General features: G+C 36.5%; 2 protein-coding genes across 5 annotated transcripts; one reads left to right on the top strand and one right to left on the bottom strand.

The window, feature by feature from the left end:
* Nucleotides 1-27,070: 27,070 nt before the first annotated feature.
* LOC142607907 (uncharacterized) lies at nt 27,071-32,632 on the bottom strand. 4 transcript variants are annotated; one of them, XM_075779574.1, is made up of 3 exons: nt 30,398-32,632; nt 27,681-27,877; nt 27,071-27,539 (listed from the first exon to the last, which is right to left on the bottom strand). In XM_075779574.1, exons 1-3 carry the CDS (start codon nt 32,555-32,557, stop codon nt 27,515-27,517), a joined length of 2,382 nt encoding a protein of 793 aa, XP_075635689.1. In that variant the 5' UTR covers nt 32,558-32,632; the 3' UTR covers nt 27,071-27,514. The 4 variants fall into 4 exon arrangements, with proteins under 4 accessions (XP_075635689.1, XP_075635688.1, XP_075635687.1 ...); XM_075779573.1 differs by having other exon boundaries at nt 27,071-27,574; nt 27,685-27,877; XM_075779572.1 differs by having other exon boundaries at nt 27,071-27,566; nt 27,685-27,877.
* Nucleotides 32,633-39,229: 6,597 nt separating this feature from the next.
* Nucleotides 39,230-40,198, top strand: LOC142607569 (uncharacterized). The gene is made up of 3 exons (XM_075779103.1): nt 39,230-39,445; nt 39,581-39,862; nt 39,914-40,198. The coding sequence occupies exons 1-3, from the start codon at nt 39,230-39,232 to the stop codon at nt 40,196-40,198; spliced, it is 783 nt and encodes a 260-aa protein (XP_075635218.1).
* The last annotated feature ends 31,891 nt before the right edge of the window (nt 40,199-72,089 follow it).

Here is a 72,089-nt window from a genome sequence, read left to right as displayed (position 1 = left end):
ATCTTGTGTGCATTGATCAATATATGCGATATATTGTTTTGCATGATTCCAAGAGTGCATGGATTGGATATTATTGGCAGTTGGGAGTAGTTATTGAATTCATTCAATAACTATCATTGAAAATCTTGGTTTGTATTATATATATGTGCCGTGTCTTTTATGGCCAAAGATATATATATATATATATATATGCTTAATGTAGTTATTAACTGGCATTTCAATAACTGCCATACGCGTGGATCAAGATCACTCTACTGCTTGGATTTCTTTTGCACCGCTTGGAAGTTTTAATTCTATAAATTATATATAATATACGGATTCAAGCTTTTGACTTATCATATGTATCTTTAGAACTTTTCTTCAATCCGTACACATATATATATATGAATCTACACCAAGAAGTGTCATATTAAATAAATGCATGGCTTGGACTTTTATGTCATGGCTTGGACTTTTATGAATCCTTGGTTGGCTTTGATTGCATGTGAAGAACATTGGTGCATTTTTTACTTTGTCTTAATTGCATGTTTTGTCTTTTATTGCATGATATATGCCTTGTTTTATACGGATTGCATGCTATAACCATTTTGCATCTTTTAGTCATCTTGGTTTATAAAGATTATTACAATCCGTACAGTATATATATAAGGTAATATAAAATCATATATTACATATATAATTCCATATATTACATTATATATAATGTAATATGGATTTTTAAATGTAATATGAGTTTTTTATTACGTTATATATATTTATATATTTTAATGCTAGTTTAATGAAATTTATTCCTAATTAGATTAGGATTATTTTTCCAACGTGTCTAGCATTATTATGGTTCTTAATCTTAAAAACCTTTATTTTAAAATATCTAGTGGGAGAGAGATTCAAGGGTTGGATCTCACGGCCTCCATTGTTGGTTCATAGTAGTGTAAAATATATACTTTGTCTTTGCCTCGAGCTTAGCATTCCATGCGGAGAGTATTTATTTCATGGTCCTACAAGATTGAATTTCCTGGTTTATAGTGGTTTGATAAACACCTTGTCTTAGCTTCGAGCTTTGCATTCCATGCGGAGGGTGTTTTATCATGGTACTACAAAATAAGCCTGTTAAAGGGATGAAATGTGGTTACACATAATTCTAGACAATAGTATACACTAGACTAAGTATTATAGTATCCTCTATGCTGAGTTCTTACTATTATTACTTAGAGGCTAAATATAAAAACGACATATTATTAGTGTTTGATAAGAGTTATCATGATAGTACTAATAATGAGAATAGTTCTCAATCAATCATAGTATTTTATGTTCACTCTATGCTGAGGGATATTGAATATGAGATTGGGTTGTCGTTGCATATATTATTTTATGGTTTTATTAAGGTTCCATATTATATGCTTTTATGCTAAATTGATAATGTCCAATTTACTTATTATATTCATGTTTATTATTTTCAGATTTTGTCATGGCATCATTTAGCCCACTTGTTTCTATTCTTAACCAAAACAAACTGACTGGATCCAACTATGTTGACTGGAAAAGAAATTTGGACATTGTTCTTACTACTGAAGAGCACAAGTATGTGCTTACTCAACCATGTCCTAAATTTCCTTCATTAGATGCTCCTCTTGAAGAAAAACAGCGATATGATCGTTGGCAGAAATCTAATGAAATGGCCAAGTGCTATGTCCTAGCATCTATTTCAAATGTTCTACAGCATCAAATGCAGAACGTAGAACTTGCTTCGGACATTATGCATAATTTGAAGGAGATGTTTGGTGAGCAAGGTCGTTCAGCAAGACAAGAAATCATGAGGCAAATTTATAATACCAAAATGGCTGAAGGTAGTTCAGTAAGAGAGCATTGTCTTAGGATGATTGCTAATCTGAACACATTAGAAGTTTTAGGTGCCGACATTGATGGAGAATCCCAAGTGGATATGATACTCTAGTCACTACCAGAATCATTCAAGGAATTCAGACTCAATTATAATATGAACAAAAAGATTTATTCTTTGTCTGAATTAATAAATGAGTTAGTGGCGCCGGAAGGCATCCTTGGTACTTCTAGTGTTGAAGCCAATGTGGGTGAAGCTTCTACTTCTCAACCTAAGTCGAAAGGCAAGGGTAAGACGAAGAAGAAGAAGGACTTCACTAAGAAAGATGGTAAACAAATTGCCTTAGGGGTTGCCAACAAAGGAAAGAAAACCAAAGGAAAGTGTTTTCATTGTGGTGAGAAAGGACATTGGAAGAGGAATTGTCCAACATTCAAGGCTGCCAAGAATAAAGGTATGAAAAGTTCATTTCTTCTTGAAATATGTTTGGTACAGAATCCAACCTTCTGGTGTGTGGATTCGGGTTGTACTAATCATATCTCGCAATTCTTTGCGGGGTTCTAGGAGACCGTAAAGTTGAATGAGGGAGAACTATTTCTTACTTTGGCTGATGGGAGCAAGATTCCGGTTGAAGCTGTTGGAGTGTTTAATTTGTGTTTTAAGTCTAGAGTTTTAATATTGGAAGACTGTTTGTATGTACCTAATGTTCGTAGGAATTTAATTTCTACTACTTACTTAGGTAAACATGGATATTGTGTTATCCTGAAAGACAATGTTGTAATAAAGAAGGATAAAGTGTTTATCTGTTCTGGCAATATTGTGGACGGTCTTTATATTTTAACTCCTGATAAGCATGAATTATACAATTCTGAATTAGATAGTAACTCTCATGTGAAATCATTAAAGAGAAAGTTTCCTTCTACTAGTGATGCATATCTATGGCACTTGCGTTTAGGTCATATCAATTCAAGTAGGATTCAAAGACTAATCAAAGATGGACTTTTACAGCCCATGGACTTTGATGGTTTTCCAGTTTGCAAATCTTGTTTGGAATGTAAGATGACCAAACGACCTTTTAATGCAAAAGGTAGAAGAGCGCAAGATTTGCTAGAACTAGTACATTCAGATGTATGTGGTCCTATGTCAATCCAAGCAAGAGGTGGCTATGAGTATTTCATTACTTTCACTAATGATTACTCTAGATTTGGTTATGTGTACCTAATGAAACGGAAGTCCGAAGCCTTTGAAAAGTTCAAAGAGTTTAGGGCTGAAGTTGAGAATCAATTGGGTAAACACATAAAGGCCATTTGATCTGATCGAGGTGGTGAATACCTTCTTGGTGATTTCAAGGATTACTTGACTGAAAATGGGATTATATCCCAGTTGACTGCACCTGGAACTCCACAACAAAATGGTGTAGCAGAAAGAAGGAATAGGACTCTTTTAGATATGGTTAGGTCCATGTTGAGTTATTCGACTCTACCAATTTATTTTTGGGGATATGCCTTAAATACTGCAATGTATCCTCTGAATTTAGTACCTTCGAAGTCTATTCCTAAAACACATGTAGAGTTGTGGAATGGGCGAAAGCCTAGTATGAGACATCTCCACATTTGGGGTTGTCCAGCACATGTGTTGAAAGGAAAGTCTGACAAGTTACAGTCTAAAATAGAAGTGGTATTTTTTGTAGGGTATCCAAAAGGAACAGTTGGAGGTTTATTCTATATTCATAAGGATAATAGAGTGTTTGTTAGCACAAATGCCAAATTCTTGGAAAATGACTATATGAATAATTTTACTCCTAGAAGTAGAGTTGTCTTGGCTAAAATGAATGAAATGATAGTTGAACAACTAATGGATGAAACTAGGGATGATGTGACTGTATTAGATACACCACAAGATACTACTTATGAGATGTCTAGTACACAGGTGCCTCATCGTAGTGGGAGAATTGTTCGGCCTCCTATAAGATTCATAGGTTTGGGAGAAACTTATGAGGCTATCTCAGAAGAGGCTGAATCGGATCCTTACACTTATGATGAAGCAATGAATGATATAGATGCACATCATTGGGTCCAAGCTATGAAATCTGAATTGGATTCTATGGATTCCAATCATGTATGGGATCTTGTAAAGGCGCCTAACGGCATTAAACCTGTTGGTTGCAAATGGGTTTACAAGAGAAAGAGAGGGATAGATGGAAAGGTTGAAACCTTTAAAGCAAGACTAGTGGCGAAGGGGTATACACAAAAAGAAAGTATTGATTATGATGAAACTTTTTCGCCAGTAGTCATGCTTAAATCTATCAGAATTCTCTTATCCATTGCTGCTCATTATGATTATGAGATTTGGCAGATGGATGTCAAGACTGCATTTCTTAATGGTAATCTTGAAGAAGAAATATACATGTTGCAACCAGAAGGTTTCATAGCAAAGAACCAAGAGCATATGGTATGCAAGTTGAATAGATCTATTTATGGACTTAAACAAGCATCTAGGTCATGGAACATCAGATTTGATCAAGCAATCAAGTCATTTGGTTTTGAACAAAATCTTGATGAACCATGTGTGTACAAAGGACATCGAGACAAAGTAGTAATGTTCCTAGTACTTTATGTTGATGATATTCTACTCATTAGGAATGATGTAGGGGTAATGTCATCGGTTAAAGTTTGGTTGTCAAGCCAATTTGATATGAAGGACTTGGGTGAGGCTAACTTTATTCTAGGGATCAAGCTTTGGCGAGATCGCAAGAATAAGATGTTAGGCTTATCACAAGCTGGATATATAGATAAGGTTCTAGAACGGTTTAGCATGCAAAACTCCAAGAAAGGATTGCTTCCTTTTAGACATGGAGTTCCTCTGTCTGATGACCAAAGGCCTAAGACTCAAGAGGAAGAAAATATGATGAGACAAGTTCCTTATGCTTCTGCAGTGGGAAGTCTCAAGTATGTCATGCTTTGTACTAGACCAGATATTTGTTATTCAGTTGGCATGGTTAGCCGATATCAATCAAATCCAGGACCAAAACATTGGCAAGCTGTAAAGCATATTCTCAAGTTTCTTAGGAGAACGAGAGATTATATGCTTATTTACCATAGTCAAGATTTGATTCCCATTGGCTATACAGATTCAAACTTTCAATCAGATCTAGATTTCAGAAAATCCACTTCAGGATGTGTTTTCACCTTGGGAGGTGGAGCCATAAGTTGGAGGAGCGTTAAGCAATCTTGTATTGTGGACTCCACCATGGAAGCCGAGTACGTTGATGCTTGTGAAGCAGCAAAGGAGGCTGTTTGGCTCAAGAAATTCCTTTCTGATCTTGGTGTTGTGAGAATGGAGCAAGTTCCCATCACATTGTTTTGTGACAATAGTGGAGCGGTTGCACAATCCAAAGATCCAAGGAATCACAAGAAAGGAAAGCACATTGAGAGGAAGTACCACATCATTCGAGATATTTTTGCTCGTGGAGATGTTGTGGTAGCAAAGATTGAAAGTGCAAAAAATCTAGCAGATCTCTTTACCAAAGCCTTGCCTCAAAGGACTTTCGAGTCACATTTGGAAGGAATGGGAGTTAGATTAGTGCACAATAGTTTTTAGGGCAAGTGGGAGATTGTTAGGATTAGTGCCCTTAAATCCTATTGTATGATGCTATGTATGATATTATGTATGACATTATGTAAGACATGATGTATGACTTAATATTGTGATTGATAAAGTTATTTTATTATTATCTAAAATAATGGTAACATGAATATGGGACATTATCATATAGTCTATGAGATGCATTGTATGTGATTTATGTGAAAAGTCACAGAAGATGTAAATCACAAGTTCTTTGTAAACTCAGAATTTATAGTTCGTAGTCGATGATGAAATTGGGCATTTCATCTGCGAAGACTATAACGTGTCAACTAAGATGATTTGTCTTGATCATGGAAGTGGAGACTTCTAGTTGATATGTTGATATGTTTTAAGAGTTAAGACATATTGAACGGGACATTGAGATTTATTATTCTCCTAATGACATCAAATGAATAATAAATCTCACGACTTCTATTTGCATGAACTCTTAATCCCGAGAGAATAATGGACACGATCATGAAGTGTAGGTTGCTTTGATATATCAGGAGTGAGATCTGAAGTGACGGTCAAAACCTCAGTATGTTGGGCAGCCACATTTAGTGTTGATGGAACATATATTCTCAAGATGGAATTCATAGTCTCTTAATGGAGATATAAAATATTCCCTTGAGATAAGTTTAATGGTTTCAGTTATTCAGAGAGTTAGGCCTAACCACTTTAGTAAGAAATTACTAAAGTATATATTTATGAAATTGGATTTCATAAATATATAATGAATAACTTTAAAGAATTAAATCGGGTACTCAAGGATAAGATGTAGTAATTTATAAAGTGGCAGTCTATATTTATGACTTTGTGTTACTATGAATATTTTATGAAGGGGTTACGTGTATAATAAAGTCTTGGGATATAATTTATTAATAAGGCCTAGAGTGCAATTATATTTATATAGTGGTATTAAATATAATTAATGGTAACTTTGGACTTGTCAAGAGTTGACGGAAAAGCCCAAGGCCCATTGGAGCTAGTGTCTTATTGGTCCCTTTTGGTCCCACTCCAAGCCACACACTAAAGCCCAATTGGAAAGGCCCAATAGGCCAGCCCAATTAGATAATCAGTTAGTTATAAAGGGAGAAACATACAGAATTTTTATTAGATGAGATTAGAAAAGAAAAAGAAACGGTGTGTGAGAGAGTGTGAGACACACTTTCATTCTCCCTTTGAAAAACTGATTGAGAGACCACACATCTTGGGCGTAAAGTGGAATTGGAGTGCATATTAAAAGTGTTCCCAAGTGCTTCTAATCATTGTTTTGAATTTCTCCACACCAAGGTACACTATCTTGTTCTTAAATTCTGAAATTTACATTGTGCACGTTATCAATCATGAATGAAATAGATCCTAGTTCGTTGCTTCCGCTGTGGGTTTTGTATGAAATACAAAACTAGAATTTTTACTTCAGAAGCATGAACATGCGAGTGCCAGTTGCTACAGTCTTACAGTTCTCAATATTGTTGTACATCCACATCAAGGAGACATTCTTGCTCTTCAGTTTTGAAGGCATCACACCCAAAAGACTTTTAATCTCTTTTGAAGTAAGGAAATCATTGACTTTGATTCTTTCACCGCCCAATCTTAAGCCTGTAGTGGCTAAGAAGTCATAAGGTGTCAACATCGCTTCACCGATGCCTGGAAAATGAAAAGTGCAAGTAGTGTTCCAAAACCGCTCCAACAAAGCAAGGAGTAACTAGAGATCCTTGTACTCATGAGTATCACGATTCAATAAAGCTTGGAAAATGGTCTGGAAGCTTGCTTCATCAATGATGTTCTTAATATCTGGAGACAATATCTCCCATATGCCTTACAGCATCTGGAGGCTATCTCGACTCTTGAGGTCTGCAAAACAAAGTTTAGTCAATCATTGAGATGACCATAGAATTTTCAACCAAAATCTCATGTCCAACAAAAAAAAATTTCCATGTCCCAAAAAATTTACCCATGTCCAACCAAAAAAGGTTTTCTGTGTCAAAAAATTTTTCCCATGTCCAAAAAAAAATTTTCCAACCAAAATCCCATCAAAAATGAATTTGTTCAAACAAGCCTACACATCAAATTTTCATGATTTCAATGCCCATAAAATTCAAGTCAAAACTCATTCAACAATACCACAAGCTTCATACATTTCTAAACTTCATGAGTTATCAACATTGTCCAAATTTCACCATGCCAAATAGCTCAACAATTCAAAAATGCCCCAAGGCCAAGATTACAACATGATCACTTGAATTTCCAACCCAACCATACAATATGCAAAATTTCAACAAGAGCAAACAACAACAAAATGACAATGTCTCAACCTCAAGCTCTCAATAAAACATGAAATCAACAAATTTCCCAACAATGAAATCTAAAAAAATGAGCTCACTTTGAAGTACATTTTGGAGTGTGGAGCCTGGGTCTTGGAGGAGCCATTCTTCCTCATGCCATTCAAGGGATGGGTGATATTTTTTCCCATTAAAAGTAAGAAAGGATGGCCCATTGGAAGTTGCCATAGTCAATTGCAAAAAAAAAAAAAATGGAGGTTTGGAAATGGGTTTTAAAAATGGGTTTGTAGAAAGATCTGAAAAGATATTGAGGGAGATGAATGAAAGCTAGTTTAGGGGCTTAGGGAAGTGATTTTTCTAGAGAAAGATTGGTGTGATGAGGGAGAAAATGCAAGTGGAAGAAGAGAGTGAATAGTGATAATGGAGGAAGAGAGAAGAGTGAGGAGGGAAGAGCAAAAAAGAAAGAGAGGTGCTACGTCCACAACATTTTTACAATAAATCATAGGTGGTCAGTTATTATTGGTTCAAATTTGAACCCAACACTAAGTTTACTTTTTTGCCTCAGCAATAACAACCAGTAACAACCTGCCGCTTAAGATTTGTTGTGAAAATGTTGTGAAAATGTTGTGGATATATCATTTCTCAAAAAAAAAAAAGATGAAGAAAAGGGAAATGAGGTTTGACTGAATTGAGTCAACATAGGTTATTGAGTCAACTTAGGTTTGACTCAACTGAGTCATAGAGTCAACTCAGGTTTGACTGAATTGACTTAGTCAACTCTTAAAAAAAATTGAGAAATTTTTATTTTTGTTCTTTTTTTTTTTAAGAAAGGAGATTAAAAAATAACTTTTCAAAGATTTTCAAAAGCAGATTACATCAATTTCAAAAAGTCCAATATAAATTGTGTCAAATATCGACAATATGAATTGTTAATTATTGTTAAAGCATGATCTTGAATCTTTTATTGTAATTGTGATTTTTTTTTCATTTAATTTTAAAGATCTGCATATAACTAATTCCTTTTTTTAAAAATAAAAAATAGATCTACATCTTCATTAGATGTAGATCTAAATTTTCTTCAAAATAAAACAGATCTATATCTTCATTAGATGTAGATCTAAATATTTCTTTAAAATAAAACAGGTCTGCATCTTCATTAGATGTAGATCTGAATTTTTTCTTCAAAATAAAATGTATCTACATCTTCATTGGATGTAGATCTGAATTTTTCTTCAAAATTAAATAGATCTGCATCTTCATTAGATGTAGATCCAAATTTTTTCAAAAATAAAACGGATCTGCATCTTCCTTAGATGTAGATCTAAATTTTTCTTAAAACAAAAAACTGATATGTATCTTCCTTAGATATAAATCTCATTTTTTTTAACATATGCAGAATTTGAAATAAAGAAAAAGATCATGCATAATTGTGTTTATGTTTGTTTGTTTTGTTTGGTTAGTTTGGTTAGTATAGCAGAAGTTTGTTTTATGAATGAAATTCTCTTCATAAAAAAAATTTAAAAAAAAATCTTTTTCATATTTTCAAACATATAAAAATAGATCTGATTTTTTCTATCATAAAAAAAATATTTTTTTTTTTACAAACCAAAATCATTTTTATTTTATTTTTTTATCACCAAAACAGATCTGAATTTTTTTTCAATAAAGAAGAGGCTACATTCATAAATAAATTTATGTGATATAGTTTTTGTTTCTCATGTGCAATATATCATTCATCTCATGCACAAAGGGGTACATAGGTCACAAGAGTCAAGAAGACCAGACTTTGTCTTGGTGGAATGGGTGCCTAACACCTTCCCATTCCGTAACCTAGCCTCCGAATTCAGGTCTTTGGATAAGTAGATCTAAGCCTTGTCTTTATTTAGATTTTTAGTAGAATGTAACTAGGACAAAAAGACATGTAGTTTTGGTAGATTGTAACTAGGACCCAAAGCCATGTAATTTTTCATTTTTCAAACTTGTATTTTTTTTTTTATTCAATCAATGAAAGGATACTATTCAGTCATGTATAGTTGTATTTATTTTTTCTTATTTTTTTTGTATAAAAAAATAAGTGGCGACTCCACACCTCTTACCCAAAAAGAGAGATGCACTTAAAGCGTCCAAATCTCTTTTTTGAGAGGCACTTTCCCAATCTCTCACAGTGGCGACTCCATTGGGGATATCGAGGCCTAAGCTTCGTATTAGACTTAAGTGACCAAATGTGTACCCTTGTTTTGCATGGTCTTGCATGATATTGTCGTTGTTTTTTTTTTTTTTATATTTGTTGAGATGTTGTACGATACTTTGTTGTATGATATTTTTGTTGTTTTTATTGTTTGTTAAAAGCTTTCTTTAACTGTCATAGTGTGTGTCATCCAAACAATATGTATGCACCTCTTTTCAGCAACTTGTGGTGGTAGTAACCATGGATCACCGGTCTTCATTAGATTCAAGTACCCAGTGGTGAACTCACCAACTCATAGCCTAAAGTCACTAGATCATTTCCTGTTGATTGTAAAGGATGGACCATGCCATTTGGACCAACGCAATGTTCATTACATTACAAGTTGGGAGGTGTAACGTCCTAGCTATTGGAAACAATGAAACAACAAACCCACCCTACAACATAATGACTTAGAACCTACCCTTAGGTCGGTCCCAGTTAAAATTGCATTGCATGTGGTGTGTGTTTGGTTGATTGATGTGGATGGGGACCTAGCTTTGATTAACCTGGCCAAGCTTGTCAATGGGGAAGAATTTGGTCAAGATCTGAAGGAAGGTTGCAAAGAGAACCTAAGCCTGACACTCAAGATAGTAGCTCCAGTTCCAAGCCCGTCACTCCCATTATGGTACTAAAGCCCGTAAGCATAGAAGAAACTCTGCTGTGTAACATCATGATCCCATATCCGATTGACAAGATACTTCAAACCCCAATCAAATCACCCAACACCTACACATGGGGGGAGATACTTCAAACCCCAAGTAAATAACCAAACACCCACAAATGGAAGGAAACACTTCAAACCCCAATTAAACTACCAAGCACCCACAAATGGGGGGAGACACTTCGAACCCCAAGATCCCGATCCAAATGACCTAACAAAAATTGTCCACATCACAAGGGGGGAGAAACTTCAAACCCTCACATTTTGTGACCGACAAGCCTATGGACATAGAGATTGATGACGGATCCATAGATTATATGGATGAAGATCCCACAGTACTGATGCTAAGGGAAGAAGGAACTTATCGTGAACCACCTGCCATCGTTGAATCCACTACTGAGTTGAAGAACTGGGCATAGGAGGGAGCCACCCATCCCATGGAAGACTCCGTGAAGAGGATCAAGACCGTTAAGTCAGTCATTCTTGCCAAAAAGATCAAGACTGTCGAGCTAGTCACCCCTACCAAGAACTTTTTTTTTGGTCCTTATTGAGTCTATTTCTGCTAGTATCTCTATTCTTGTGAAGTCTGTTTGTGATAATTTTCTAATCGAGTCTAATTTAGTTAAGTCTATTTTGTTTGTTGAGAACTCTTTTCCTTTTAATACGATCTTTGATTCTGCTTATTTGTTGGCTTTGAATGTTTTTATTTCTGAAATTGGTAAAGAAGCTCTTAATAATAAGGGATTAAGACATGAGATATGCTACGTCCACAACATTTTTACAACATTTTGACAACAAATCATAGGTGGTTAGTTGTTATTGGTTCAAATTTGAACCTAACACTAAGATTACTTTTTTACCCCAACAATAACAACCAATAACAACCTGCCACTTAGGATTTGTTGTAAAAATGTTGTGGAAATATCATTTCTCTTAAAACATGGATACCTAGAAGCTATAAAAGAAGAAACCCAACCCATTAACCTAGGAACTGATACAAGTGGGCAATACTCTAACCACTTCAAAGAAAGATGAATTAGTGGCAATGCTGATAGAGTTCAAAGAGGTCTTTGCCTTGTCCTACAAAGACATGCCTGGGATTGATACATATATAGTACAACATTGCATTCCAATAGATCCAACCATGAAGCTGGTCAAGAAGAAGTTGAGAAGGATGAAGCTAGAGTGGACTCTCAAGATCAAGGAAGATGTGGAGAAACAGTACAATGCAGGATTCCTGAGAGTGTTCAACTATCTAGAATGGTAGCTAATGTGGTTTTGGTACCAAAGAAGGATGGGAAGATCAAAATGTGTGTAGATTTTCGAGATCTGAATAAGGCCAGCCCAAAAGATGGTTTTCCTTCACCTCACATTGACATCCTAGTGGACAACACAACAGGTTATGCTTTGCTATCGTTTATGGATGGATTTTCAGGGTACAATTAGATTAAGATGGCTCTAAGAGATATGGAGAAAACCTTATTTATTACACCATGGGGGACATACTACTACAATGTCATGCCATTTGGCCTTAAAAATGCTGGTGCTACCTACCAACATGCAGCAAATACTTTGCCACATGGTTTGATCCACAAAGAAGTAAAAGTTTATGTTGATGATATGATAGTGAAGTCCAAAGACCGTGAAGGGAACATACCGGCATTAAGGAAGTTCTTCGAAAGAATCTGGTTCTTCAAGTTACGGTTAAATCCAAAGAAGTGCACTTTTGGTGTAACATCCGAAAAAATGTTAGGGTTTATGGTAAGCTAGAGGGGAATAGAAGTTAATCATGACAAAATCAAGGCAATAGTAGAGATGAAGCCTCTAAGAACTGAAAAAGAGATTCGAGGATTTCTAGGGATGATACAGTACATCAGCAGGTCATAGCTCAACTCACCATAACATGTGAACCAATCTTCAGACTGCTTAAGAAGGAGGTTCCTACAATGTGGAATGAACAGTGCCAAGAAGCCTTTGGGAAGATCAAGAATTATCTGATAAAGCCACCAATACTTGTCCCCCCGGTACCCGAAAAGCCATTGTTGTTGTATCTTACCACTACAGATACAACAATAGGGGCTCTACTTGCTCATATTTAGAGAAGACTAGAAAGGAGAATGCAATTTACTACATCAGCAAGAAGATGTTGCCTTATGAAGAAAAGTATTCATCATTAGAGAAGACATGTGTAGCACTTGTATGGGCAACCCGCAAACTCAGACATTATATGCTTGCTTACAAGGTTTTGTTGATTGCAAGAATGGATCCTTTGAAGTACTTAATGGAAAAACCTGTACAAGATGGGAAGACAGCTAAATGGGTATTGCTACTATCAGAATTTCATATTAAATATGTGACTCAAAAATCTGTGAAAGGGAGAGCAATTGCCGATTATCTAAACCATTGTTCACCAGAAGAAGCTAAAGAGATTCAAGGAGACTTTCCAGATGAAGACATCATGGGCATTGAAGTAGAATCATGGAAAATGTATTTTGATGGAGCAAAAAATCAAAATGTAAGTGGAATTGGAGTTCTCTTAATTTCTATAAAAGAGACACACATTCCATTTTTTGGTAGACTCAACTTTCCTACCATTAACAATGCCACAGAATATGAAGCTTGCATTATGGGGTTACGAGCAGCCCTAGGCCTTGGAGTGAAAGAATTGGAGGTATATAGGGACTTAGCCTTAATAATCTCCTAGATTCAGAATAAATGGAAGATCAAGGAAGAAGGGCTGATGCCTTATCATGAATGTCTTTAGAAGTGGGCATCAAAATTCAGCAAGATTCAATATCAATATGTGCCAAGGATGCAGAATCAAATTACAGATGCTTTAGCAACCATGACATCCATGATGGATGGGCCAAAAGAAGATGAAGTTAGACCAATAGTGTTGGAACAAAAAGAAGAACCAGCCTACTTCATGACAATAGAAGAGGATGAGGGAAAGAATGGGGAAGGTGAATGGTGTTTAGACATCCTACAATACCTAAAGGATGGGACATACCTGAAGTCTGCAGACAAGAATGATCAATTAACCATTCAGAGGTTGTCTATTAATTACATCATTTGTGGTAAGAGGCTTTACAGAAGATCATATGATGGAATTCATCTCCTTTGTGTAGGCCAAGGAAGCATATCAAATAATTGAAGAGGTTCATGAGTCAAGTTATAGGCCACATATGAATGCACACATGTTGTTAAGGAAGATAATGAGGCAAGGCTATTACTGGACTACTATGGAAGCTGACTGTGTGGCTCATGTTAGAAAATGTCATCAATGCCAAGTCCATGGAGATCTAAAGCACATGCCACCCATGCCACTACATGCTATGACATCACCCTGGCCATTCTTTACATGGGGAATAGACATTATTAGGAAGATTTGTCCAACAACATCTAATGACCATGAATTCATACTCATAGCCATTGACTTCTTCACTAAATGGGTAAAAGCTACCTTATATAAGGTTCTAAATTCAAATAAAGTGGCTCAATTCATCTAGACCAATATCATTTACAGATATGGGGTACCACATGAAATTATCTCTAACAATGGGTAGCATTTCAAAGGGGAAATAGAGAGCTTGCTACGACAATTCAACATTCAGCACCACAAGTCTTCAACCTACCGTCCTCAAACCAATGGAGAAGTTGAGGCTGCTAATAAAAATATAGGGCAAATCTTCAAGAAGAGTACAAAGAACTACAAGGACTGGCACCTTCAGTTGCCCTATGCACTTTGGGGGTACAGAACATCAATTCGATCTTCCACAGGAACCACTCTTTATTCATTAGTGTATGGAATGGAAGCAGTACTTCCTATTGAGATGGGTGTCCATTCATTAAGGACAGTATTAGAAAGTGAAATCCTTGAAGCAGATTGGTTGCAAAGTAGATATAATCAGCTGTGCATGCTAGATGAGAAAATACTCAAGGACTTGTATCATATTCAAGGTTACCAAAAGGAGGCTTAGGAAAGCTTTTGATAAGAAAGTGAGAACCAGAGATTTAAAGTTAGGGGATTTAGTGTTAAAGGAAATCCGAGTCCTGATCCAAGATGCAAACAGAAAGTTCAAGCAAAATTGGGTAGGCCTATACCTTATCAAACAGATATACTCTGGGGGAGTAGTAAGGTTGATGGACTTAGATGCAAAACACTGAGCCAACCAACATGGATCAACTGAAGAAATACCACGTTTGGGGTGGTAGTCTGAAAGCACCACATCTGAAGTGGTTGTAAAATATGTTATTTCCCTTCCTAGGCTTGATAAAAAAAAACAAAAAAAGGTAGGTTTAAAACCCGAAAGGGCAATCTACGCAAAAGGAGAGTGGAAAGAGAGAGAGAGTGAGAGAGCCTGCTAGGTTAAGAACCTGAAAGGGCGGCCTAGGCAAAAATGAAGGCAAAAAAAAAAAAAAAAAAATCAATGAACTACATGATGACCTAATCCTTCCACAAAAGGGGTACGTAGCCAACCATGCATTGGTCCGATCACAATTCCCCAAACTTACCATTTGCCCATCAACCAAAATTTCCAAAAATTCAACCATTCCATTAAACCATGTCATTGCACAAAATCCAAGAAAACAAACCCTAAATCAAACCATAAAAAAAATACCCAAAATAAAATCTCAAAAACCTAAACCCTAAAAGCCTACACCTTAAATAGGACCCTTAACCTGCAAATCCTAAATAATTCCCAAACATTAGAGTCTTTACATCAACTTCTACATAAACATGGTCAAAGACAAAAAAATAAGAAGGTCACTTTGTCTTCAGTATTTTCTCTTTTTGTTGGCCAATGATTTCTTTTGTGTTAGGTACTTCATCACCCTTGTCCCTTCTTTTAAATTTTCAGTTGTCTTCATCGTGTCTTTCCTGGTAGTCTTTGAGAAACTATTTTCTCATAGCAACCATCTCAGCTTCCTTTTCAGCAATCTTGTTCACCAACCAATTAGAGTATTTTGTAGTCATCTTGTGAAACCGAACCATGACAAAAGATTGGTCCACTCGGTCAGCCACCTCCAAGCCCAACAGCATGTTCTTTATAGAGGTAGGGTTTGTATCCATAATAGTGAAAGGTCTTCTTCTTTTGCCACCAGGCATTCCTTGCTCATATTGAAACTGCTTTAAGAGTCCATTTGCCTTGTAGAAAGTTGCCTTCCGCAACCCAACAATGAAAATATGATCTGATCCTGGAGACCGCAATAGAGGGGGTGGGCACTTCCACCAATAACAATTCCATTGAGTTGAGGTACTGGATTTCTTGTTCAAAATCTTCACCCAGTCACTTTTCATTTGGCACTCAGTTCTAATTATGGTCCTGCTAAGAAAACTGTTAAGCCCATAATTACCATTTGTAGGCTTGGCAATCATATCCAGTCCTAGAAGAGTTTCTGCCAAGATTAAAGAAACAGGATTATGACCATCCTTAATTTAATTCACAACACTTATGGCTCGAGCATCCACAAAACCGTGTGTTCTAGAGCAAAGCAAAAAATTTCCCATGAAGTATAGAGCGAAGCCAAAGTTTTTTTGCATATTGTCTATCACTCCATAGGTGCGTTTGTCAATTAGCCTGGAAACAATTGCACGAAGATTCACCATATGTCCTTCAATCATACTATCGGTAATGGAAGTAGGAAGGCCGAGCGCATCAGACAAAGATTCCCTATGCCTGGTATCACAAGAAACCGCTACAGATTTTCTGCTTGGATCATAGCCTAGGATAGCGAAAAATTCTTCAATTGTCGGATAGAGTTTAGCAGATTTAAACCAAAACATATGATCTTCGAGATCCCAGAATTTCACAACAACACGAAGGAAGTCCCACTTGATTTTGACATTCCTCAGAGCCCTGATTCCCTCTAGTTTGTAAGCTGTAAAATTGGTCTTGGTACTAAAATCAAAACTACGAACCCATCTATTGATATCATGAATTGTTGGAAGAGAAAAGTTGTGATTGCTAGCCATGGATGACTTTTGCTTGTGATCATTGTGTTTTGCTAACCTTGATGCAGAGATTTGTTGTAGGAGAAATCATCAATATAAGCTACATCAACTCCTAAAGTAGGTTTAAATAGGTTTCAGAGAGTTTGTACCTAAGTAGGAAAGTCTTTTATGATCACAAACGAAGGGAATTTAAAAAAAAAAACATGAAAACGCAAAACACGCATTAGAAAAGTGTAAGGAGTCGGCCCACCATGGTGTGAGCATCATGGCATGGCCAAGTGCCATTTGACACTCTAAAAGTACCAAATGGCACTCCTCATGTGCCAAGTGCCACCCACTCCGGCCATCGTACATCCATGCAATTCCATGCAATTTTGCATTCTTGGGCTTTTTTTTAGGACCATTTGACATTCAAAAGGATTTTTTTAGTCAAACTGGGGCATTCTGACACGCCTAACTCCCTTGTTTTCAAAAATCATCACTTGCATTATTATTTTCAAAAAATTGATCAAATCAAGTTTTAAAAAAAAGACTCATGGATTCATATTCCAAACTAGGGGCATTCGCCCATGTCTCATTTATTTTCAAAAAAAAAAGAAAAAGAAAACCACCATCATTTTAAAAAAAAATCATGCATTCATTTTAAACTAGGGGCATTTGGCTCCACCTCATTCAAGTAAGTGCAGATTCCATCAGAGCCAATCAAGATAAGTTTAAATTGGTACTATAAGACTTCATCAGGTGAATTCTAAACTTGTCTCAGCTAAAGTTTCTACATGATCCAAGGTGATTCCAAGGACAGAGAGCTAAACGTGGAAAATAATACAAGATTGTCTAAGGAACACTTCCCTTTTTTTTGTAGGAAAATTAAAAAGTACAAGTTAAACATCATTGGGACTCTGAGTCTGCCTGCGATAGGATCTCCTTGACCCACCTCTAGAGGAGCCGCCTTCGGTATTTCCTTCTTGACTTGTGAAAAATTAAGGATCATACTGACGATTTTCAAGTTTGAGGCTCCTAATCCTTTCCCCTAAAGTTCTTCTGGTAGCATCAGCAGCTTCCATTTGATGTGCCTGAAAAGTCAGGAAAATTGAGTGTTAATTCCCTCATCAAGAAAAGTTCAAGCCAAAGATACTCAGAAAGCAACATGGCATACCCAGCTCGCATCATTGAGCAAATATTGGGAGGATTGAGTACGTGCCAACAATTGTAAGCCTCCAATCATCCACATGCTTTCCTCCACAAGATCCACAACAACTTGAAGCACAACTCTACTAGATTAAGAGCCATCCAATATGTAATACCCCACATAATTTTATTTGAGATTATTATTAAGTTTTCTTTAAAATATTATTGATGGGCCACAGGTTTTCTTTTATTAATAACTGCAGCCCACTGACCACTAAGCCCACATCTCTAATACGAACTACAGAGTAGATGAAGAGATAATCAGGGTTTTCATAGGAAGGGTTTTATCACTAAAGAGGCTAGAAGGTGTATTTTTCCTTGGAGTTAATTGAAGAGGCAACCAATTGTTCCAAGTATGATTTTTCGTTTGTTAGAATCAAAGAATTAAAAGAGTTAGTGATATGTAAATTTGTTTCAAAGCGATATCTTTTCCTAGAATTTGGTTTACACTTCTGCATTAGTCCTTGAATCCTAGGTTGCCACTGTAGATATTCTAGAACAAAAGCCAAAGTTATTAAATTCAGGAGCATGGCTTTTGTTATTTTCGAAAGATTGTAAGAGTATTTTGGCTGCAATGATAATCACTCATATATCCGGTTTTATTCCAAAAAGTTCTTTTTTTTTTACCGAACAGTACTTTATACCAAAATCCCACACAGTTTTCACACTAGGTTGCTTACATTTCGTCAAAGTTCAATTTATCTGATGGATGGAATGATGGCCTTGGTAGTCTTTGCCTAGACTTTGACTAGTCCTAACATAATGAACCATTTAAGGGTTCAACACGTCTACAATTTCTTTTAAAAGGATAAGGACAAATTTGAGTTTCCATCCTAAATTCTCATATTAAATCCGTAGGGTCTATGAAGGTTAAAGTCATGAACATGATCATATTGGTTTTGGCCTACCGTTTGCATTGGGGTTATATATTAAATCCTAAGTGCTGCTACTGCATTCCTCATGGTTAAATGAGTTTCGACTAATGCAAGGATGTATTATTAATTAGAATACCATTGGTTAGAAAAACGTTAATTTAGTGCTGAAAGTGCTATTAGTTTAGCAAAGTATAATCCTAGTGAATCCATTTGCATAGTTCTATAAGCTTTATATTTTGTAGAAGATATTAAGTATATTTCCATGATTGATTATAGGTCCTATTTAAGAGTATTTTGAGACTATTTGGAGGGTGTTTCAACTGGACTTTCAAAGTGATTCAAGTGCTGTAAGTAATTATGCATAATATGCACAAGTTTTATTCTTTAGGTTCTTGGAAGTCAAAAGTTTTCAAAAGTTATGTTTTTAAGCTTATGTTTTCTAAAGTTCATCAAAAGCATTTTTTTTGTGTGTCATTGAAAGAGAAACTTCGACTTTTAAATAATGTTTTAAAGAGAAGCTTTGGATTTTAAATAAATTTTTGAACATCTAAATCTCATTTTAAAAGATGATTTCTAAACTAAACTATTTTCAGAAAATAATTGAGTTTCAAAGTAAGTTTTCTACAAAGGTTCTTGTTCTTTAAGTTTGTTTAAAACCAAGTTATTTCAAAGTCATATTCTTAATTTTTAAATAGTATTTAAGACGTTTCTTTTAGCAAATTGGGTTTTCAAACTTGCTCAAGAATTATAAAAATAATTATATAAACTCTTCAGTTCTTATTCATTCCCTAAAGAGAGTCAAGCATCCTTTGATTCGACTTCAATTCAATATTGTGATATTCGATATGTCTTTATATCTGGAGTAATTGTTAATATTAAGAAAATTATTCTATTTAGTTTATATTTTGTCTTGTGATATGTGACTCAAAATGAGTATTTTTAGAATTGATCAAATATATGTGTAAATCCGCTCACAGGATTGTATGTGAGAATATGTGTTGATCCCTCACCAGCAGAGGTTAGATGTTGGTATTCGCTTACAGGATTGTATGTGAGAATATGTGATGTGTATATGTGACATTGTGCTATGATCAATTATATGTATGTGATTTCAAATGATTTTAAGATATGATTACATATGTATCAAGTGATTCAATATATGTTTTGTGGAATAATTATTTTTGATATCATTGAATGAGTTTGTGAAAAATCAAAATACTCGTGCTTTGCTTGACTCTATTCCGTTGTGTATTTTGTATAATTACTTACTAGATGTGTGGCTCACCCCATCAATTACTATTTTTAGATTAAAGTGTAGTTGGAAATATAGAACCGTTGGATCGCTTTGTAAGGTGTGAGGTAGAGCATGGAAGTTGTAGGCAACTTCAGTATTTCTTGACGACTTATAGAATTTTAGTTACCTTTATTGTTTAATTCATGTTTTATATAATGGAGATCATTTCCAATTTGTGGAGTTTAGATGTGTTTTTTTAAGAGGTTTTTAAGAGTATTGTTTCTTTGGAGTTTTAATTTATTTTAGGATTAATTATGTTTATTAAGTTATGTAAGTTTAGCAAGTTAGTCATGCATCTAAATTCATGTTCCATGGTTTTGGGTTGTGACACAATAAGCCAAGAAGAAATAAGAATAAAGGACTGAAAATTCAAAAACATACTGGATCGGGCCAATGAACATTCAGTGTGTGCTCTAGCCTAGTCAAAGGCATGGAACTATACATTCCATCAGGATTCATCACATCATATTGCCATGCCAGAAAATGGGGATAAGTCTTCATGAAGGAAATAGAAAAGCTACCAGCATGGTGAGGAAAGGGAATCTCTTCCTTTTCCTCTCCCCCTTCCTCTCCTTCAGAAGATGAAAATTGAAAATTCAACTTGCAAATTTTGTTACCAAGCAGAAATATGGAAAAAGGAATTTGCAAGATGGAGATTTGACTTTAGAAGGGAAGAGAAGTACCCTTATGCCAGCCAGGCAACCTTGCAAATGAAGTCGAATAAATTCAGAATAATTCCCTTCTATTAAATAGCATTTTTGCTTTGAAGAATTCGTTTTTTATTTTGTTTACATCTTAGACGTGCAAAGGACAAACAAGAGTGAAAGCTCAACAATGAATATTACAGTTGTTGAACATGATTTTTGTGATAACTCTGATAGAGAATCAAATAATCTTTCCACCTCTGAGCCCTGATGAAAACATCGTAAGTATTACATTTTTTAGTCCTCAATACCAAGTGTAAATATTAGGTTCCAAAAAAATGATCCTTCAATTTTTTTTGTAGGAATATTTAAGGAGGCAATGAATTTAGGACCTCCAACACAAGTATGTGAACATTATGGAGCTCAACTTTGGTATGAGGAGAGAACAATTAAGTCTACCATTACCCTTTTCACGTCAAACTCTCCAATTCAGAGAGTAACCACAAGAGCATCAACGTGAGGCTAGTAGGTCCCAATCTTATCAGCATCCAAGAAGCCAAGGATTGGTTCCCGCGTCTTAATCCTCTTGGATCCTCTATCCCCTTCTTCCAACTCAAGTTGCAATGAAGTGACCACTACCTTGGATGAGAGACCAGCTTGCGTAGCAAAAATAACGTTGATGGTTCCCAATGGTGGGCGTGGTGCCGCCTCCCTTTGGTAAGCCTGTCCTATTTGGTCCACTTGACCAAAAGGTTGGTGCGCGAATTGTTTTAGCTTCCCCGCTTTGACTAGTTATTCTAAAAAGCCACACAAGGTCATGTAGTCCTCGATCATATGGCCCCAATCCAGATGATATTGGCAGTACAGGCTCTGATTCTACTTGGTGGGGTCCCCTCCCATCTTATTGGGCCACTTGAAGTAGGGCTCATTTTTTAAATTTTCTCTGGTACCCAATATATAGGTTCCTTGAACACTAAGTTAGCTACCAGGGTGTTGCTCTGGGGAGATTGATTGAAAAAGTCTCTCCTTGGTCGAATAAGGCCAAATCTATTAGACCGAGGTTCCCTCCGCTTAGGCGTGAAAACCTTTGCCTTCCCTTTTCCCTACACTTGATCATCTTCAACCCTTTTATGTTCGTCTATGCTATCCATTAGATTATACATGTTCCAAGCAGGCTTCACTGTGAGGGATCTCCTTGGGTTTGAATTCATGGGACGCCCCACATTAAAGGTTCTAATTGTCACATCTTCAAAATTCCTATCAATCTCGTTGAAAAGCTCCTAGTACCTATTGGAATAGGTTTTTAAGGTTTCTCCCACCCTTATGGCCATAGAGAGTAGAGAATCTAGAGATCTAGGGACCTTGCTACAGCTTATGAAATTGGCACCAAATGCCTTAGTGAGCTCCTCATAGGACCCTATTGAGCCCTCCTTCAATCCATCGGACCACCTCATGGCAATAAGCCCGAGGCTAGAAGGGAACACCTTACACATGAGAGCCTTGTTTCTAGAATGAATGGTCATCCTTTGATTAAAATGGTTCACATGCTCCACTAGGTCGGTCCTTCCATTGTAGATTGTGAAAATTGATTGGGAAAAACAATGAGGGAGCTTAGCCCTCTCAATATGGCTTGAGAAAGGTGATCGAGAAAATTGACGCAAGACCCTGCTCATAGTGCCATTTCCCATATATTTCAGTGGGTGAATTTTTTACCCTTCTTTGACGATGCTCTCTCCACCAATTGAACGAGAGGATGTTGTAAAAGATTTGCTGGGGGGGGGGGGGTTCTGGATTTTCGTCAATAACTTTGCTCTTCTTCCAAACTAGACCTTTGGCTTGATGAAGGTGTTCTATCCTCCTTGACATGCACTCTACGCTGAAACCGCCTACGTAGACGATCAACCTCCAACCTAAGATTGCGCATCATTTGCAGATTGATAAACATTGTACAACTCTTGTGCATGGGTGAAAATAAATTTTAGCTTAAGTTAGATGGAAAGTTGATATAAGATGGCCCAATACAATTAATTTATAGAGAATAGGTTTCTGAGGTCAACCTTAATGTGCCTATATGGTTTAGATTCTAGGTTAATGGAAAACATCAAGTAGCTCATGAGAAAGAATAAGATTTTTGATATTAACTCTTCCTTGGGTTAGTCCAAGGAGCGCTAGTTCATATAATGTTCAAGTCTCAGTTACAAAGTAGTGTCACACAAAGTATGATTTCATTCTAATTTTTCGTCCCCCAATCTGGAGGTGTTCCCTTTCTTTATATAGCTATTTGAATTGCATCTCAGCCCTCCATTTGAACAGCTATTGGTCTTTCTTTGGAGACTTGTCCCATCAGGGTTTTGATAGAGGTTGTAGAATGTGCTGCAAGCTGTGAGGATACTGTTCAGAGGTCATTTTGCCATTAATGCGGCGGCCAACTTGAGTTGGTGCAGTGCCTTGAATGCGAAGGTGATGGGTACTTTACCAGAATATTTCCCTTGTTCTTGGCATGTACATCTCTACCTTCTTCCTCAGTATTTTGTCTTCTAGCCCAAGTGGCCTACTCAATGCCTTCTAAGGAATGCTCGCTCTTCAGGCTCCTTAGGCGATTGGCCTCTTTGGCTTCAATTCTAGGGCTCTAATCTATGTATTGGGTCAAAACTAACGAGGGAGTGGGCCCTTCCATCTCCTTGAGTTGGGCCAACAGGGCTCTACTCCATATTCAAATCTTACCCCTCCCACAGCTCCCATACAAACTATAACTTGGATTCTAACGATGAATTTGTTAAAAAAAAATGTCGAAAAATATTTCAGTAAATAATCAAGGTATGGCACCGATGAGTCTTTCTTTTTTTATAGAGTTTCAATCTATGACGTTCACTTCGAATAATTGTACTCAGTATCATTAGACATAGACACCAATCAATTTTTGGTTTAGGTGGGGGATTGAACCCCAAATCTCTTATTAAACTATCAGAAATTTTACGAGTTGAACTAACTGAAACCCATAGCACCGAGGAGTCTTAAGGTTAAAAAAAAAAAATTTGAATGCATTAGGGCCAGCAATATCTTGAAACAAAAGCTGATACAGCAGCCTAATGAGTGAATATCAATGGTTTTGTATAAAACTTGCTTACTATTAAATTTTGATGGTGTGTAATCATGGAAACTATATTATTAGCTCCCATATAGTAAAAGTTATGCAGGCAAATTACAAGCATTAGCTTAGGAAGAGGTTGAACCATGGAATCGAAATCTTGATGGTGTCCCCCCGTGCGAAGTAAGAGGACGATTGAATGTGCTAGCTTGACGATAACACACAAGTTTCATTTGAATTTGTTCATGGCTTCACTGTACATTACAACTTCAACAATTGAGAGCCTGTAGCCTACCATCCCAATAATTGAAATTGGGTTTTTAACTATCAAAATTGAAATGACCACAATAACAATAATCTCATATGTTGATGAAGCATTATCTAAACTATAGCTTATAGTAACATCTCAAATTACAAAAATTAATAATAATTGTGAAAGGACAAACCTCTCCCTTAAAAGATATTGTCCGCTTTGGGTGAAGACCCCCACGGATTTGCTCAATCCCACATCAAGGAGAGATGCCTCCCACCTTCAACTTATAAGTGTTGGGCCTAAGTGAAGGTGCACCATTGTGTAACCAAGATTTCTTTGAATCTTAGTTTTTAATAGTTTTTAGTGAGTTTGGATTAAGATTTTGTTCATTTGTTAAAATTGAAGCCCCCGTGCATTGTTTGTTGATAAATTAATCCATGAGGACAACACAGACGCTATCTTAAATCAATAGATTTCCTTGTTTTTGTTTTTATTTCTAACATACAAGTCGAAGTTTGCCAGGTGTGCAATACAACATAGGATGAAAAGTATTGGATTCAGCCTTAACTTTTCTTCTCGGGTGCTTATAATATGAAACATGTATGCTCTGTTTGTTTTGCTGGAAAACTTTCTGTAAAGATAGTTTTCCACATTTTCCAGTGTTTGGTAGTACAAAAAAAAACTGGTCAATGGAAAAGTATCTTTAGTCAATGGAAAATCCTAATAAAAATAAGGCTTGTTTTTTATAGCTTGTTTTCCAAAAAAAATTTTTGGAAAACAATCTCTATCTCATAGTACGCTCTCTCACTCTCACTCTTTCTCTTTTCCCTTTTCTTTTTCTTTTCTCACACCCTCACTATCACTCACTCTGGTCTCTCCTCTTCCATAGATCTCTCTCCCTCACTCTCTCTCCATATTTCTCTTCCCCTTTATAACACAGTTCTTTGAGTAGATTTTTTTTCTCTCATTGCTCAGTAGTTATTTCATTCCTTTCTACCAACTTGCAAAAGAGAACATATTTGCAGCGGTAATTATTCATTCCTCTCTACCAAAATCTCAATTCTTTACTTTGAAATTCAAACTTGATTTTATTTTTTTTCTCTAAGAAACTTTTAGTTTGATGGATTCCATGTATAAGTTTTTTTTTTGCACATAAAAGTACTAAAATATATATATAAAAAATAAAAAAGAAGAAAGAATGAATGAAGTAAAAGACGAAAATTTTAAACATAGTGCCTATATGACTCTAAATTACTTTTACATAGCATAATCTTTTTTGTTGATAAATACATTATGCAGATAATATGTAGTGATGATATATTATGTAGATACCTTATATAAATACATAATTTTGAGTAATATTAAAAACTTCTGGTTGACCATAGTAGACAATTAGTGTACTAGCAAAAAGAGTAGACAATGAAAAATTATTATTATTTTGTACTTATTAAAGATGTATTCTCCTGTCAATTTTATTTATATAGACAAATAGTTTATATATATATATATATATATATATATATATAAATGTGTATGTGTGTGTGGACGTTTATGTCCATATATATAAGTAAAATGAGTGGTAGAGATCATGAAAATTTGACAACTAATTTTTATTGTATCTATTGTCAAAATTTTAGTATGAAAACCAAATTCATCCTTAGTTTTTTTTTTAATATTGATTACATTAGTTAGTTTACATAATACGCATGTTTTAAATTACACAAGAAATATAAAAAATAAAAATAAAAATTTGCATACCAAACACCAAAAAACATTCTCAAGTTCATTTTCAAGGTCATTACCAAACATTGGAAAATGATATAGTTTTCTAGAAAATGTTTTTTGGAAAATGAACCATTTTCTAAAAAATGTTGATGCTGAAACAAACAGAGCGGTAAACTTAATATTTGGGGAAAACGGCTTATCTATATATAGATCCAACTCCCGACCTTAAAACATCAACGGCTCTTGCAGAAATCTGGATAGAAATATGATGGGCTGTTGGAGGTGGTGGAGGAGAAAGAAAGAGAGAGAGAGAAATGGAGAGAGAGAAATGGAGAGAGAGAGAAACGTAAATGAGAGAGAGAGTCAGAAGTTAAACTTTTTTTGGGTTTAGAGATAAGTTTAGAAGGTAATAAATAAGGGTAATTAATTAAATTTTAATCAAAATATTTGTAATAGTTATAGTCTTTTTTTTACCGTTAGATCTATTTAAATCCAATGGTTTAAAAAGGGTGTAACTTTTTTTTTTTTTGAGAAATGAAAAAGAGAACTCGCGTGTGGCAATCATTGTCCAATGCCCCATGGTACATTTGGATAAGCCCATGGGTACCACCAGCTCAAACTAGAGCTCGGAGACCCCGAACTCACACACACCCTAGGCTCTATTGGTTTCTAGAACTACCAGAAATTGCAATTACGGTCCTCGTGAGAACTCGAACTTAGGATGTGGTGAAGCCACAACAGTCACCTACCAGTTGTACCACACCCGCTGGTGGTAAGGGTGTAACTTTTTAGAGTTATACCAAGTGTAACTTTTTAGAGTTACACCGGGTGTAACTTTATACACACACACACATATATATTTGAAATACAATTTTAGAATTCAAATCGAATCAAATTAATTTCTATTGTAGTTTAATTTTGTGCTGTCCAATTTAATATTTTAAATTTTGGTGTCAAGTTACCTCCATTCATAATGTTCGTCCCTCCACAATAATAATAATAATAATAATAATAATAATAATATCTACAAAATAATAAAAACAAACCAAGATTTCTTTGAATCTTATTTTTTAATGGTTTTTAGTGAGTTTGGATTAAGATTTTGTTAATTTGTTAAAAGTAGACAAATATATAATCATATATATATATATATATATATATATATATATTTGAAATACAATTTTAGAATTCAAATCGAATCAAATTAATTTCTATTGTAGTTTAATTTTGTGCTGTCCAATTGAATTTTTTAAATTTTGGTGTCAAGTTACCTCCATTCATAATGCTCAATGTGGAAACTGAGAAAAGCATCTTATCTTCACAATTGTTGATATTTCTGTGCGTTATTACCCAATAACGGGGAATAAGGGATTTGAACCTAATTCTTTCTTAATACCCATCAAAATAATTTCGACTTAAACAAATGACATTTGATTTAAACAAGTGAGCTCTTGCAAGGAGCATCACACGAGCTTCAATTTGAGGGGCACCGAGCAAGAAACTGTCAATTCATCCATTTACCTATGAACATGAAGACTACAAAAGATGTTAACCTCTTTAAAAATTCAGAAACGAAGGCAATATAATTGCTACTCCCAACTTTGCATAGAAATAGCAGTGTTGCTAGCATTAAAAGTACCCCCAAAATTCATTAAATAACACAAGTGGAGTAGCAAGAAATACAAACATGCCTTCTGCTTACAAAAATAAGGCTCCCAAAATTAGTAATATTACAAAAGTGGAACGTGTGAAGCATGCCTTCCTTGTCTATGCACAAAACCCTTCAACTATCAGATCAGTCCTCTCTTTCTCTCTCTATCTTTGAGAAATTTCCAGTAATGATTTAGCATGTGATCATTAGGCCTTACCTGGTCCCACTTTCCTGTACAAAATATTGCGTACGCATCAGCTGCATACCTAGACCGAAGACAAAAGAATTCAGTTTCCATAAAGATATAATCAAACTTCTAGGTAGGATTCTTAAGCATCTAAAAGAAAAAGGATGAAAGTGTAGTCAATTTACTTGCCAACACCATGCAGCTGAGTCACATGGGTCCAGCTTTCCCCCAAATACTCCCGAGACAAGCGTTGTATCATCAAAGCCCTCTTCTTTTGTAGACCTAGAGTTTTTATAATCTTTTCTATTTCCTCTTTGGCAACCTCAGTTGCTGTTTTTGCATCAGGACAAAGTGTAAAGAGATTCGATATAACCCTTCTAGCCTGTAAGGAGAAACATATGCATTTAAGTAATTCATTTATAACTGGGTGCTAAGAACAACTATCAATCTATAAAAAATGTCAAGAGATCCATTAAGAGTGTGTTTGGGAAGTGATGAAACTCACAGCTTATTAGAGTTTTTAGCTTATTTTTGCTACTATTCATAGATCTCATTGCACTTCTTGGTACTATTCATGGATCCCACTGTACTATTCAGTGGGTTTTTAGCTAAATTCTATAGTACTTTCAGCAAAAAGTTTTCAATTTCAACTAAATAAGATGTTCCCAATTGGACACTAAGACCCACACACACAGATACAAAGACCTCTTCTAAGAGAAACCATCAATTTGTAGTATATTTTCCATTATGTGAAGAGACATAAAAATCATTATAATCTATTAAAAGACTTCAAAAAGATTTACTCGGTTGTTTAGCCAATATGCAAACACCAATGTTGTAACAATGTAATGTGCACCTTAGTTTAGGATGGTATAAACTAGCTAGCCTTCTCAAATTACACCCAAAACCAGATCAAGGATCCCGCGGAACTAAACCCAGAACCTGAGGCCAAGCCAAATTGAACAAACTAAAAAAGAAAACTCATTTGTTCATACAACTTTCTTTTTTACTTTTAAAAAAAAAATGATTTTGTGATGTATTGTAACAAACAAAGGATCCAGACTATAGAATCAACAATTATGATAATTTGTAAAATGATAAAAACAGGCAGCTTAATTAAGAATGTTTAAAGCTCAAAACAGGCAACCATTCAATCAACCAAATCCAATGTGACCCAACTGAATCCAGATGAATGCTGCATCTACCAATGCTCATAAGGGTGAAAGTGAAACATCTATATTTGCTATAACTAACATAGTGTCCTTGATGTAGGACAAATTAGGGAATTTATCTACGTGTGTTTGTGGTGGGTTTAAAGTTAGGAAAGAAGAAGAATTAGATAGAAATTAAGGCTATGTGCCTGTGAACAGTAACTTTAGAAAGAAAAGAAGAAAGAATAGAGAAGAGATAAGGAGAAATAAACAAAGGCCAATGTGCCGATTTCTCAAAACACTCCATTTTATTAATCAACTCATTCTACTTCCTTTGAATACATTGAGCACAATATTATATGACTCTTGTACTGGTAGTAACATGAGTACTAAATTAACTACTAAAAAATAAAACCTAATAAATTAAACAAAAGCTCATAATAAAGACCCATAACTAAATAAGACTCATTAATAAAATAAAACCCATGGCCTATAACTATGGCCCACACTCAACAACTGTAAAATTACTTAAATACCCTTAACTATAGAATAACCAAATAAAATATAAAAAATCTAATTAACTACCACAGACAATTATTTTTGGGCTTTGCCTTAGCCTTACGCTTCCAAAGAGAATATCCTTTATATAACCATGCTATGATTGCGCCATCAGTCCTCCAACTGTGCAATTCTTCTGTTATTACAGCAACAACTACATCTTTCCCCATAGGACATCGAATAGTCAGAAGTACAGTCACAATGTTGAGATTTTGTTTTTCCGTCACTAATCCACAAACCTAATTCTATTCTTTATTTTCTAGTAATCCAAAAATCTATACCATAAACCATGCCAAGATCCAGCTTTATGATTTGCTATCTTAATCTTTGTCAAGTTCTACAGTCATCAACTGATTTGGTCACAGACCTTTCTGCAACAAATGTTAGTGGACCCTTATTTACCATTGACAAATACACAAGCCTCCTTAATCACAACTCCATATTGGATTGTGATGCAAGACACAATCTTAGAGATTTGCAAAGCCAGCAATATACACTAATAGATTCCAAAACAAATCATACATACAAAGTAGGAAAACGAGGAACATAAACTGAAAGATATGGATAGGTGGGAAATGCATGGCAGTAAAAAATAACAGTGCTTTTTCAGTGAAGATTCATACCTAGAAATAAGTCTCAACAAGGTGATTGACATTACTGCAAGGCAACCATAAAGGAAAAATATACAAAGTGTCTAGTGTCTACAACAAATTATGGCAACTACCATGGCAGTAAAAAATAACACGAGAGCTTTGTCAACAAAGATTCATACCTGGAAATAAGTCTCAACATGGCAATTGACATTACGGCAGGGCAACCATAAAGAAAATCCCCCCTCCCAAGGAATTGTAGTAGAAACTAGTTCGGTTACACCCTTGGATATATTATGTAGGAAAGAGCCAGGAAAAGCATAAGTTTAGCTTGTTGGATAACCTAGTCAACCATATTACCATTCATGCCCTAATCCAGTTTTGTTGTCCCCAATAAAAGAAAGTAATTTGATCATACACCATAAGTTTCCTATAACAAAGTTATGATGTTTCCTACAAACTTCAAAGGATGGAAAACTTATAACTAGTCAACTATTGCTTCAGGGAATACCACACTGATATATCTAAGAGGACCCAAAGGCTCATGTTAAACAAACACTTGATTAGTAGTTTGGAAAAGACAACAGAAAACACCAGAAATACCTGAAAACCAGTTGTCCGATTTAGGAGCATACATATCACCAATACCCTCCAAGGATCATGGGCATGACGCTCTTGGAGTAGACCAGGTGTGGTGCGCGGAGGCTTCCACATGTTATCTGGACTTTTTCTTCGGTATGCATCGTCTAGCTTCTCAGAAGAAGAAAGAACAGTCTTAATTGCAACAGGTTTTTTACATCCATTGCTACCTTCCAACAAACGGCCATCTTCATTTTCTTCTTCTTTGGATATCTTTTGGAAGTAGGGTGAGACCCTCACAGAAGTGGCATGAGTTCTTGCACAACGTCTTGGTGGTTTCATTTTTTTTGTACCATCACCATCTTTTCTTACCACCTGTCCCGTTGACCTCCAAAAGTAAGGGGAGACCTTTCGAATTTCAACATGAGCTATTGCTTGCTGTTTTTCATTTCTTCTCCTCCACTTGGAATGAGAAACCTTTCCAATTTCTAACCCATTTTGTAGCACTAGCTCTTCTTTCAAGTTCGTGTGAATGCTTGGCAATGTAACAGCCTCCTTCTCAACCTTCCCAGCCAAGTTCCTGCCACCATCATCAGGTAGAACGGATGAATTGTTTGTCAACTCAAACGGGAAACAAAGTTTCTCGCTACATTTTTTCTCTTGCTCCTCATCATGCTGGCCATTCTTTCCGTTCTTTGTCATATCATGACTCCTGTAAGTGTATTGTGACAGAACATCCTCAAGCTTCAAATCCTCATTTTGTGAACTTCCCTCAAATGGACTAGTCCTACGTTTTATTTTGTAATCTAACTCCATTTTTGGCTCTTCATCCTCCATCTCCCTCTCCTCTTTAACTACCATTTTGTGAAAATCCCGCGTGTAAAGCCTGCTATCCTTTCTTCTCCCCTTGGCATTACCATCAAAACCTTCAGTTAAACCTGCATCCTCATCTATTAAAACGGCTTTCTCAAACCCCAATATCTCATTAGACTTGGTACACTCCTTGCTAATTCTATCATCCTTTCTCTTCCCCCCCTTCTTATCCATCCTCATCTTCTTTGGGTCACCATCACCTCTAAAATTCTCAACAAAAGCAGCAGCATCTCCAGTAGTTAATAATACATTTCCATTGCCGGAATTGCCAGCAGTACTAAAGGAATGAGCATCCAATGATCCTAGCGATGAAAATTCGTTTTTTGTTTTTCTTATCTTATCATGATTCTTCGCAATTATGTCCCTGCTTGTTCTACTATGCTTTGATATTACAGTGTTTTTGTTGCGAATGGTCTCCTCAACCTTGGGTCTCTCTTCATTTGCAAAGTAAGGGGAGACCTTTCGAATATCAACACGAGCTATTGCTTGCTGTTTTTCATTTCTTCTCCTGCGCTTGGAATGAGAAAGCTTTCCAATTTCTAACCCAGTTTGCTGCAATTGGTCTTCTTTCAAGTTTGCATAAATGCTTGGTACCATAACAGCCTCGTTCTCAACCTCCACAGCTAAGTTCCTGCCACCATCATCAGGTAAAAAGGATGAATTGTTTGTTAACTCAAATGGGAAACTAAATTTCTTCTCCTGCTCCTCATCATACTGGCCATCCTTTGTCTTGTAAGTGCATTGTGAGAGGAGATCTTCAAGCCTTAAAATCTCATTTTGTAAACTTCCCTCGAGTGGACTGGTTATTTGGGAGTCGGACTCCATTTTATAATCTTTATCCTCCAAATCCTGCTGCGTATCCTTTCGTCTCCCCTTGACATTACCATCAAAACCTTGAACATCCACAAAACCCAGATCAATCTCATTCGACTTGTTAATGATTCGTTCATCACCCATGGTGGTGGTGGTGGTGAGTCGCTGTTGATTAGCAAAATAAGGGGAAAGCACCACAACCCTATTCTTACCTCCTCGTCTAGGTCTATTATTCGATTTTCTTTTCTCAATAACAAAGCACTCTTCTTCTTTCTGTACACTCTTCTTCTTGTTATTCTTTGGAACATCAAGTTTACTATTGTTGTTGATGATTTTCCTAGAAGAATAAACATTCTCATGTGTATGTAATTGAGATGCAGAGGAATCGAGAGAACTTACGGCGGAGGTTGTCATGATCATCGGAGACTGAGACTGAGACCGAGACCTTTTCTTCATACCCAACGACGCCATCGCCGTTTCTTCTGTTCCCGACGACATAATCACATATGTTACTAAGGTCTTCGTCCCTTTTGCCTCTTCATCTGTCCGTTTTTATTTATTTATTTTTTTTATGTACTTATAAATCTCCCTCTTTTTTCTTTTTTCTTTTTTCTTTTTTCTTTTTTCTTTTTTATGGTTCTTGTGGTTTGTGAGTTGCAATTTTTTATTCATTCCCGCCCTCAACTACGGCCCACTAACAATAGTTTAATTTCCGGCCCACTCTATTGTGGCTGTTCATGTCGTGTATGGAGTTTTGGACCCATTCAATTGGTTTGATCCATTATTTACTGCAAGATTTATTTACAGTACTTAGGTATTATTTTTTAGCTTCTTATTTTAAAATTTTGTCATGCGAATTTTTTTTTATGGGATGAAAGTGTATCTTTTAATTAAGTAGTTACATAGCTGAATTTTAAGAGAGAAATCTAAGGAACAATACTTAAGGATAAAGAACATAATAGTCAAATTTTTCAGAGGGTTCTCCAAGGAGATTAACTTCTAGATCACCTACTTCATATCTTTGTTTGAGGATTTGTTGAGTTGATTTTTTCTTCGTTCTTCTTGAATAATCTTCTTCATGAGTTTCTTCTTTTTTGCATTCAGCACAATCACAAATATCCCACCATATGTGACCAGAGGGTGATTTGCCTTCATAACAAGGCTTTTCATCTTCACGAAATGTTTTAATCTTAAGGCCATCTTCATGAATGAATGACACAAGTTGAAGCATAGCAATCTGAGTTGGAAACACTGTCACATCTTTCTTTTTTGGTGGGGCCACCAAAAACCTTGTCTCAACTTCGCCATTTTCCTTCCTGATAAAAAAAGGATTGTTCGACTGGACTGGCTTAATCGCCTGGTGAAATGTCTCATATCTCGTAATCCATGATTCTGGGAAAAGAGAAGTCATCTGGTCTTTGGTCAGTTGTCTTAGGACAAACGTACACATGGAGGTCACTCCTAGATCAACCTGGATCAAGAAAGCATCATTAGATTGGGCCATGTCTGGGACTGCCATATCAAAGGCATGATTTTGAAGCCTAAAAGCAAGCTGATAGTGAAGTGTAGTAGCAAATGTGCCTTGTACTTGAGAGGCTCCTGTAATCTGAACTTGCACCTTGAGAGCATCACGAAGGTGAGGATCTTTGAGGGGCATATTGAAGTTTGGATTTTGAATTGAATTGATCAAACTTGGAAGCCTAGACATATTCTTTTATAGTAGAAGGGTGAGGAGGACTAATAATTTTTTTTTTTATAGTTTTTTTGAGTGAAGGTTTGGGTTTATTAAATACGATATAAGTATTTACAATAGAGAAATCGGTAATAGGAATTTTACTATCTTCAGGTACATGAGAGATTCCATACAAGTAGTCTAACCTATTTGCAGTAAATGTACGGAGGGAAAAGTCAAAAGCGGGTTTAGGGGTATCAGTGACCGTAGAAGAGAACTCGCCATTATAGTTTCTTCAAGAAAGAATTGTTTGCCCAAAACCTAACAGGACTAGAACGCCAACTCTAGGCTTAGATGTCCACAAGGTGACAATGGGAAACTAGATTCTTTGAGACTTTTGAAAACAAACTCCTTAGCGTTCTACTTGATCAAGTCCAGTATTCTGATGTGACTAATACAAAAGATCCACGTATTGTGGCAACTGTAAATCACAGAGCATACTAATCAGGACAATAATCAAAGTATACTAATCAAAGGAGGTGGAAATTATATGGTGTGGCTCTTATACCAAATATGGAGATAGTGTGTGGAAGAGATAGAGGGATAGAGGGTGTAAAAAGATTGTGGGAACTAGTTTAGGAAATATAACACTAAAGAAATATAGAAAATTATTTGAAAGCGTGGAATAGAATAGAGAACTAGATACAACAAGCTGACTGATTTTATTAGATTCAACAAACTTTTTACATAAGTCATAAGGATTTTTGAAGAAGGCTAAGTTTTGCCTCTACAATGATACAAAGTATATATTTATAAACCACAAAACTGAAAACAAATTCAGATACAATTTACAATCAGATTTGCATAAGATGGTAAGGGCCTGGCTTGTGATTGACAGGTGTTGAAGGAAGTAAAGGCCTGGCTAAAGACAAAGTTGCTGTTGGATAAGGCTTTTACAGGGGCAATAAGTATTCCTGACATGCATGGATAAGGCTGAGCTGCTTTAGGATGTTTCTAGGACCTTTTTTTTTTTTAAGAGCTATTTAGCCCTATCCATCTCTTCCTTCAAACCATTCTTTGTCGACGTCAACGTCAACATTATGTCATATTTATCATAATAGGGGTCATCGTGGGCATTTCTCAAAGATCTTCATGTGGCCACTGTTGTCTATAAACTTTTGGGGTACTTGGTCCTGTTTTAGATAAGGTTCCCTTATTAAGGGATTCTGCCTTTGTAAGAGCATGGTGACAAGATGCCTAAGTGGTGTCATGTGTAAATGGAGGGTGTCATCTAGATTAGTGACCCAATGCATTTTTGACGGGTGAAAGATAGTTTCTACTAAGATGTCCTTCTTTGAATTGAGCTTAGCAATTAGAAATCCTGTAGTAATTTTGTGACCAAATCTTGGATGTTCTATGATGGGATACTTTTTCCAATCTCCATTATGAGCATCGTTGTTCAGGATTTCAAACCATAACTTTTGAAAATATCTATTTTCATGGGGGGAAACAAGTCTATAAAATCCTGGTTCAAAATGAAGGCACAAGTAATACTCATTGAGTAAATACCACATGTAAAGATAATATATGACAATCCAGTTGGTTATCCAAAAGGCAAAAGGGGTTTTTCACGATTGGTCTAAGTCAAGATAAATAGCAAGAAAGTGATTGTGGTGTTCCTTAAGTTAATTATGGAGGATTTTGATGATTTTTTTGGATCTGGCTTCAAGGGTTAAGGTCTTTATTTGGTCTTTTATGTCTGGAGGAAGGTTTTCTATCATATTAAGGATATCATCAGGGGCTACAGAGGAAGAGCTTGAGGATGAGGATGGATCTGTAATAGGATATACACACAAGGGTGGAGGAACAATTATGGTGTTAATGGCTGGAGGCTTTTTGGAAAGGTAATCAATGATTAGGTTATCTTTTTCTTTGATGTGCTTTACTTGGAAAGACCATTGTGAAAATCAATTTAACCATCTGAGTAATTGAGAATGAGGAAGCATTTTTCATTTGAACTGAATCATTTTTGGAAAAAAGGACATGTTCATTTCCACTAAAACATTATGCCCAAGGAGATGAAACTGGTATTTTTCATTTCCATGTTTTACTACAAATATCTCCTTGAAAGTGGAATGATAATGAAGTTCTGAAGGCTTGAATGCACCACTTTTATATCCATAAATGTTTCTTTTTCCATCAATTTCTTCAAAAAGAGCTACTGCCCAGTACTCGTCACTTGCATCTGTCTTCAAAATTCGTTTGCCTGGTCTTGGAATTTGTAGTGAGGGAAGCTTTTTTCCTAATCTTTTCAATTGTTGGATTGCTTCTGTGTGAACAGAATTCCATTCTAGAGGGGTTTTCTTCAAGAGTTGAGCTAAACAGTTCCACTATCTGGAAATCTTTGGGATGAAATTGGACATGTAATTAACAATTCCAAGAAATTGTGAGGCTGCAAAGTATACTTTCCATTAGAAATGCTTACTCCCAAGAAATCTATAGAAGACTGTCCAATGACCATTTTCTTTTCTGAAAGCATTATTCCTTGAGATTTCACTAAATTATAAAATTTAATGAGCAACCTTTCGTGAGAATCTACATCTTTTGAGAATAGGATGATGTCATCCACATAGATTAATGCATTGGCCAAGAGTGGCTGGAACAACATTACCATTGCTTTTTGGAACTGGAATGGAGCATTTTTGAGGCCAAAGGGAATGAGTGTCCATTGGTAATGGTGATCTGGAATGCAAAATATCGTCTTGTACCTTTCTTCTAGGTGGATTCCTAATTGCTAAAATCCTGCTTTAAAATCAAATTTTGAAAATACTTTTGCATTTGAAAGATGTTGGAAGAGAGCACTCTTATTTGGCAAAGGGAACTTGTCATTTGCGAGAAAATGATTAAGATCTTAGTAATTAATTACCGATCTGAGTTTTCCTCGGATTTGCTCAGCATGCTTGTTGATATAAAAAGCTTCACCTGCCTATGGTGAGGCTGTGGGTTCAACTAGAAGACTTGTTGTGTGGAGACTAAGGAAGAGAAAGAGATTGATGGAACTAAACACAGACCGGCAAAAAACAATTCACTTCACTCCATAATTTCAATTTCATCTTAATAGCTTAAATGTTTGACTTTTTATTGACCGTATCTCATTGCGCCATGTGGCTACATAAATTTGCGCCATTTATACTTTTAAAGATACCAAAACATTGTGCCTTTTCATTAGGTGGAATAAAAAGAAACGTTTCAGTAATATTTTAACTTTTCATTTACATTGTATTCTGTAACCTATATAGTAAGTTAGAGAAACAATATTCTATCTTTTTGGTAGTAGTTACAAAATAGCAACGCTCCAAGTAAAGTTTATAACATATCATTATGACCTTTCACATGTTTCTAAAAAGAATACGAATACTCATGATTTCACATCAGAAAAGATATATATTAAACAAAAAAACTGCCATTGATAAGCAAACATCCATATGGCGTAGATAGAGGAAGTAATAAGAATGTTCATCAAAAAGAGAAAGTAATAAGAATGAGATACGAGTGCTACTACTGTCAATCAATGATAAAAACCTAAACTGATGAGGGTTACGCCCAAGACAATTTAGAAAACTGTATTGAAGATCCTTTAGAGAAGGAGTAGAAGAAGAAGGAGGAGGAAGATGAGACGATGGTCTTACAAGTTGTCTCTGTTACCTTACAATTCAATTGCTTCATTCTCTATCAGGTAGGCTTCTTTTCCTCTTTCTTTTTTCTTTACTTTTTTTTTTCCTTTTTCCCTTTTGATTGATTTCTCATATTCCCAAAAATCCCTTGACAAAGATCTCTAAGTAGAAACCAATGGCTATCTAAAGTGGGTATGTGTTTCTTATTCAAATCTTCATTATAGGAATTGTGGGGTACAACAATTTAATAAGATAGTAATACCACGTGTCATACCCACGACTGTGGAGTCCAGTGCAGTTCCGAGTAAACCATCCCCTTGGACAGTGAGGCCAAGGATTCGAGCCATGGCCATGTCATTGAAACATCATCAAAGGAGGCCTCATTATAAGGGAAGGACTTTAGAGAAGGGGCTCAGCCTGTCGTGTCTGAAGGGATGGAAGCTGCCACCATATTAATTTCACCCCACCAAACAGTCTGGCCGCATTTATATGGAGAAGACCCTTGAATAGTGCTGTCTTGGTTGTCGTAACTCACAAAAGACTGTGGAGGGCATCTGATGGGATAACCACTCGAGTAGTGGCCTGCATAATCAATAAATGGAGGGCCAAGATCAGTTGAAATAGGCTATATAATGTAGGAGATCCTCCAGTAGAAGGGATCGTAGAAGAGATAGAAAAGAAAACATTGTAGAAGCAAGAACTGAAAATTGTATCCAAGTCTAAGAGAAATATAATTAAGGTCTGCTCTCCTCAAACTTTGCTGAGGAAGGCCTTTCTTTGCTTAAAGCTTGTTTTCTTTGCTTTTTTACTATCTTTAATCCACTATGCGCATTATTCAATCCATTGAAGCCTAGTTTCAAGCTCACCTCTATAAATTCTTTGTGTTGGGCTCTTTAGGCCCTAATCCTGTTACTTCTTGGGCTTAGGATCTAAACAGCACCCTTACAATTTGTGCCGTCTATGGGAATGACTCAAGCTTTAGTGAGATCAACGTCTAGCTATGATAGGTTCGGGGTCCAACCAGGAGGAGTCTGTTGGCTCTCAACGTTAGGACCAATTTCTCAATCTTGAACAAAGGAGGGACCGTGAGGTTAGTGTGCACACCACGCAAACTAGTAGGAGCCAGTCTTGAAGTAAGAGTCACGTCTCTCATGAAGAGAATACCAGAAGCCTGCAGTTGGAGATCGACCGTTTATAGAGGAGGTTGGGTCGCGAACGATGGAGAAAGAATCCTTCAAGCTCTGGCCCTTCTTTTGATGACAATGGGGATGGCAGCTATAGGCCTAGGTCAAGGACTCCTCCCAGTGAGTCTTTTTCGTAGGATGAGGATCGCCATTATGAGCGCAGAAATAAGAGCTCGTCTTGCAAAGGTCTTGGAAATAATGCTATGAGTATGGCATTGAACCAAATCTCCAAATCACCTTTTACACGTAGAATTGAAGGGGGAAAACTTCCTCGGCGGTTTACTCAGCCAACATTAGCCATGTATAATGGTCGAACGGACCCCGTAGAGCATGTGAGTCACTTCAACCAAAGAATGGCTATTCACTCCAAAAATGAGGCCTTGATGTGCAAGGTATTTCCATCCAGTTTGGGGCCTGTGGCGATGAGATGATTTGACGGCCTGGGGGAAGGCTCTATCAACTTCTTTAAGGAGTTTACTTGAGTTTTTGGGGCTCGTTTTGTTACTTGCACCAAGGTTCCTCGGCCTTTGGACTCCTTGTTGTCTATTACCATGCAGGAAGGGGAGACCCTAAAAACGTATTCAAACAGGTACTGGGAGATATTTAATGAGATTAATGGGGCCTGCCCGCCGAGCATGATATGAGAAAATCTCTGACAAGGAAGCCTGTTGGGAGCGTGCACCAGCTCAAGGATCGTATCGATGAGTACAAGCGGGTCGAGGAGGATCAACAGCAAGGAAAGGGAAAGGCTAAGGTGATCCCCCAAGAGCAAAAGGAATTCAGGTCGGATAGGTACAATAGCAGTCGACCTCGGAGAGATTTTGCCGGGCACCCCGGCTCGGCTGCCGCCCAGATGGTTAGTACTATATTCCGAGAACCTGTGCATTAGGTTTTAGAAAAAATTAAGAACAAGCCATACTTTAGGTAGCCAACTAAGATGGGAGGAGACCCCATGAAGCGCAACTAAAGTCTTCATTACCAGTACCACCAGGAACAAAGGCACACTACCGAGGATTGCAAGACTTTGTGGAGCCATCTAGAGCAATTAGTCAAGGCGGGAAAGTTGAAGCAATTCCTATATCAACCCAACGGACAGGGTGGTCAGGTAGGGTTGGGGGCTCAGAGAGATGCTTTTGCAAGATCACCTCTAGGTACAATTAGTGTCATTCTTGCTGCTCCGGGGAGGACTGGTTCCCAGCCATCTAAAGTGATGTCTTTAGTTCGGCCATCTACAGAGGGCTCGTCCCCTGATCCAAAGAGGATTAGAATGGAGGTTTGATCGGCTTTGAGCTTTTCGGATGAGGATAAGGTTGGAACCTTACAGCCACATGATGATGCCCTGGTGGTTACCCTCGGGATAGGTGGGTACGATGTGAAGAGAGTGTTGGTAAATCAAGGCACCAGAGCAGAGATCATGTACCCTAACCTATTTAAGGGGTTGAAGCTGAGGTCTAAGGACCTGACCTGCTATAATTCCCCTCTAATAAGGTTTGACCGGAAGAATGTCTTTTCTAAAGGCCAAATCCGACTACCCATTCAGACAAGGACAGAGGTCGTGGAGGTGAACTTCATCGTGGCAGATGCCTACTCCCCTTACACTGCTATTTGATGGAAATATGCATGTACGCAGCAGAAAAAATAATGGATCTACTTCATTCGTAAAAGTTAACATGTACTATATAAGTTTCAGAATTTGAGAACAAGAGAGTGTACCTTAGAGCGGTGAATTTCAAAACTGATGATCAGAAGCACTTGGGAACACTTTCAATCTTCCCTCCAATTCCACTAACGCCCAAGATGTGTGGTCTCTTAATCAGTTCCAAAAGGAGAATGTCAAAAAGTGTAACACTTCTTACACCACTTCGCAATAGTGTTCTTACAAAATTCTCTACAGAAAATTTTGTATATTTCTCCCTTTGTATCTAACTAATTATCTAATTGGGCTGACCTTTTGGTCATTTCTAATTGGGCTTAAGTGTGTGGCTTGGAGTGGGACCAAAAGGGACCAATAAGACACTAGCTCCAATGGGTCTTAGGCTTTTCTGTCAACTCTTGACAAGTCCAAAGTTACCATTAGCTATATTCAATACCACTATATAAATATAGTTACACTCTAGGCCTTATCTATAAATTATATCCCAAGACTTTATTGTACATGCATTCCCTTCATAAAATATTCGTAGTAACACAAAGTCATGAAAGAAGACTGCCACTTTGTAGATTACTACATCTTAATTCCTTGAGTACCTGGTTTAATCCTTTAAGTTATTCATCATATATTTATGAAATCCAATTCCATAAATATATACTTTAGTAACTCCTTACTAAAGTGGTTAGGCCTAACTTTGAACCCATTAAACTTATCTGAATGGAATATTGTATATCTCCGTTAAGAGACTATGAATTCCATCTTGAGAATATATGTTCCATCAACACTAAATGTGGTTGCCCAACATACTGAGGTTTTGACCGTTACTATAGATCTTACTCCTGATATATCAAAGCAACCTACACTTCATGATCAGGTCCACTATCCTCTTAGGATTAAGAGTTCATGTAAATATAAGTCGTGAGTTTATTATTCATTTGACAGTCGTTAGGAGAATAATAAATCTCACAGCAGTCCAGGTCAACATGTTTTAACTCTCAAAACATATCAACATACTAACTAGAAATCTCCATTTCCATGATCAAGACAAATCATTTTAGTTGATATGTTATAGTCTTCGTAGATGAAACGCCCAATTTCATCACCGACTATGAACTACATTTTGAGTTTACAAGGAACTTGTGATTTACATCTTCTGTGACTAAATCACATAAATCACATACAATGCATCTCATAGGCTATATGATAATGTCACAATATTCATGTTACCATTATTTTTAGATAATAATAAAACAGCTTTATTTAATCACAACATTAAGTCATACATAATGTCATACATAATAACATACATAATAACATACATAGTATCATACAATAGAATTTAAGGGCACACATCCTAACAATCTCCCACTTGTCCTAAAGACTGTTGTGCACTAATCTATCTCCTATCTCCTCCAAATGTGACTCAAAAGTCCTTTGGGGCAAGGCTTTGGTAAAGGGATCCGCTAGATTCTTTGCACCATCAATCTTTGCTACAACCACATCTCCTCGAGCAACAATGTCTCGAATGATGTGGTACTTTCTTTCTATGTGCTTTCCTTTCTTGTGATTTCTTGGATCCTTAGATTGTGCAACCACTCCATTATTGTCATAGAACAATGTAATAGGAACTTGCTCAATTCTCACAACACCAAGATCAGAAAGGAATTTCTTGAGCCAAACAGCCTCCTTTGCTGCCTCACAAGCAGTAACATATTCGGCTTCCATGGTGGAGTCAGCAATACAAGATTGCTTAACACTCCTCCAACTTATGGCTCCACCTCTCAAGGTGAAAACACATCCCGATGTGGATTTTCTGAAATCTAGATCCGACTGAAAATCTGAATCTGTATAGCCAATGAGAATCAAATCTTCACACCGGTAAACAAGCATATAATCTCTCGTTCTCCTAAGATACTTGAGAATATGCTTTACAGCTTGCCAATGTTTAAGTCCTGGATTTGATTGATATCGGCTGACCATCCCAACTGAATAATAAATATCCGGCCTAGTACAAAGCATGGCATACGTGAGACTTCCTACTGCAGAAGCATAAGAAACCTCTCTCATTATGTTTTCTTCCTCTTGAGTCTTAAGCCTTAGGTCATCAGATAGAGGAACTCCATGTCTAAAAGGAAGTAATCATTTCTTGGAGTTTTGCATGCTAAACCGTTCTAGAACCTTATCTATATATCCAGCTTGTGACAAACCTAACATCCTATTCTTTTGATCTCACCAAAGCTTGATTCCTAGAATATAGTTAGCTTTGCCCAAGTCCTTCATATCAAATTGGCTTGACAACCAAACTTTAACCAATGAAATTACTCCTACATCATTTCCAATGAGCAGAATGTCATCAACATAAAGCACTAGGAACATTACTACTTTGTCTTGATGTCTTTTGTACACACATGGTTCATCAAGATTTTGTTCAAAACTAAATGATTTGATTGCTTGATCAAATCTGATGTTCCAAGACCTAGATGCTTTCTTAAGTCCATAAATGGACATTTTCAACTTGCATACCATATGCTCTTGGTTCTTTGCTATGAAACCTTTCGGTTGCAACATATAGATTTCTTCTTCAAGATTGCCATTGAGAAATGTAGTCTTGACATCCATTTTCCAAATCTCATAATCATAATGAGCAACAATGGATAAGAGAATTCTGATAGATTTAAGTATGGCTACTAGCGAAAAAGTTTCATCATAGTCAATGCCTTCTTTTTGTGTATACCCTTTTGCCACTAGTCTTACTTTAAAGGTTTCAACCTTTCCATCTATCGGTCTCTTCCTTTTGTAAACCCATTTGCAACCAACAGGTTTAATGCTGTTAGGTGCCTCTATAAGATCCCAAACTTGATTGGAATACATGGAATCTAATTCACATTTCATAGCCTGGACCCAATGATGTGCATCTATATCATTTATTACTTCATCATAAGTGTAGGGATCTGATTCAGCCTCTTCTGAGATAGCTTCATAAGTTTCTCTCAAACCTATAAATCTTATAGGAGGCTGAACAATTCTCCCACTACGATGAGGCACTTGTGTACTAGACATCTTATGAGTAGTATCTTGTGATGTATCCAATACAACCACATCATCCCTAGTTTTATCTAACGGTTGTTGATTTACAGATTCATTCATTTCAGCCAATACAACTCTACTTCTAGGAGTAAAATTATTCATATAGTCATTTTCCAAAAATCTAGCATTTGTACTAACAAAAACTTTGTTATCATTTCGACTATAGAATAAATAACCCCTAGTTTCTTTTGGATAACCCACAAGCAAACATACTTCTGATTTTGGTTCCAACTTATCAGGCTTCCCCTTTAGCACATGTGCTCGACAACCCCAAATGTGGAGATACCTCATACTAGGCTTACGCCCACTCCACAATTCCATGGGTGTTTTGGGAACAGATTTTGATGGAACTAAATTCAAAAGATGTATTGTTGTATCTAAGATACCCCCAAAAGAAAATTGGTAAAGTTGAATAACTCATCATAGACCTAACCATTTCCAAAAGAGTCCTATTCCTTCTCTCTGCTACACCATTTTGTTGAGGAGTTCCAGGTGCAGTTAATTGGGATATAATCCCATTTTGAATTAGGTAATCCTTGAAATCCCTAAGAAGGTATTCGCCACCTCGATCAGATCGAATGGCCTTTATGCATTTGCCTAATTGATTCTCAACTTCAGCCCTAAACTCTTTGAACTTTTCAAAGGCTTCGGACTTCCGTCTCATTAGGTACACATAACCATATCTTAAGTAATCATCTGTGAAAATGATGAAATACTCATAACCTCCTTTTGCTTTGGTTGACATAGGACCACATACATCAATATGAACTAATTCAAGCAACTCTTGGGCTCTTCTACCTTTTGCATTAAAATGTCGTTTGGTAATTTTACCTTCCAAACAAGTTCACATACTGGAAATTCATCAAAGTCCATGGGCTCTAAGAGTCCATCTTTGATTAGTCTTTGAATTCTATTTGAATTAATATGACCTAAACGCAAGTGCCAAAGATATGCACCACTAGAAGGAAACGTTCTCTTTAATGATTTTACATGAGAGTTACTATCAAATTCAGAATTGTATAATTCATGCTTATCAGAAGTTAAAATATAAAGACCATCCATAATATTGCCAGAACAAATAAACATTTTATCCTTCTTTATTACAACATTGTCTTTTAGGATAACACAATACCCATGTTTACCCAAATAAGTTGCAGAAATTAAATTCCTACGAACATTAGGTACAAACAGATAGTCTTCCAATATTAAAACCCTAGAACTGAAACATAAATTAAGCACTCCAACAGATACAACTGGAACTCTACTCCCATCCGCTAAGGTAAGAAACAATTCTCCTTCATTCAGCTTCCTAATCTCCTAGAACCCTTGCAAAGAATTGCAGATATGATTAGTACAACCTAAATCCACACACCAGGAATCCGTGGGATTCTGTACCAAACATATTTCAAGAAGAAAAGGACTTTTCATACCCTTGTTCTTGGCAGCTTTAAACTTTGGAAAATTCCTCTTCCAATGTCCTTTCTCACCACAATGGAAACACTTTCCTTTGAGCTTCTTTCCTTTGTCAGCAACCTCTAAGGCAATTTGCTTATCATCTTGCTTAGTGAAGTCCTTCTTCTTCTTCTTCTTACCCTTGCCTTTCGACTTAGGTTGAGAAGTAGAAGCTTCACCCACATTGGCTTCAACACTAGAAGTACCAAGGATGCCTTCCGCCGCTACCAATTCATTCATCAATTCAGACAAAGAATAAACCTTTTTGTTCATATTATAATTCAGTCTGAATTCCTTGAATGATTCCGGTAGTGACTAGAGTATCATATCCACTTGGGATTCTCCATCAATGTCGGCACCTAAAATTTCCAATGTATTCAAATTAGAGATCATTGTAAGACAATGCTCTCTCATTGAACTACCTTCAACCATTTTGATATTATAAATTTGCCTCATGGTTTCTTGCCTTGCTAAAAGGCCTTGCTCACCAAACATCTCCTTCAAACTATGCATTATGTCCGAAGCTAGTTCTACATCCTGCATTTGATGCTGTAGAACATTTGAGATAGATGTTAGGATATAGCACTTGGCCAACTCATTAGATTTCTGCCAACGATTATATCATTATTTTTCCTCAAAAGGAGCATCTAATGAAGAAAAGTTAGGACATGGTTGAGTAAGCACATATTTGTGCTCTTCAACTGTTAAAACAATGTCCAAATTTCTTTTCCAGTCAACATAGTTGGATCTAGTCAGTTTGTTTTAATTAAGAATAGAAACAAGTGGGCTAAATGATGCCATGTTCAAATCTGAAAATAATAAACATGAATATAATAAGTAAACTGGACATTATCAATTTAGCATATAAACATATAATATGGAACCTTAATAAAACCATAACATAATATATGCAACGACAACCCAATCCCATGTTTAAAATTCCTTGGAAGCAAGTAAATTATAAACACTATGATTGATTAAGAACTATTCTCATTATTAGTGCTATCATGATAACTCTTATCAAACACTAATAATATGCCCTTTTTTTCTTTAGCCTCTAAGTAATAATGACGTAGCTCCGAAGGGAGGTTAACATTAAACTTAGTCTAGTGTACACCATTGACTGAATTCTATGTGAGTCATTAAGTAACTCCACAGTAGCGTGGTCGTTCTTAATGTAAAAACACATATTATTCATCATTAAGAAGTTTAACCTGTAGTACTATGAATTAAACACCCTCCAAAGGGAGCAAGGCATATACGCCAAGGCGAGGTGCTTAATCACACTACAATAAACCGACAATGGAGGCCGTGAGATCCACCCCTTATATCTTTCTCCCACTAGATGTTTTAAATCAAAGGTTTTTTAAATATAAAACATGCATAATCTAAGTACACATTGCCCTGCTCTTTATATATGTAAAAAAAAAATACTTAGATAAAATTCTGAACCTTTAGTCCTCGATTGATCCTCGACAGATTCTTGATTAATTGAGAAAAGTTCTGGATGCCTGATTGATCCTCGACAGATTCTCGATCGATCGAGAAATCTTCTGTCAGCTCGATAGATTCTCGATCGATCGAGCTTCGCGAATTTTGAATTTTCCAGAATTTTTTCTAAAACAGTTTTTAACGTTTTCATGAACAAAACAACCATCATATGAACATAATGGACAGAGATTGATATCAAAACTGAATTTCATTGATGCTATAGCCTTAAAGTTCAGTTTGACATACTTAAACTAAAAATTAAACAACATCATAACATCAATATCAATTTTTATCAAAAACAATAATTTCAACATCCATGCAGAAAACTAATTTCTAACAACATAAAACTATTGTCAATAATTCCAAAACTCAAAACATGTTAAACAGATACAAAATGAGGACCGCTCTGATACCATTTGATGGAAATATGTATGTACACAGCGGAAAAAATAACGGATCTACTTCATTCTTAAAAGTTAACATGTACTATATGAGTTTTAGAATTTGAGAACAAGAGAGTGTACCTTGGAGTGGTGAATTTCAAAACCAAAGATCAGAAGCACTTGGGAACACTTTCAATCTTCACTCCAATTCCACTAACGCTCAAGATGTGTGGTCTCTCAATCAGTTTCAAAAGGAGAACGTCAAAAAGTATCTAACACTTCTTACACCACTTCGCAATAGTGTTCTTACAAAATTCTCTACAGAAGATTCTGTATGTTTCTCCCTTCGTTTCTAACTGATTATCTAATTGGGCTGGCCTTTTGGGCTTTTCCAATTGGGCTTAAGTGTGTGGCTTGGAGTGGGACCAAAAGGGACCAATAAGACACTAGCTCCAATGGGCTCGGACTTTTCTGTCAACTCTTGACAAGTCCAAAGTTACCATTAACTATATTTAATACTACTATATAAATATAGTTGCACTCTAGGCCTTATTTATAAATTATATCCCAAGACTTTATTGTACATGCAACCCCTTCATAAAATATTCGTAGTAACACAAAGTCATGAAAGAAGACTGCCACTTTGTAGATTACTACATCTTAATTCCTTCCTTGAGAACCCGGTTTAATCCTTTAAGTTGTTCATCATATATTTATGAAATCCAATTCCATAAATATATACTTTAGTAACTCCTTACTAAAGTGGTTAGGCCTAACTCTCTGAATAACTGAACCCATTAAACTTATTTAAAGGGAATATTTTATATATCCGTTAAGAGACTATGAATTTCATCTTGAGAATATATGTTCCATCAACACTAAATGTGGTTGCCCAACATACTGAGGTTTTGACCGTAACTATAGATCTCACTCTTGATATATCAAAGTAACTTACACTTCATGATCAGGTTCATTATCCTCTCAGGATTAAGAGTTCATGTAAATATAAGTCGTGAATTTATTATTCAGTCGTTAGGAGAATAATAAATCTCACAGCGGTCCAGTTCAATATGTTTTAACTCTTAAAACATATCACATACTAACTAGAAATCTCCATTTCCATGATCAAGATAAATCATCTTAGTTGATATGTTATAGTCTGGGCAGATGAAACGCCCTATTTCATCACCGACTACGAACTACATTTTGAGTTTACAAGGAACTTGTAATTTACATCTTCTGTGACTAAATTACATAAATCACATACAATGCATCTCATGGGCTATATGATAATGTCTCAATATTTATGTTACCATTATTTTTAGATAATAATAAAACAACTTTATTAATCACAACATTAAATCATACATAATGTCATACATAATAACATACATAACATCATACAATAGGATTTGAGGGCACACATCCTAACACTATTGTGGCAAGGCCCTGGCTTCACGCCATGGGAGCTGTACCTTTCACCCTGTACCTGAAGGTAAAGTATCCATCTGGGGATTAGGTAGAGGAGCTGGTGGGGAGCCAATCTATGGGCAGGCAGTGCATGGTGAAATACCCCAATTTGTTTTTAAGATTATCACCGTACCTTGTCATTTTTAATATAAAGTTGAGGTACTATATGTGTGTGCACAGTAAGATGGCAGTAGACAATTTTGTGGTGCTACAAATAGGTGAGAAAATTAAGGTTTTAGTACATATAATGTAGTGCGACAATTAAAATAATAAATAAATAAATAAAAGAGGAAGATGTTTTATGGGCTTATTGGAGACTAAAGATATAAGCTTAAGTGGGTTTTAAACTCCAACCCACTATCTCACCAAGCCCACATCTCTGATGCGTTAAAATATAAGGTAGAGGAAAAGATAAATTAGGGTTTTCATTAGCAGGGTTTCTTAGTAAAAGTGGATGCCAAAGAAAATTTGAGAGGGAAAAGGAGAGGTGGCGTGACAGAAGAAGGAGGCAAAATTGTTTTGGGGCACAAGGTTTGGCTACAAAATCAAGGTGAAAACTCCATCTTAATATTACTATACTGTTTATAAACCTTGAGATATATTTATGGTTTTGGCAATGTGGTAAGATTAAGTCATGTCAATTTGATTATAGTGGAAAGATGTTTATATATCACTGTTATTCAAATAGAGATCTGATAGTTATACTCTTATGTTTATGGTAGTGTTGTAATTTATATTGGTTACCCTCTAAATTTGAGGACTTTGGGTTTAACAAGAGATAATATATATATTAGATTAAATTGCTAGTATTCAGTACACGATTTCACTAGGCTACCCACGGTTAGTATTTTAGAACAAAATCTTGGACTTTCAATCTTAATTTTGAATATGGCTTTAACGTTTGGAGTTATACATATTAGGATAGCTTTATCGTTTTTCTTTGGATGTGTGTGTGTGTATATATATATATATATATATATATATATATTATAGGATGGCTTTAATGTTGTTTCGTTGGGATATATATATATATATATATATATATATATATATATATAATCCTAGTTTGGGCCACTGTGTGTATCCATGAACAAAGTCATGGATCAAAATATTATTCATGAGTATGGCCTTCACATTTTCATCGAAGTTATATAATTAAATCCTAAGTTGACCACTGTGTGTCTCTAGAGCAAGCCATGGATTACAAATCTCTATTCAGGTATATGGCTCTTACATTTTCATTGGGGTTTTATATTAAATCCTAGGTCAATGATATTTTGGCTACTGCCTTCCTCATGGCAATATGAGTTTCGATTAATGCAAGGGAATATTATTGGTTAGAATATCATTGGGTAGAGACACTTTAATTTAGTGTTAAAAGTGTTATTAGCTCGGCAAAGTTTTTTCCTAGTGAGTCAGTTTGTATAATTCGATAAATTTTATATTTTGTGGAGATATTAAGTAATTTCCATGATTGATTATAGGTCCTATTTAAGACTGTTTTGAGGATTTTTGGACGTTGTTTCGGCTGGACTTTCAAAGTGATTTAAGGGCTGTAAGTAATTATGCATAATATGCTCAAGTTTTGTCCATTAGGTTCTTAGAAGTTAAAAGTTTTCGAAAGTTTTGTATTTCAAACTTATATTTTCTAAAGTTTGTCAAAAGTATTTTTGCATCATTGTAAGAGGAATTTTGACTATTAAATAATGTTTTAAAGAGATACTTCGAATTTTAAATAACGTTTTGAATATTCCAAATCTTATCTAAATTCATGTTCCAGGGATTCGGGTCGTGACACATGGTGGCCGTGATTAGACACCAAACTGGAAGGGAGTCCTCAGCCTCTGCTAGGCGGGACTTATAACAATCAAAGGTGTCGGTGTTGTCTCTGGAGGTAGAGGTAGAAGGGGCAAAGTGCGAGTAGTTGGAAAGAGTTGTTATTGGCGATGATGAAGAGAAGTTATTTCGTTTCAAAGTTCAGCTGCCTCCTCCGGAGAGGCAAGAGCTGATAGATTTTCTTAGAAAAAATATTGATGTGTTTGCGTGGAGCACCTATGAAACTCTTGGCGTGGATCCAAATTTCATTTTTCATCGTTTAAACATCAGTCCATCCGCCATCCCCAAGAAACAACCACCTCGGCACTCATCTAGGGAACATTTTGACGCTATCAAGAGGGAAGTGCTCAAGCTCAAGTAGGCAGGGGCCATAAATGAGGTATTTTACCCCAAGTGGCTGGCCAACACAATGGTGGTGAAAAAGAAAACTGGTAAATGGAGAGTGTGTGTAGACTTTACAGATTTAAATAAAGCCTGCCCAAAGGACCTTTTCCCCCTTCCTCGGATAGGTTAATTAGTGGACGCAACTGTAGGCCATCCTCGAATGAGCTTTTTGGACACCTTTCAGGGCTATTATCAGATACCATTGGCTCTAGGCAATTAGGAAAAGACTGCTTTTCTAACACCCATTGGGAATTACCACTACAAAGTGATGCCCTTTGGATTGAAAAATGTAGGGTCTATCTACCAGAGGATGATGACTAGGATGTTTGAAGCTCAGTCGGTCAAAAATATTGAGTTGTATATAGATGATATGGTGGTAAAGAGTAAAGTAGAGTCTGAGCATATAGATGACCCCGAGAATATCTACGAGATATTGAGGAAACAAAAATTGCGCCTTAATGCCGCTAAGTGTTCTTTTGGCGTAGGCTCTAGCAAGTTTCTAGGTTATATAGTTACCCACCGCAGAATTGAAGTTGTCCTTAATCAGATTAGAGAAATTAACAACCTATAGACTCCTCGAAATCCTAAAGAGATCCGAAAGTTGACAGGAATGACTGCCGCTTTGAACCGATTTATTTCTCGGTCAACAGACAAGTGTAGGCCCTTCTTCCAGTTGTTGCACAAGTGGAAGGGATTTGAATGGATAGAGGAATGTTCCTCGGCCTTCCAGTGATTGAAGGAATATCTTTCTCGCCCACCTATTATGTCCAAGCCCGAGGAGGAGGAGGTTCTATTTGCCTACATTGTTGTGGCCTTACACGTGGTGAGTTTGGTGCTGATACGGGTTGATGATGGGGTGCAGAGATCAATTTATTATGTGAGCAAATCACTACATGAGGCGGAGGTTCTCTATTTACCATTGAAAAAGGCCATCTTGGTAGTAGTACATGCTACACGAAAGCTCCCACATTACTTCTAGGTTCACACTCTTGTGGTTCTAACCCAACTCCCTCTTCGATCACTGCTTTGGAAAGCTGATTACACAGGGAGGATTGCAAAATGGGGAACAATCCTAGGAGCTTTCTATATAGTGTATACGCCTCACACTTCTATAAAGGGTTAGGTCTTTGCAAATTTGATGGCTGAGTTCACCAAGCCTTCCCTAGAAGAAAATGGTGAAAGGCTAAACATGGATGGAAAATCAATTAGGATAATCTCCTTGTAGGAACCTCTATCTTGGAAGGTGTATGTTGATGGCGCAGCAAATCAAAGGGAATCAGGAGTAGGGCTAGTTGTAGTATCTCCTGTTAGTTGGCACTGATTACTTCACCAAGTGGGTTGAAGCTGAGCCCCTGTCAAATATCAGAGATGTGGAAGCCAAGAGGTTTATGTGGAAAAATATTGTCACTCAGTTTGGGATCTCTCACACTCTCATCTCGGACAATGTTTTTCAATTTGATAGCAATGCCTTTAGGAGGTACTGTTGTGATTTGGGCATTAAGAATAGGTACCCACCCTGGCTTATCCATAGGGGAATGGACAGGCCGAGGCTGTCAATAAGGTCATAGTGAGTGAACTCAAGAAGAGGCTGGATGATGCAAAGGGTAAATAGGTGGAAGAGCTGCCACACGTTCTTTGGACTTATCAAACTACCCCTTGTAGGTCAACAAGGGAGACACCCTTTTCAATGACCTATGGAGCTGAAGCTGCGATTCCTCTTGAGATTGGATTCCCAATGCAGAAGACGGGCTTATTCACTCTGGACAGCAATGACAACCTACTAGAAAAAGGCCTGGAACTAATTGAAGAACGGAGAGAAAATGACAAGGTTCAATTAGCATATTATCAGCAAAGGCTTAAACAGGGGTATGACTCAAGCGTGAAGTTAAGATCATTAGCCCCTTGGGACTTGGTATTGAGAAAGGTTGTGGGTACGACAAAAAACCCATCACCGGGAAAGTTAGGGCCCAATTTGGAAGGGGATCATATCGTATCACCTCGGTAGCTGGGTGCATACTTCCTAGAATATCTGGACGAAAATGATGTACCACACCCCTAGAATGTAAATAACAGGTGAATGTATTATTACTAATGAAAGGCACACCTGCCGTGTTTTTCTTAAAGCTATGTGTCCTCTCTGTTACTTGTTTGAATATTAAACAAAACCTTGGTCACGATTGGTTCCTCGAACCACATACCCCGGGTAAATTAATATTCATAGTTACTTGTTTGAATATTAAATAGAACCTTGGTCATGCCTGGTTCCTCGGACCACATACCTTGGGTAAATTAATATTCTTAGTTATAGTTTGAATTTAAACAGAACCCCGGTCATGCCTGGTTCCTCGGACCACATACCTTAGGAAAATTAATATTCTTAGTTACATGTTTGAATATTAAATATAACATTGGTCATCCCTGGTTCCTTGGACAATATACCTTGGGTAAATAAATATTCTTAGTTAGTTGTTTGTATATGAAATAGAACCTTGGTCATGCCTAGTTCCTCGGATTTCATAACTTGGGTAAATTAATATTCTTAGTTACTTGTATGAATATTAAGCAGAACCTTGGCCATCCCTGATTCCCCAGACCACATACCTTGGGAAAATTAATATTCTTAGTTACTTGTTTGAATATTAAACAAAACCTTGGTCATGCCTAATTCCTCGGACCACATACCTTGGGTAAATTAATATGGTCATGCCTGGTTCCTCGGATTGCATACCTTGGGTAAATTAATATTCTTAGTTACTTGTTTGAATATTAAACATAACATTGGTCAAGCCTGGTTCCTTGGACAATATACCTTGGGTAAATAAATATTCTTAGTTAGTTGTTTGAATATGAAATAGAACCTTGGTCATGCCTGGTTCCTCGGATTGCATACCTTGGGTAAATTAATATTCTTAGTTACTTGTTTGAATACTATACAGAACCTTGGTCATGCCTGGTTCCTTAGACCACATACCTTGGGAAAATTAATATTCTTAGTTACTTGTTTGAATATTAAACAGAACCTTGGTCAAGCCTGGTTCCTCGGACAATATACCTTGGGTAAATTAATACTCTTAGTTACTTGTTTAGGTATTAAACTGAACCTTGGTCATGCCTGGTTCCTCGGACCACATACCTTGGGTAAATTAATTTTCTTAGTTACTTGTTTGAATATTAAACAGAACCTTGGTCATGCCTGATTCCTCGGACCACATACCTTGGGTAAATTAATATTCTTAGTTACTTGTTTAAGTATTAAACAGAACCTTGGTCATGCCTGGTTCCTCGGACCACATACCTTGGGTATATAAATATTCTTAGTTACTTGTTTGAATATTAATCAGAACCTCGGTCATGCCAGGTTCCTCAGACTACATACCTTAGGTAAATTAATATTCTTAGTTACTTGTTTGAATATTAAATAGAACCTAGGTCATACTCGGTTCCTCGGACCACATTCCTTAGGTAAATTAATATTCTCAGTTATATGTTTGAGTATTAAACAAAACCTCGGTCATGCCTGGTTCCTCAGACCATATACCTTGGGTAATTAATATTCTTAGTTACTTGTTTGAATATTAAACAGAACATTGGTCATGCCTGGTTCCTCGGACTACATACCTTGGCTAAATAAATATTCTTAGTTATTTGTTTGAATATTAAACAGAACCTTGGTCATGCCTGGTTCCTCGGACCACATACCTTAGGTAAATTAATATTCTTAGTTACTTGTTTGGATATTAAATAGAACCTTAGTCATGCCTGGTTCCTCGCACCAGGTATAAATTAATATTCTTAGTTACTTGTTTGAATATTAAACAAAACCTCGATCATGCCTGGTTCATTGGACCATATACGTTGGATAAATTAATATTCTTTGTCACTTGTTTGGATATTAAATATAATATTTGTCATGCTTGGTTTCTCGGACTACATAATATTAAACAGAACATTGGTCCTGCCTGGTTCCTCAGACTACATACCTTAGGTAAATTAATATTCTTTGTTACTTGTTTGAATATTAAACAGAACCTTGGTCATGCTCGGTTCCTTAGACCACATTCCTTGGGTAAATTAATATTCTTAGTTACTAGGTTGAATATTAAACAAAACCTCGGTCATGCGTGGTTCCTTGGACCACATTCCTTGGGTAAATTAATATTCTTAGTTACTTGTTTGAATATTAAACAAAAACTCGATCATGCCTGGTTCATCGGACCATATACCCTGGATAAATTAATATTCTTTGTCACTTGTTTGGATATTCAATAGAATATTTGTCATGCTTGGTTTCTCGGACTATCTACCTTGGGTAAATAAATATTCTTAGTTACTTGTTTGATTATTAAACAGAACCTTGGTCATGCCTGGTTCCTCGGACCACATACCTTTGGTAAATTAATATTCTTAGTTACTTGTTTGGATATTAAATAGAACCTTAGTCATGCCTGGTTCCTCGGACCAGGTATAAATTAATATTCTTAGTTACATATTTGAATATTAAACAAAACCTCGGTCATGCCTGGTTCATTGGACCATATACGTTGGATAAGTTAATATTCTTTGTCACTTGTTTGGATATTCAATAGAATATTTTTCATGCTTGGTTTCTCGGACTACATACCTTGGGTAAATAAATATTCTTAGTTACTTGTTTGATTATTAAACAGAACCTTGGTCATGCCTGGTTCCTCGGACCACATACCTTTGGTAAATTAATATTCTTAGTTACTTGTTTGGATATTAAATAGAACCTTAGTCATGTCTGGTTCCTCGGACCAGGTATAAATTAATATTCTTAGTTACATATTTGAATATTAAACAAAACCTCGATCATGCCTGGTTCATTGGACCATATACGTTGGATAAATTAATATTCTTTGTCACTTGTTTGGATATTAAATATAATATTTGTCATGCTTGGTTTCTCGGACTACATACCTTGGGTAAATAAATATTCTTAGTTACTTGTTTGAATATTAAACAGAACATTGGTCATGCCTGGTTCCTCAGACTACATACCTTAGGTAAATTAATATTCTTTGTTACTTTTTGAATATTAAACAGAACCTTGGTCATGCCCGGTTCCTTAGACCACATTCCTTGGGTAAATTAATATTCTTAGTTACCAGGTTGAATATTAAACAAAACCTCGGTCATGCGTGGTTCCTTGGAGCATATATGTTGGATAAATTAATATTCTTAGTTACTTGTTTCAATATTAAACAGAACATTGGTCATGCGTGGTTCCTTGGATTACATATCTTGGGTAAATAAATATTCTTAGTTACTTGTTTGAATATTAAACAGAACCTAGGTCATGCCTAGTTCCTCAGACCACATTCCTTGGGTAAATTAATATTCTTAGTTACTTGTTTGAATATTAAACAAAAACTCGATCATGCCTGGTTCATCGGACCATATGCCCTGGATAAATTAATATTCTTAATTACTTGTTTAAATATTAAACAGAACATTGGTCATACCAGGTTCCTCGGACTACATACCTTGGATAAATAAATATTCTTAGTTACTTGTTTGAATATTAAACAGAACCTTGGTTATACCTGGTTCCTCGGACCACATAACTTAGGTAAATTAATATTCTTAGTTACTTGTTTGGACATTAAACAGAATCTAGGACATGTCTGGTTCCTCGGACCACATACCTTGGGTAAATTAATATGGTCATGCCTGGTTCCTTGGATTGCATACCTTGGGTAAATTAATATTCTTAGTTACATGTTTGAATATTAAAACAAAACATTGGTCATCCCTGGTTCCTTGGACAATATACCTTGGGTAAATTAATATTCTTAGTTACTTGTTTGAATATAAAACAGAAACTTGGTCATGCCTGGTTCCTCAGACATACCTTGGGCAAATTAATATTCTTAGTTACTTGTTTGAATATTAAACAGAACCTTGGTCATGCTGGTTCCTCATACCACATACCTTAGGAAAATTAATATTCTTAATTACTTGTTTTAATATTAAACAGAACATTGGTCATGCCTGGTTCATTGGACCATATACGTTGGATAAGTTAATATTCTTTGTCACTTGTTTGAATATTCAATAGAATATTTGTCATGCTTGGTTTCTCGGACTACATACCTTGGATAAATAAATATTCTTAGTTACTTGTTTGAATATTAAACAGAACCTTGGTCATGCATGATTCCTCAGACTACATACTTTAGGTACATTAATATTCTTTGTTACTTGTTTGAATATTAAACAGAACCTTGGTCATGCCCGGTTCCTTGGACCACATTCCTTGGGCAAATTAATATTCTCAGTTACTTGTTTGAATATTAAACAAAACCTCGGTCATGCCTTGTTCCTTGGAGCATATATGTCGGATAAATTAATATTCTTAGTTACTTGTTTCAATATTGAACAGAACATTGGTCATGCCTGGTTCCTTGGATTACATATCTTGGGTAAATAAATATTCTTAGTTACTTGTTTGAATATTAAACAGAACCTTGGTCATGCCTAGTTCCTCAGACCACATACCTTGGGTAAATTAATATTCTTTATTACTTGTTTGAATAAAAAATAGAACCTTGGTCATGCCTGGTTCCTCGAACCACATACCTTGGGTAAATTAATATTCTTGATTACTTGTTTGAATATTAAACAGAACATTGGTCATGCTTGGTTCCTCGAACTACATACCTTGGATAAATAAATAGTCTTAGTTACTTGTTTGAATATTAAACAGAACCTTGGTTATGTCTGGTTCCTCGGACCACATACCTTGGGTAAATTAATATTCTTAGTTACTTGTTTGGATATTAAACAGAATCTTGGACATGTCTGGTTCCTCGGAGCACATACCTTGGGTAAATTAATATGGTCATGCCTGGTTCCTCGGATTGCATACCTTGGGTAAATTAATATTCTTAGTTACTTGTTTGAATATTAAACAGAACATTGGTCATGCCTGGTTCCTCGGACTATATACCTTGAGTAAATAAATATTCTTTGTTAGTTGTTTGAATATTAAATAGAACCTTGGTCATGCCTGGTTTCTCGGATTGCATACCTTGGGTAAATTAATATTCTTAGTTACTTGTTTGAATATTAAACAGAACCTTGGTCATGCGGGTTCCTCATACCACATACCTTAGGAAAATTAATATTCTTAATTACTTGTTTTAATATTAAACAGAACATTGGTCGTGCCTGATTCCTTGGACCACATACCTTGGGTAAATTAATATTCTTGGTTACTTGTTTGAATATGAAATAGAACCTTGGTCTTGCCTGGTTCCTCGGACCACATACCATTGGTAAATTGATATTCTTAGTTACTTGTTTGAATATTAAACAGAACCTCGGTCATGCCTGGTTCCTCAGACTACATACCTTAGGTAAATTAATATTCTTAGTTACTTGTTTGAATATTAAATAGAACCTTGGTCATGCCCGGTTCCTCGGACCACATTCCTTGGGTAAATTAATAATCTCAGTTACATGTTTGAATATTAAACAAAACCTCGGTCATGCCTGGTTCCTTGGACCATATACGTTGGATAAATTAATATTCTTAGTTACTTGTTTGAATATTAAACAGAACATTGGTCATGCCTGGTTCCTCGGACTACATACCTTCGGTAAATAAATATTCTTAGTTACTTGTTTGATTATTAAACAGAACCTTGGTCATGCCTGGTTCCTCGGACCACATACCTTTGGTAAATTAATATTCTTAGTTACTTGTTTGGATATTAAATAGAACCTTAGTCATGCCTGGTTCCTCGGACCAGGTATAAATTAATATTCTTAGTTACACATTTGAATATTAAACAAAACCTCGGTCATGCCTGGTTCATTGGACCATATACGTTGGATAAGTTAATATTCTTTGTCACTTGTTTGAATATTCAATAGAATATTTGTCATGCTTGGTTTCTCGGACTACATACCTTGGATAAATAAATATTCTTAGTTACTTGTTTGAATATTAAACAGAACCTTGGTCATGCATAATTCCTCAGACTACATACTTTAGGTACATTAATATTCTTTGTTACTTGTTTGAATATTAAACAGAACCTTGGTCATGCCCGGTTCCTTAGACCACATTCCTTGGGTAAATTAATATTCTTAGTTACCAGGTTGAATATTATACAAAACCTCGGTCATGCGTGGTTCCTTGGGTAAATTAATATTCTTAGTTACTTGTTTGAATATAAAACAGAAACTTGGTCATGCCTGGTTCCTTGGATTACATATCTTGGGTAAATAAATATTCTTAGTTACTTGTTTGAATATTAAACAGAACCTAGGTCATGCCTAGTTCCTCGGACCACATACCTTTGGTAAATTAATATTCTTAGTTACTTGTTTGGATATTAAATTGAACCTTGGTCATGCCTGGTTTCTCGGACTAGGTATAAATTAATATTCTTAGTAACTTGCTTGAATATTAAACAGAACATTGGTTATACTTGTTTCCCCAGACTACATTCCTTAGTTAAATAAATATTCTTAGTTACTTGTTTGAATATTAAACAGAACCTTGGTTATGTCTGGTTCCTCGGACCACATACCTTGGGTAAATTAATATTCTTAGTTACTTGTTTGGATATTAAAAAGAATCTTGGTCATGTCTGGTTCCTCGGAGCACATACCTTGGGTAAATTAATATGGTCATGCTTGGTTCCTTGGATTGCATACTTTGGGTAAATTAATATTCTTAGTTACTTGTTTGAATATTAAACAGAACATTGGTCATGCCTCGTTCCTCGGACTATATACCTTGAGTAAATAAATATTCTTTGTTAGTTGTTTGAATATTAAATAGAACCTTGGTCATGCTTGGTTTCTCGGATTGCATACCTTGGGTAAATTAATATTCTTAGTTACTTGTTTGAATATAAAACAGAAACTTGGTCATGCCTGGTAACTCAGACCATATACCTTGGGAAAATTAATACTCTTAGTTACTTGTTTTGGTATTAAACAGAACCTTGGTCATGCCTGGTTCCTCGGACCATATACCTTGTGTAATTAATATTCTTAGTTACTTGTTTGAATATCAAACAGAACCTTGGTCATGCCTGGTTCCTCGGACCACATACCTTTGGTAAATTGATATTCTTAGTTACTTGTTTGAATATTAAACAGAACCTCGGTCATTCCTGGTTCCTCAGACTACATACCTTAGGTAAATTTATATTCTTAGTTACTTGTTTGAATATTAAATAGAACCTTGGTCATGCCCGGTTCCTTGGACCACATTCCTTGGGTAAATTAATATTCTCAGTTACTTGTTTGAATATTAAACAAAACCTTGGTTATGCCTGGTTCCTTGGACCATATACGTTGGATAAATTAATATTCTCAGTTACTTGTTTGAATATGAAACAGAACATTGGTCATGCCTGGTTCCTCGGACTACATACGTTGGGTAAATAAATATTCTTAGTTACTTGTTTGAATATTAAACAGAACATTGGTCATGCTTGGTTCATCGGACCACATACCTTTGGTAAATTAATATTCTTAGTTACTTGTTTGGATATTTAATAGAAACTTGGTCATGACTGGTTCCTTGGACCAAGTATAAGATAATATTCTCAGTTACTTGTTTGAATATTAAACAAAACCTTGGTTATGCCTGGTTCGTTGGACCATATACGTTGGATAAATTAATATTCTCAGTTACTTGTTTGAATATAAAACAGAACATTGGTCATGCCTGGTTCCTCGGACTACATACGTTGGGTAAATAAATATTCTTAGTTACTTGTTTGAATATTAAATAGAACCTTGGCCATGCCTGATTTGTCGGAGCATATACCTTAGGTAAATTAATATTCTTAGTTACTTGTTTGATATTAAACTGAAATTTGGTCATGCCTGGTTCCTTAGATCGCATGCCTTGGGTTGATTAATATTTCTTGAGCAAGTGTCAGTGGATTAAACAGAGTCTTAGTCATGCCTGTCTCTTGGACCCATGCCTTGGGTAAATTAACTCCTTGCAGTTTCACTAGAGATGGGACCTCGGCATATTCATCATCCTGGGAACGTGAGGACTCATTCTAGGCTTTGGTTTAAAGATCTTGAAGGTACATTCGCAATGTACTCTTAACATGAGAAACCTCAAACACGTCTTTCTTTGCTAAGTGTTTTATTATACAGATTTCAATAGCAACACTTAGTTATTTTTCTCACTATCTACGTGGGCTTAATTTGCTTAATTTAACATCAATTCATTACTGTCAGCTTTTTGTTAAGATATGAGTTTTCACCCTTAAAAGCTTCATTAATTTAATCTCTCAACAAAAGGTAGGACATTTTTTTTTGGGTTAACAGGGAAACTTAAATTAAAAAAACTAGGAATTACAAAGTCTAGGGTAGGCCACACCCCAAGCATTAGCCAATAGGAAGGCAGGACATTTACCACAACCAGTCAGAGACAAACATTGCCCAAAAAAAAAAGAAAAAAGAAAAAAGAAAATTCATTTGCTATAAAACAAAAGTCAACATCTCTTCATTGATTAAAAGTGAGGTTACATCTTAACCCATGGCAAACTACCATGACAAAAGGAAAGTACATAAGATATAAAATAAAAAAGAAGAAAAGTGGTCCCACGTTAGGCCTTGGTTGGAGCAAGAGGGTCTTCTTTGTTGCCTGACTTAAGGACAAGAGGTTCAGTGGCCTTAGGATCACCTTCCTTGGATTTGGGTTCAACCTCCTTTACCTTGGGAGCAGCATCCTTGACCTTGGAAGCAGCCTCTAAGACCTTGGCCTCTGGCAGGAGCTTGGCCTCCTTACCTTTGCCTTTATCCATTGGTCGAGAATCACCCTAGCCAGCCCCCTTACCCTTCGACACCTCTACCCCCTGGCCTTGGTCACCAGCTTTGCTAGGCCCTTTGGAGACCTCAAGAGGAGGAAGAGGGCTTGGGTGGTAGAGGGCTACTCAGAGGCAATTGGCGCAAGGGCAGCATTTGCTCTAGGGCCCATAAGTGCTGCTGGAGCTTTGCGGATGTCTAGGGGTATTTCTGAATTTCCTCCACTCCAAAGTAGCAAGGACCCCAACCAGGTTGAGTGCCTTTATCCACACCTCCTGGCAGTGTTCCCTGAAAACCTCGGCCAACTCCTCCGCCAGACAGACCTCAGTCTCCTACACCCCGAGGGTGTAGGATTTCTGCTCCAAGGCCTTCGCAACTTCCTTAGCCGCTTGAACAGCCTCCTTGGCCTTCTCCAATTCTACCTTTACATCCAGGACCTGCTATTTGGCTGTGGCCAGCTCTATCTTTTTGTGCTGCTACTCAGCTTGGTCCTAGGCATTCTTCAGGCCGCCTCAGTGCTCTTCTGCCCCTTCTCCTCAGCGGTTAGCTTCACAGTGAGCTCTCGGTTCTTTTTCTCAGCGGTGCCCAAGGCCTTGCTGGTCTCAGCGCGGAGGTTGGCCTTAACCCTAACCTTATTCTAGGCATCTTTCACCCACTCCTCGGCCATAAATACCTCCTAGATGGCCTGCATAAAAATGACAAAGGAATACATTATTAAATAAGAGAAATGTGACCTAACATGATGTCTGTAAGGCATGCCGAGAAACTTACCAAGGCCAGATCCCTCTTCAGGGATAGAAAGAGGTCTGGCTGCCTTACATTCCTCAATGCAGCAATATCCTTCGGCAATATGAGGGGTTGTTCTAGGGTTTCGGCAAGGTAGTGGGCGTGCCCTTTCTGGAACTCCCTAATGGTGGAGTTCCACGGTATGGTTGCCCCATCTAGCTCCAACCGAGGGCCCCATACTAGATTCTGAAGGTGCACCTTGGCCAAGTTCTAATCCTCCTTGCTTTCGACCGAGGAGGCCCTCCATTTGCCCTTGGCTGTCTTTTGCTGCTTGGGGGGAACCCCTTCCTTTAAAGGGACCAATTCCCCCTCCTTAGCCACCTCATTCTCCTTTTTCCTTTTATTCAGGTTGGCAAGGGCAAATGGGTTAACTAGAGGAGGAGTAGGAGGGGGAAGAGCAAAAGGAGGTTGAGACCCCAAGGCATCCTTAGGCGCTGACCCCTTAGCTCTGTTCGCAAGGAGCTCAGGCAAACCCTTCTTCTTATCCAGTGGCATCTTTTCCTCTTCTTCTTCCTCCGAGCTAATAAATACGTACATAATGACCAATCCAGAGGTATGGACTCTTGAAGATCTGTCAAGCTTGTCCTCCGAATTCTAGACTTGAATCACTCCCTACTTCTTTCACTCTTTCTTAAGCCAGAACTGGTCTATCTTCGCCTCAAGTGATAGGTACGAGGAAGCTGTCTCTTCTCTCAGAGCCGCTACTTCACCGAGAGAGCAATGGGAGGGTAGTTTAACTAGGACTGTGCCCTCTCGGGCTAGGAATCTGAGCACCGAGACGTCAATCTGAGCGAGCAGAGGATCACTTGCTCTGATCGCGTTGCCGACATCTTGAAACTTGTCAGACCGAGGTTGGAAGTTGAGGATGAGGTGGATAGCTTGTAGTTGCCTGCCCTCGCTTACAAACATATTGGATCCCAACACTCTGTTGAGATCGGGAATGTTGATGAAGTTTATATTAGGGGCCACGTATCTTTTATCTACAAAAAAAGCCGAGAAACAAAGCCACAGTTAGAAAGGCAAGTCATCAGTCGGAAGAAATCCAATTACTAATAAAATGAAGAAACAAACTATAATGCTGATTCCCGTACTAAAGGACCTAAACCTAGGGTACCCCACCTGGTGCTCCCTCCTAGGTTGGGCAGTGAAGACCGTCATGCCATTCACCCGAGACAATTAAAAAGTCATCATTCATGCCCTTGTTGGACTTGGGGAGACACGAGACGAGCCTAACCACAGAAGATCTAAACTTAAGGTAATAGCCCGCATCTGCAAGCAGATGGCACTCGTACATCCAAGCCACGTTGTGCCAAGTGAGTCCTAACCCCATGTGCTTGTTGAGCGTGTCCACGCTACCCAAGACCCTAAACAGGTTGGGCGTGCATTAGTGGGGTCATATCCTATGGGTGATCAGGTAGTCCTTGGTCACTCTACCCATGGGAAGCCTCATTCCCCCTTCAATGAAGGTGATCATAGGAATGACGACCTCCCCTTCCTTTTTGAAGGTATGCCAATCACCTAGAGGGCAATACTGCAAGGAAATCCCCTGGGGAATGCAATATAGGGCCCTAAACCCCTCTATGCCTGTGAGGGTATCTACTAAATGAGCAAACCTACCCATCTAAACAAATTAAGGAGTGGGGAAAGAAACTTTTGTGAGGAAAGAAATGGAAGACAGAGAGCCGAGGAGACTGGCCGAGGAAAAAAGAAACCTTGAGGGAACTTATGAAAATAAGGGCAGAAGTCACTTCAGGAGCTTATTGAAAGTCTGAAGATTTGGGGAATCTTGGAAGTTTGAAGATTTGGAAAGTTGGAGAAATAAATCCCCTAGGTGCCTTATATAGGAAGTAGAGTTAGGCGGGAGTTATCCCACCCCGAATTTCGAGGAGAAATCCTAGCCCTAGGATCTCCATCTCACCGTAAGACGTGGGAGACAAAGCGCCGCCTAGAGCATTAAATGAGATGTTGCAGACTCCGAAGCGCCAAGAGCGGTTACAGGGCATGCGAATTGACACTCTCACATGGAAAATTCAAAGAAGTGTGGGAAGAAATTACTTAAGGTTAAAACCCCCTTTTTCTCCTCAGAAAAGAGGGAAAAAAAATTGAAGTTTTGAGGGGCTATTGTGGGGTACAACAAATTAATAAGATAGCAATGCCACGTGTCATACCCACGACCGAGGAGTCTAGTGCAGTTTTGAGGAGACCATCCCCTCAGATAGTGAGGCCAGGGAGGCGAGCCATGGCCACGTCATTGACACATCATTAGAGGAGACCACACTGTAGGGGAAGGACTTCAGAGAGGGGGCTCGGCCTGTCGTGTTTGAAGGGATGGAAGTTGCCACCACATTAATTACACCCCACCAAACCCTCTGGCTACATTTATGTGGAGAAGACCCCTGAACAGTGCTATCTTGGTTGCTGCAACTCACAGAAGACTGGGGTGGGCGTCTGATGGGACAACTACTCGAGTAGTGGCCTACATAATCAACAAATGGAGGGCCAAGATCAGTTGAAAGAGGCAATATAATGTAGGAGATCCTCTAGTTGAAAGAGGCTGCATAATCAACATTGTGTTGGTCAATTTGGGCCCTAATCCCGTTACTTCTTGGGCTTAGGATCTAAACCGTGCCCTTACAGGAATCATTGTTGATTGAAAATTGGTAGTAAAAATTGGGTTTTCTAGGGTTGTTTATGAAAAAAATTAATTAGATTTTTTGATGTGTTTTGTTTGATTCTTTGTTTTATTTCATATGTGTTAAGTTTAGGAATTGTTTTAGTTTCACTATTAATGCTTTGGGATGTCATATAAACTTCAATGTGATTATTTATTTATTTTTGGTATATAAATATTGATATTGGGGGAAAAATGTTTGACAATGAATAAGGAAGAACAAGGCAAAGGTGATGAAGTAAGAGTTGAAGCATTGCAATTTGCAAAGCCCATTTGTGGGCTTTTTCTTTTTTATTTACAAAAAAATAAATAAATCGTTGTTATAGATCTTGGAGTGGCCAATGAAATAGGTATAATTTAAAAACATGGAATTTTCTATTATATTTGACACATTCTGTTTACCAAAATGAAGCTCCAGCCAAGTAATACAAATATTTAAAGTGGTGAGAACTATAAGCGGAAGAAAATTTCAGCATTACGAAATAAAATGTATCAAATGGAGACAAACTACTCATAAGAAATAGGAATCTTAAAAGGCACATATTAATTCTATGTGAAATCATGGCAAATCATTTGTGAAAAAATGATATTCATAAGAGCCATAGCTACTTTTTATGTTGCATTGTAATATCATTTTTAGTTTTGAGTTTGAACAATTTATTCTTAAAATTTGTTTTTACTATTTTTTAACTCAGTTTTATTTTTAGATAAGATTTTTCTTAATTTGTATTTTCTCATTATTTTGCATAATGAGAAAGCTTGGAATAATTGGACCTGCTCTTTATGAGCCATTAATTTGTGATTTCTTCATAAGTAGGCTATGTTTTCTGTAAGCCTTTGTTTCTTGGGAATGTTTAATTTAGTTTGTTTTTGCCTCGCAGTTCTCTCACCAGACAACCTGAATATAATTGAATGTCCCTTTTGCTATCTAACGTTAGGGTCTCAATTTTTATCACAGTAACTTTCAGGTATAGAGTCACCAACCTTTAAATAATTAGCATAGTACCACAAAATACTTGAATAATGTCAAGGTTTCCAAAAGCTAATATATACCAGCTTTGGTTAAATAAAGAATAAAATTCAACTGCATTAGCTTTCCATCCTACTGAATAGATTATATTTATGTACAGAATGTGATTGTGACACTAGCAAGTAACATGATTTAGAGGCATTAAAATAAAAGATTATAGCAACATGACCAAGCCTCCTTTTTCCTCTCTATTTTTTTTTGTAGAATCCTAGAAACATTATAAAGTTCAAATTATACATGGGCATTAAAGAATGGTTAACCATTTTTTTTACTTTAATTTCAGGATTTCCCCTTATCTGATATCTTTATTTGTTAGTGGGAGTGAAGTTGTGGTTTTTAGGTCCAATTTGGCACTTTGGTTTACTAATATTTTTAAATTGTGTTCTTTTAATTCAAAACTTTTGAATAAGATTCTAAATATATAATAGATTTTTGGGTGTCAATTTCAATTAGTTACTATTTTGTTATATTAGATGTTACCCATAAGATAATTTTACACAAGCTATGAGTTTTCCATCTTTGAAAGACTGAATCTTCATCAAAACATATAGAGGCTTAGAAATTAAAATTTTATTTTAAATTTGGGGTTTTAATAGGATTTAGTTTTGGTATTTTGATCGGTTGGTTTTGATTTAGGTGATTGGGTTAGATTTTGTTTTAATTAAGGTTTTGATTTAGAACTATTCCTCTTCATGTACTATAATTTCAAAAGGTTGTTTATTAATTTGAATGAAATTGGTGCCTCTTTTTGGTTGTTTAATTGTTTTGATAATGATTGAGTTTGTTTCTTTGTTTGGTGTTTTCAGGTTCACAAAGTAGTTTATTTAGGCTATTATTAGATCGACCTCAACCTTGGACTCATGATTTGAGCTTTTCACAAAGACAGTGCTCGGTGAAGGCATTACATGCTAAGCCGAAACATAATGATTTGATGGCCCTTAGTGAGTGCAAAAGTTTGAGTTTTTAAAATTTTTGAATTTTTTATCACAAAGTTGTTATCTGTTTCAATCATTTTCTATTATTTTAATGATTTAATTTTAAAAATATTTCTTTAAACAACTTCATTTTAAAAGTTGAGTATTTTTGGGGTTTTAGAAAGTGTAGAAGTGGTGGAGAAAGTAGAGCAGCCTTAAGTTGCACATTTTTGTGGTAAATATCATACTATTGTCCTTATTAGTTTATGATTTTTGATGATATGGTTCCCTAAGCTATGAAGAGTGAAGGAGGTTGTGTATGGGCTTGCAAAAGATGGGGATGTACAAAGTGATTTCTTAGCTTAAGGTTTGTGTTGATGACTCGATATGAGAATAATTTGTGCTTGACATATTGTTCTTTGTAACCTTTTTTACTTTTGCTGTAAGTTAATGGACAAATGCCAAGGGTCGTATTTTAAAGTTTTATTATTTAAGATCCAAAAAAAGGTGTGGATATTTTTCTCATGGAATTTTATAGATGTTGGATTTGTATTTTTTTAACGGTTTTGCTATCTAGGGTTTGTATAAAAATGTTTGCTTGCTTTGTAGGCTTTTCTGTTGTTGGCACACAAGCAGCTCATTGGGGAGAAGCTTATGGAAGAGGAGGTTGGACAGAATGTCAAGTAGGAGGCCAAGAAAGAAAAATACCTGGTAAGAAGTTTGTCATACTTGACTACATTGTTCAAGATCTACTGTTGCATTAAGGCTACATCAATTAAGTGCTTTTGAATTTAGAGATAGAATACTCAATGATGTACATCTACTGTAATAGTTAGCCAGTAGTTGTTAGCAAATATTAAGGTAGTTAGCATTGCACTAGGATTATTGTTTTTCCTTGATGTTCAATGAATATTATTGAGACAAACAAATTTAATTTTGTGCATCACTTATAGAAATGAAATCATTTTGAGTTCAAGCCTAAGGTAGACTTGGTCGTGTATGAAAATGGAGGAATTCCTTGATTTGGTTGGATGAAAGTTTTTGATTTAGCTGAGCGAATGTTTCTTTTGTATTGCTAATTTTTTTCTCATTTAAATAGTAATATTGCTACAATATTTTGATGATTTGGGGACAATCTTATATTGGGGACTATTTAGCTCTCAATAATTGAAATTAGAGAAATGTTTAAACCCGAACATGTTAATTGTAGGGTGTCCGAGGACCGAAGAGGATTGAATGCGAAGCATCACACATGACCCCACCCGTATCCGACCCAAGGACTTCATCGACCCAAGAAAGGATGGAGATGTGAGATAGCGTTTTATGAGAGTCCGATTGGAAGGGAATAAACCTAGGGAAGGGGCCAAGACAGCGGGAGGAAGCTTCCTGTAGGGGAATTCATTTCCCCTCCATATTGAATGCTCTGCAACAACCTTATCAGCTGCACTAATGAGGAAATGACCCTTGAATAGTGGTTTCACAGCTGGCAACCCCTTCTACCACCTTCAGCAGAACTCTGATGGGACAAGTATCCTGAGAAAAGCCTTGAGGTATATAAGTGAAGGGCTAGGATCAAGGGAAGGAGGATATATAAGGGGGGAAACCTCCCAATAAGGGGGGATGATTCTAGAAGAATAAGATAAACAAGAAAGTGAATAGTGCATTGCTTGACATAAAACTTGTATCAATCATATATAAGAATTGAACCTCAAACCTGACCGAGGAGAGCTTTATTCTCAATTACAACGTGAATTGTTTTTCTTTGTTACCCTAGGCTCTTTGGTCTTAGACTTGAACTTACCTTAGGCTCTTAAGTGCATAGTATACAAGTTAGGCCGAGTTGGATGGATTATTTTTTGTTTCCTTTCATGCCAACATGGTTTATGCTGTGACTGATGGAATTGAGAGAATTTAATTGAATTCAAGGTGACAACCCTCCTAAAAATTTAAGACAAGAGAATAGTTTTTTTTTTTTTCTGAAATAATATTTGCTACCTCTTATTGCTTAAGCCATAGCTTAAATACAACTATGGCAAGTTCATTTAAAGCTATTAAAGCTGTGTGTTTGAGACTTATTAATTTATTTTACAAGGTGAATATTTTATATCAGTATCTATTTATCAGCATGTGTTTGAAAATTTTAGGTTAAATGAGCAAGTGAAATATAATTTGTTATTTTTTGCTTTCCAAATTACAAGTAGTGATATATCATGTTAAATTGGTACCGCTTTCTTCTTATTTATAATAAATTAAAAAATTGAAAAAATTTGTTCATCTATTGGACCTTTAAAGCTGTCAATTTGAAACTTTTGTTGTGAAAAATAACTGTTAGTGAAGTTTGTTGCAGATTTGAATTTAGGATTGAGGTCAATCTCGATGCCATGGTTAGTTTTCTATATTGTATGTACTTTGTGTATAGTTTATTGTTTATGATGCTTTGTTTACTCACCTATTTAGAGTAATGTTCATGTTACAGACACATCTAAGAATTTGGAAGCCCATTTTGAAGAATGCTAGCATTCTAGCAGAGAAGTTCTCCTTGGAAGTCACACAAGATCTATGTCTATCTGTACTCCCTCAAATAGCAGCATAATTAGGTAGGATTTCTTACGATTTATGTGTTATCATAGTTCCTAGGTTGAAAGAATTCAATGATATATGCAGATTTTGTTATTTTCAATACTTACAAGCTAATTGCTAATTAATAAGCCTACAAGTTGTGTGAGAACTTATTTGGAAATACATGGTAATGGTGGAAGCTTCTTTTAGATAGAAATTATGGGAATATAGGAAAATTTTGCTAATAATATATAGTTTTTCTGGCCGGTGATTGTTTAATGCAAATTGTTGGGATGTGATAGGCCAAGAATGTATTGACCCCTTGTGATAAATTAATTTATTAATTCCCCAAGTTTATTAATTAATCAAATTAACATGCAATGTACGTGGCAGCACAAACAAATCACCAACTAAAGTACAATGCAGTAGAAAATAAAGTTGACATAGTGATTTGTTTATGAATGGGGAAAACCTCCGAGGCAAAAACCCCATCGGGTGATTTTAAGGTCACCACTCCCTAGAATCCACTATTATCAAAACAAGCGACTACAAGTAAAGGAATCTTAGTACCTTATATCAACCTATAGTTGAACCCTTACCCCAATACCCAATTGGACTTGTTCTGTAGTGACAATCTCTCCTTTTAATGCATGACTCCTAGTACGTGATTAACTAATCTGATGTGCGGATCCCAGTACACGACTTGATCACCAACTTGAGAAGAATGTTGGCTGCAAAGTTCTTCTGTTCATCACACGATGAAGATCATGAAATTGCTTGGTCACAAAACCCAACAGTGTACAAACATAGCAACTTCTTCAAGATGAACTAGGGCAAACTAGGTTTTCGGTCACACTTTTCTTCAAGCTTGTGCAATTGTGCTCTTATGCAACTGTGCTACCTATGACGGCCCTTAAAATAATCCTTATATATGTTTAGGATTGTGAGAAAAGAAAGCCCAAACATACATTCACAGATTGAATGGAAATCAAAACTGAAAATCTGGTTTGCATAAATCTTGACAGATACCTTATCTATCGAGTAGTTATCGAGCCTTGGGCTGAAACAACTCTTTTAAACCTTGATAGATACTAGCTGTCGAGCTTTAAAATCCTGCACTTCAATACTTGATTCTTGGATAGACTTGCATAGCTTCAATACTTGAACTTGAACTCTTGTTTCTTGAAGCGTTAAACACTTCCTAGATCTACTCAATTACAAGTAAAGTGCGTTTTGTCAAAGGATTAGCCAATTACATAACATGTTGACATATGTTCCTAACATGAATCACATATGTCCTAACAATCTCCCCCTTTGGAAATTTGTGACAAAACCATAACAAACAAATGAATATATGAAAGAAGTCATAAATCACTCAACTCATACTCACTTGTTAAGTATAGTAAAATCTATCCTAACTCTTGAAAAACTTTGCAAGAAGAGAGTTCATGGCAAGAGAGACTTTGGCAACCTGTATTTCTGAAACACTTTAAACAAAACTCATCAAGGCATCTTAGTGTGAAACAGAAATAAAAGATTACATACAAAATATAAGAAGCATGTGCATAAAGAGAGAAAAGAAACAACACATGTAAAGATAGGTGAAAGAACTATAATCACAACCTCAAATGTATATATATCAACAAGCACAAGGTTTGGTATCATAACATGATCACAAGATCTAAGGTACATGAACAATGTATCTAAAATAGAGAGAAAAGAAAAAGATACATAAAGTCCTCACTACATCCCTTAACAAAAATATACACTCCCCCGAACAAAAATCTCCTAAGGACTAACTCTCCCCCTATGTATATGACTACTCTCATATCTAAAACTACTCCCCCTTTTTGTCAAGAGTGACAAAGGGTAAGTACATCAAGTAGACATCTCATCAGCACTGGAAGAGCTAGCACCATCATCCTCAGCATCAGTAGCATCAGCATCACCATCATCGTCCTCATCCTCAGATGCCTCTAGAGTAGGAGGAGGAGAAGCAATGAAACCACCCATGACAACTTGTCATCGTGCAATATGACCAACACGGGTGTTCACTTGACACAACTTATCACTGAGAGTGCCAAGGCGAGCATCCATGCACACAAGTTGTGTCATGATGTCCTCGAGAGTCATTCTGCTAGTAGAAGAAGAAGGAGCGGAGGTGGATGGAGCTGTAGAAGCTGGAGGAATCGCTGTCCCGAGCCACCTCGAACGTAGCTACGCCTCACTCGGTTTAATGGTAGCGGCGTCTATGGCACACATGACATGGAAGTGGTCGAAAACGAGAAAGGAGACAGAAAAATGACGAAGAATCCTCGTGATAGCTGAAGGAAAGATGAGCTTATCACGGGTCGCCGTATTCCTATAGACATCAATGAGGGAAAGAATGAAATGAGAAGGGAAGTCTATAGTGAGATGCATTAGGAGGGAAAGTAAAAACTGAGCACAGGGCTCTATAATGGAGTTATAGTGAGACAGAGGATGCAAAACAAAAGTCATAACCATGTTAATAAACCTAGGACCTTTAGCAAAGGCTGAACAAGGAGTGAACTAATGATCACCCTAATTAGAAGGATGCTCACAAAAAGATGACATGAGCTCATCTTTAGACACGGTCTTAAGACGATCACAACCAAGGTAGTTAGGATGCGCTACCCTAGGGACATGGAGCATGTCGGATACAATATCTGGAGTGACCACGATGAGCGTACTTCAAATGTGAGTAACAAAAAGAGGTACTGAATAATCAAATCCATGCATGTTGGAGTAGAACTCCTGTATAAGCACGGATAGACAAGTGACCGGGATGTCACACAATGACTCCCAACCTCTACTGTGAATGACAGTGGGTAGGTCAATGTTGGAGAAATCCGACAAAATGACTTGGCATTCCGAATAAATGCCTCGTCTAGAAAAGTTCTCTGAAAAGTCCTTGCAGGCTTTTCATCACGGAATCGAATATAGGAAGGGGTAGGAT

This window comes from Castanea sativa, chromosome 8, assembly GCF_040712315.1.
Source record: "Castanea sativa cultivar Marrone di Chiusa Pesio chromosome 8, ASM4071231v1".
Taxonomy (NCBI): Eukaryota; Viridiplantae; Streptophyta; class Magnoliopsida; order Fagales; family Fagaceae; genus Castanea; species Castanea sativa.
The sequence above is the reverse complement of the archived record's forward strand: the minus strand, read 5'-3'. Positions and strand labels throughout refer to the sequence as shown.

What these genes read in the sequence shown, in the direction of transcription:
- LOC142607907 (XM_075779571.1), bottom strand. Translation starts at nt 32,557, where the DNA reads ATGTCGTCGGGAACAGAAGAAACGGCGATGGCGTCGTTGGGTATGAAG. An exon ending in ATCGGACAACTGGTTTTCAG is followed by an intron (nt 27,878 to 30,397) that starts GTATTTCTGGTG and finishes TTCTCCTTACAG; the next exon opens with GCTAGAAGGGTTATATCGAA. An exon ending in CAGCTGCATGGTGTTGGCAA is followed by an intron (nt 27,575 to 27,680) that starts GTAAATTGACTA and finishes TCTTCGGTCTAG; the next exon opens with GTATGCAGCTGATGCGTACG.
- LOC142607569 (XM_075779103.1), top strand. Translation starts at nt 39,230, where the DNA reads ATGAGAAAATCTCTGACAAGGAAGCCTGTTGGGAGCGTGCACCAGCTC. An exon ending in GCTCGGCTGCCGCCCAGATG is followed by an intron (nt 39,446 to 39,580) that starts GTTAGTACTATA and finishes CAGTACCACCAG; the next exon opens with GAACAAAGGCACACTACCGA. An exon ending in CAAAGAGGATTAGAATGGAG is followed by an intron (nt 39,863 to 39,913) that starts GTTTGATCGGCT and finishes GGAACCTTACAG; the next exon opens with CCACATGATGATGCCCTGGT.